General features: G+C 31.1%; 3 protein-coding genes across 3 annotated transcripts; 2 read left to right on the top strand and 1 right to left on the bottom strand.

Moving 5' to 3' along the window:
• Positions 1–7,286: 7,286 nt before the first annotated feature.
• Positions 7,287–11,945, top strand: LOC124919865 (BTB/POZ and MATH domain-containing protein 3). Its single transcript, XM_047460228.1, has 4 exons — positions 7,287–7,872; positions 8,617–8,965; positions 9,382–9,652; positions 11,574–11,945. The coding sequence occupies exons 1-4, from the start codon at positions 7,469–7,471 to the stop codon at positions 11,783–11,785; spliced, it is 1,236 nt and encodes a 411-aa protein (XP_047316184.1). The 5' UTR covers positions 7,287–7,468; the 3' UTR covers positions 11,786–11,945.
• A 339-nt stretch (positions 11,946–12,284) lies between these two features.
• Positions 12,285–38,291, bottom strand: LOC124919864 (anaphase-promoting complex subunit 1). The gene is made up of 36 exons (XM_047460227.1): positions 37,967–38,291; positions 35,820–35,883; positions 35,562–35,646; positions 34,913–35,199; positions 33,972–34,077; positions 33,697–33,854; positions 33,128–33,315; positions 32,954–33,023; positions 31,912–32,082; positions 29,856–30,322; positions 29,303–29,759; positions 28,655–28,990; positions 28,244–28,327; positions 27,148–27,240; positions 26,908–26,967; positions 26,525–26,623; positions 25,556–25,696; positions 22,362–22,442; positions 21,590–21,661; positions 21,383–21,454; positions 20,047–20,140; positions 19,876–19,967; positions 19,652–19,705; positions 19,476–19,553; positions 19,196–19,317; positions 18,957–19,111; positions 17,747–17,823; positions 17,566–17,679; positions 17,388–17,489; positions 16,285–16,425; positions 15,255–15,428; positions 14,680–14,743; positions 14,282–14,606; positions 13,636–13,714; positions 13,403–13,501; positions 12,285–12,866 (listed from the first exon to the last, which is right to left on the bottom strand). The coding sequence occupies exons 1-36, from the start codon at positions 38,185–38,187 to the stop codon at positions 12,486–12,488; spliced, it is 5,463 nt and encodes a 1,820-aa protein (XP_047316183.1). The 5' UTR covers positions 38,188–38,291; the 3' UTR covers positions 12,285–12,485.
• Positions 38,292–51,951: 13,660 nt separating this feature from the next.
• LOC124919863 (probable inactive receptor-like protein kinase At3g56050) lies at positions 51,952–56,111 on the top strand. Its single transcript, XM_047460226.1, has 10 exons — positions 51,952–51,970; positions 52,057–52,167; positions 52,254–52,392; positions 52,468–52,539; positions 52,622–52,765; positions 52,838–52,978; positions 53,687–54,123; positions 54,356–54,546; positions 54,630–54,762; positions 55,356–56,111. Exons 1-10 carry the CDS (start codon positions 51,967–51,969, stop codon positions 55,928–55,930), a joined length of 1,947 nt encoding a protein of 648 aa, XP_047316182.1. The 5' UTR covers positions 51,952–51,966; the 3' UTR covers positions 55,931–56,111.
• The last annotated feature ends 6,728 nt before the right edge of the window (positions 56,112–62,839 follow it).

The following is a 62,839-nucleotide window of genomic DNA, read 5'->3' as shown; positions in this document are numbered from 1 at the left end:
CCTGGAAGAGAAATGAAGAACAACGGAAGACACAATGTAAGGCTTGCTGGCTGTTTACACAAGAACACGTTGGAGAAAAAGAAAACTCGTCGGAGTTCAATTTGGCGGTTTCTTTATCGCTCTCAGAGCTCTCTCAAGTGTAGCTCTATTTATATTTCAACCAAATGATCAATTGTGCCTCTTTTATAAAGAGGATATCCCTTATATACCCGAGCAAAAGGGTAACTTTGAGAATTTTATGTTTTGGAAACCGGTAACTCGTCCAACGTATTGAACCGACTTACTTTGGTCCTTAGTTGAGGCTTGAGTTATTTTTTGAAGTTAGGAGTCCTTATTGACATTCTTTCAATCAGATGATACAAATGAAGAACGAAATTAGGAATTTTTCAAATAAGGCACTCACTGACATTAGGATGATGTCACTCATGCGTTTTGAAAAGTCTTGTCATGGTAACTCGGCGTTGACTTCTATTTCCCAAGCCTTAAACCGCCTAGTTTTACTCGGTTTTCACTCTTTTCCATTTTGAATGCATTTTACACAAAATTGCAAAAAATAATATTATACTCAAAATTCATAATTTTTCGAACCAGTTAATATGAACATGTTAGATCTACCAAATTACGACTGTTTATTAAAAATGGTGTTTCGATGCAAAAATAAGCCTAAAATGGTTGTTCGATACATTTTGTCCAATAGTGATATTATACTCAAAATTCATAATTTTCAAAACTGGTCAATTTGAAGGTATAAGATTTTTCAATTTTTGAGTATTTTCAAAAAACGTCGTTTGGACCATTTTCAAAGGGTCGTTTTAAACGAGGTTTGAAAAGTATTTCCTATTTTTATTTTCCCGGTCCAATAATCAATTATGACCGGACATATTTATTTTAATTCTTGGGGTATAAAAATGAGATATCTATAGAATGTCCCTCTTAGACAGAGTTTAGAGAAAAATGTGTGTCCAAGCTTGATCAAATAGCCACCAATTTTGTAAACCTACAATTAAAATGTTAAAAAAGAGAAGGAAAGATAAAAAACTGTTGTCGTGCATTTTCTGTTATGCTTTTTTACCTTACTATGATACCATGTGCTCGAGGAATCAGATGTGTAACTATAAAGAGATTCATGCAAAATACTTGTAAGAAGCAATAACACATACAAGCATAATTTCAATAATTGATTGAGAAACCCATTGCATTTAGATCCAGTGAAGGATCTTGGCAAAAAAAAATTCAAGATTCATTTTTGCATGTAGAGACTCCTTGAGCATCTGCAAGGCAGTGTCTTTTGGGCAGTTCTACCTTTTCAACAATGTCAAGATTATGTACACCCTGCAAGATTAGGTTGTCTCTTAAGTAGTAAAACTTGCAAGGATAATCAATAATAAACTCGCAACTATGAGTCAAAAGTACATCTTATGTTTCAGCAACAACCTAATCATGGTGACCGATGAATTATGTCAACGACAAGGGTGAAAGCTGAGTCATGCTGACCAGGATTCACGTTGAGATGAGAATTTGATCTAGGTTGTAAAGGTTTCATTTATTCTGAAATAATGAAATCCTTCCTATGACCACAAATTCAATTTGTGAGAACCTGCTCATGATCTTAACGTTCACATTTCTAACTAATGAAGACATGCTAATTATACTAAGTCTTCAATATGGAATCGTGAAGCGCTCCTAACACCATTCAGATCTCTCATCGATAAGATGATGGGAGAACTATCGGAAACAGTGAGTTTTCATATTGATAAGATGATGAGAGAACTACTGAAGACATGGAGTTCTCATATCGATACGATAATGAGAGACTATCGAAGACACTAAGTTCTCATATTGATAAGATGAAGAGAGAAATACTAGATATAATGAGTTCTCATATCGCTAGGATGATGAGAGAAGCTGCCTTTAGAGGGAGTTGGTAGTCAAGGAAGATGACCCCATTTTTCAGGGCTTCTTCGACAAAAAATAGGATCAATCGCCAGATACAATGAGTTCTCATATTGATAAGATGATAAAATATTACTAAAGACGTTGAGTTATCATATTGATATGATGATGAGATTGTCAAAGACACTAAGTTCACATATCGATAAGATGATAAGAAACTGCTAGAATCAATTGAGCTCTAGTATCGATAAGATGGCGAGAGATTTCTCGAAACAATTGAGTTCTCATATCGATATGATAATGAGTAATTTCGAGAATCAGTTGAGTTATCATATCGATAAGATGATGAGAAACTACTGTAATCACTAAGTTCTCATATCAATCAGATGATGAGAGAACTTCTGAAGATAATTGAGTTCTCATGGACTTGCTTGATTAGGGGTGTATCAATATCAGATATCACCGCCTTCCATTATCCAATAAGGATTCAAATGTCTCCTTATTTGATAAAATTCAGGTCTCGTTCTGTGACCTCTAGAACGATGTACATGTTGTACCTCTCAGAGAAAGAATCTCCCAATTCCTTAATAGTGGTGAATCGAGATATTCGGTTTCTAAGATACCATTGAGAGGTTTTTCCAATTAAGAAACAAGAAAACAAACGAAAAATAATGGATGTATCTAGTTGAAGGGATCCCATAACATCTAGATACTTGTCGAAGAATAGTGTTGGGTTTTCGTTTCCCACGAATTTTTCCAAGTTAGGCAATAGTAGGTCGTGGGAGATAGATTCCTTCCTAGTTTTGGTAAAACCATTTTCCCAATCATGGATTGTTTTCATGGTTTTACCCTTAGTCATTTATGCCATATGTAACTAAATTTCTGCTTTTGTTGCCTTCATGTCAACAATTAAATTATGATAATGTAAATATGTCAGTACTCCATCAATAGTAGCGACAGTAGCACCATCGGGAACAGTTGTTCGAGGGACTCAACGAGTATGTCTATCCAATGGAGGAGGATCAGTTGCATTGACCAGTAGGGAGGCAAGGTTGTATTCTTCTTCATCACTCTCATAGTCTCCATATTTAGAAAGTTCGTCATTTTCAGTAAGAGCCTTAGAACCTTGGACTCAGTTTTGGAAAGCATGCGCAGTAATAGATACTCTAATATGTTTTGGGTACGAGGGTTGTTCGTGAATAGGGATGATTAGTGGATGAAACGGAACTGATTCATACACCTGAGGGTCAATAGGCTGTACAAAAGAGGTATGTGGAATGAATCTTTGGGTTGGAAAAGGGTTAACTTGATCAACGTCCACATGAGTTGGCTCCACTATTGGCCTTTTGGAATTAGCTGAGGACATGAATGTCCACTGACATCTTTGTGATAGCCATTACCATTACCTTCATCATCTCCTACATCTCGATGGACTCAGATAGGGGAGCCGCTGGAGGTGGGTTTGAATTTTTAGCCATTTCAATGTTCGTGTTTATTAGTTTTAATAAACCTACTTGTGGAATGGTCTCATTGGAGTCATGTTATTAGGTGGTACGAACGTCCTAGAATAAAATTCGCATATAGTGTTCTGTTTGAATTTCTCATTTAGATTCATTTTTTATTCAATCACATAAATGCAAACATGTCCTTAATAGAAATAGACGTTCGTAATAACTTGGATTTTGATTATAAAATAAAAGCATCACGAGGAACTTTCGTCTTATTCATAAAGTTCAAGACATGCCACAGGTCCATGTAATTCCTGATGGATCGTTGATGGCCTCGAAATGGACAGTCTGACTTACAAGTGACCTAGCGTGGGTTATAGGTCGAACCACAATCATTAATTGGTATCAATAGAAATTTGATTCAAATATGTTTTTGATGGTTGATCATTCGTATCAAATGGTCGAGTAAATCAAACGATATGAATTTATGAAGTTGGATATAGCTTTAGTTCGCTTCAGGATTGAAATGGGTACACTTGCATCGTGTTGTTGGGTTGTGTGGACCACCTTAACCATTAAATAGAGACTCGGGACCGGTGCCATTCGATCGGGTCATGTCTCAACTTTCTAACCATAGGTAAAAATCCAATTGTGAGGCATTGTGGCTCAAGTTATGAATTTTTAAACGTAAGCATGTCCGTTTTAGCCATATTTTGGACAGTCTGTCTTGTACTATCGATTTCTTGAGGTTAATAGTTACAATCTGGGGACTCAAACGGAACTTGTAGAGGACTCTCCAAGATTTTCAAAACATTCAAGATCATTCAAAATCTTCAAGTGTGGAGGTTTGGGTGATTTTTTAAAGTTGGGAGTCCTTGTTGATCTTCTTTCAATCTAATGATACCAAATGAAGAATGAAATTGGGCATTTTTCAAATAAGGTTCCCACTGACGTTAGATGACATCACTCCCACTTTTTGAAAAATCTTAGTACGGTAAGTCGACGTTGACTTCTATTGACCAAGCCTTAAATCGCCCGATTTATTCGATTTTCACGATTTTTCCCTTTTGAAGTTCTTCTACACAAAATTTCAAACAACAATATTATACTCAAAATTTATAATTTTTTGAACCGGTTAATTTGAATGTGTCCGGTCTCCCAAAATCCAACTTTTTATGAAAATTTGTGTTTGGATGCAAAAACAAGTCTATAAATGGTTGTTCTGTACATTTTGTCCAATAACGATATTATACTCAAAATTCATGATTTTCCAAACCGATCAATCTAAAGGTAATGGATCATCTAAATTTTGAGTATTTTAAAAAAGTTGGCGTTTGGACCACTTTCAAATGGTCGTTTCAAGCCGTTTTTGAAAAGTATTTCTAATTTTTTTTCTCGGTCCTACAATCAAGTATGATCATCATATTAGACCGGGAAAATTTATTTTAATTATAGGGTGTAATGAGGTGTTTATAATAGGCAACTTGAGATATTTGACTGTAATTAGACCGTATCTCATGTTTGTAGTTGGTTTGGTTAGTAGGTATATGGAAAGTCCTCATAAACTCACTTGAAATTGGTTAAAGAGAATTTTCAAGTACGGTGAAGGGAATTGTAGAGTGGAGAATATTCTATAATAGAGGAAATTTGAAAGATTTAATTAGTTTCATTGACATTGATTATACTAATGACTATGAGGATAGAAAAAGTACATATGGATATGTTTTTTTAGCATGGTCATCAAAGAAGTAACTTGACTCTTTTTAAACAATTGAAGTTGAGTTTTTGGATTATATTATGATAATACACCTAGTATAAAGCTGTCCAAAAATACAGTTTTACATCACGTAAGGTATCATTTAATTTGAGATCTTGTTAATGACAGGGTGATTGAATTAGTTCATTGTCCCACTGAAGAACAAATGGAAAATGGCAGATGACTTTAATTTAAACTCTAATGCAAATGCATAATAAGTTTATGAGACAGTTTTGTTTTATCTAATTAAATAAACTCATAAGGAAGCAATACTCTTAATGCAAAAGACTTGACTTTCTAAAGTGTCCGACTGTACTTTTAAATAAGCCTCAACTAGGTCAATATCAATATCTTGTCCAGAACTATCAAAAGAGTCTTCAAAATATTTTTACCATATTTTCCTAATTCCTTAACAAAATATTTAATTTTTTCTGTGTTCATCTTATTTTCCTAATATCAAGATTATACATTAAAAAAAATATAATTTTTTTTTATTATTGAATATAGTTTTTCCTTGTACTCAGATGGTGTATCATAAACATACCATAATTCATTTCAAGACATTAGACAAGGTAATCATTTATCCAACTTTTTCTTATCTATATTGAATTTTAGGCAAAATTGATCCATGAATCCTGTTATTAGACAACTCATTTATCCCTAATTCTCCCAAGTCATTCAAACTACATGGAACCATCTCTCAACTCCTCCTCAACACCCTCCATCGTTGATTCATCGTTCTTAACATCTAGATTGGGGTGTTAGGTTCTCTTGATTCGCATATTTAGAGAAATTCACCTTGGGTGTTCTAAATGCTCAAAATGCATACAAATTTATTTGTAAGGAACAATTTATCATTAAGGTTCTCATTCTCTAGACAATTTTTTATTAATTAGTTTAATTGAAATAAATTTTTTTATACATATGTTAATTTATATATGGATTTAGATTCGAACCCAAATTCAATAACTATTTTCAAATGTGTCCATTGTGATTTAAACCAAATGACTACAATTGAACATAAAAACTACAAACCCCAATTAGGGGTTGAGCAACCCCATTTATGTAACCTAGCCTAAAAAACCAATAGATATGAAGTAAATTCAAATAATAAAACCGTTGTACAACTTGAAGTTTGAATTTTAGGCAGGACAACTATTAATGAAGCAAATATGAGGGAAGTTTACCTAATTTTAGTATGAACACTATGAATATTGGTAAGTTGATAAAGTAACAATAATGTTGACAATTAATTTAAGTATGAAATGAAATGTTTATTGATTTCTTTTTTTTTTTTTTGTAATTTGTCATTGTTAGTAGAATAAATTCTGTTACAATTTTTTAAAAATATTGAATAGAAAGAAATGAGCAAAATATGTGGAGAAAAGTTGAGTTGTGTTTTATTTTATTGTTGTTAAATTATAATTAATGTTTATTTGAGAAAAAAAAAATATATATATATACTATATTTTCATTGACATTAATTTAAAAACAATAAAAATAATCCCTTAACATTTTACTTACAATTCAAAGAAATATTTACTTTAAATTATACATTAACTAAGATTTCAAAAGGTTATATTAATATCTTTACTATATTTCTTTTTTAAAGTATATAACAAAGTTTGTCCATTTATTATTTTTAATAATATAAATATTATATCAAACAAGTTTTTTTTCACATTATCAGTAAAGAGAAGACACTCAGAAAAAGTCATACTTCATAAACACATAAACCAAATAAGAGTAAAAGAAAAAAAGACATTAAGATAAGTCTAACGCAACACAAACACACGAACCAAATAAGAGGGGATAAGTCTCGAAAAAGATATTGCCTTCGAAGAATTTTTATTTTGTTTACGTGTGTAATTATTTATCAAATAAACAATTAACCAATCTCCAAACAATATTATTATTATATAAATTTTACTTTTAAAAAATCACATTAGCATCTATACAAATTTTTACAATCTTGGGGGTGGAGTAGCATCATTTCAAATCTTTTAATACTTTAAATTTAAGATTTATTGATCACTATTTATTTGTAATATTTGTTAATTCTTTTAATAATAATATATATTTAATAAAATAATAATATGTAAAAGTAAAAGAAAATGCTGACAATTGGGTCCCTAACTAACCAATATATAAATATAATTTTATTTATTTTTGGTGAAGTAACGAGCCAATCCAAAATTTACAGAAGCTACGGAACAAGAATCTCTCTTTGAATTCTATCATTGAAGATCTCCATTACATACCTAAAACCCTAATCGGATTTTCACTTCTTTCACGGTCTTCCAATTCTCCAGATCCATTACCAGGGTTTTACCGTTTAGGGTTTCTTGTTAAAGCCCATGTTCAGGACACAATGCTCGACCAAGATCACGATCACGACCACGACTTGGATTTCTATGACGATGAATCATGTTCCAAGTCAATCAGCGAAACTGTAAATGGATCTCACCATTTTACTATTAAGGGTTACTCCCTCGCGAAAGGGATGGGTCCTGGGAAGTATATAACAAGCGATGTATTCACTGTGGGTGGATATGACTGGGCAATTTACTTCTACCCAGATGGAAAGAATGTCGAGGATAGTTCGGTTTATGTGTCTGTATTCATCGCATTGGCTAGCGAAGGGACGGACGTTAGAGCATTGTTTGAGCTTACGTTGTTGGATCAAAGCGGGAAAGGGAAGCACAAGGTTCATAGTCATTTTGATCGCGCTCTTGAAAGTGGTCCTTATACTCTTAAGTATAGAGGAAGCATGTGGTTAGTATAATATTCTTTGAATTTTGGTCTTGGCATTTTGTTATGTAAAGATGCTAGGAATTGTGGATCGGCTACAAGTAATTGAGGGCAGTTCATATATGATAGTCAAATGGTTTTGCTAATTGATCATGGGTTATTTAGTACCCTTTGCTTTAGGCAATAATCCTATAGAAATTCTGTTATTTATGCAGGATATTGACAAAATGCTTCTTTCCTTGGCTATTGGTTTGATTGGTTACTGTTTCCCCAATTTCATTGAGCTGAACTGTTTCTATATTGATTAAAACATTATGTTGATCCCATGGGATTGAGCTGAACAAATTAAATGCCCTTGTTGAAAAATATTTATCTAAATTGCACATTTGTGGTCTGGTTTCAAAATAACATTGGTTATTAAATATGAATTTTGGGAGAAGTGGGTTGTGGAAAGGATCCAATTCTTTCCAATCAATTAGCCTATTTGTAGTATGATAGTTTGATGAAATAAAGTTTAATGGACCGGCCAAGTCTGTCATCAAAATCAAAACCTGTTATAGCTAAATGGTATTAACCATCTTTCAGGATCAATAGCAAAAGCCAATGAATGAGCTCTCTTTTGAGATTTTTTTGTTGTATTAATTATGTTCTCATATTTTATATCATTGTTGTGTTTAATTATCATATAGAACTTAGAAAAATGCTTATAGAGTATCTTGAGATTCTTTGTATGGAAAAGTCTAATGATCTGTGTGGGTTTTGCTTCAGGGGTTATAAACGCTTCTTCAGGAGAACCAATCTAGAGGCATCTGACTATATTAAAGATGACTGTATTTCCATGCACTGCACTGTTGGTGTGGTCAGAACTCATCTTCAGCGGCCTAGGCAGCATAATATTTCTGTACCTCCATCAGACATGGGCTCAGATTTCAAGTATTTGCTGGATTCTGAAGTTGGCTCTGACATAATGTTTCAAGTTGGAGATGAAACTTTCAAAGCACATAAGTTGATACTGGCTTCACGTTCTCCTGTATTTAGAGCTCAATTTTATGGTTTTGTTGGAAATCCTAATGTGGATAAATTGCCATTGCAGGATATAGAGCCTTTTATCTTCAAGGTATTGCATCCTTTGATCTTACATCTTTCTTTAAGATTTCAGGAAGTTTAATCATGTTCCTAGATGATAGAATGATTACTGGCAGTATAGTTTTGCTGTTTATTCCCTGAAGATTGTGCAGTTCTTTGTTGGAATGTGATGCGATCTTTCTCTCAATTGAAAATGATTTTTTTTTTTTTTTTCTGTTTCAAATTTGATCCGAATTATAATGTTGTTTTTGTTGATTTGTTTGGTATACAAATTATTTTCAAGCTCATTATCAATATTATATTGTATTTTTCTGTTTCAAGATTTTTTTCTCAGATTATTTTTCAGATCATAAAACAAGTTATTTTCTAGATCATTGTGCTTTTTTGTCTAACATAACAAATGTAGATATTTTTGGATTGTGATATAGCCTATCATTTTGTTTGCAGGCTATGCTAATGTATATCTACTCAGATAGACTTCCCGAAGTGCATGAAATTATGGGATCAGATTCATCATGTACATCTACAATTATGTTGCAACACCTATTGGCTGCTGCTGATCGTTTTAATTTGGACCGCCTAAAACAATTGTGTGAGGCAAAATTATGCGAGGAAGCTAGCATTGAGACCGTAGCGACTACTCTTCCCCTTGCAGAACAACTCAGATGTCCTCAACTTAAGGCTTTTTGTTTAAAGTTTGCTGCAGCTAATTTGGGAGGTGAGTGTTGTAGGGTAACAGGTTATGTCAATTTCAGCATGTTTAATCTGCTAAGACTTAGTACTTACCCATCAGTTGCATAGAAAAGCTTTTTTATACATTCTGTATACCAATATAGGCTACTCTTAAAATTATATAAGAAAAAAGCTCCCACCCAGGGTAAGTGTCTTGAACTACGAGGGTAAAGTCTTATGTTCGATTAAACTTAAACTAAGGAGCACGGATACTCAAAAATTACTAAAAAAGTGAATTAGGCTTCTTTTTCTTCTTGACCTACTCTTATGTCTTCTTCACTGTTCATCTTGCCTTACTGGTTCAACTTCTTCACGATTCCTCTTGCCGTACTGTTTCATCTTCTTAACGGTTCCTCTTGCCTTATTGTTTCATCTTCTTCACAAATCACATTCATCGACAGCTGCCGCCGCCCAAACATATTATGAATGATGAATATGGGTTTGTATCTCTATTTATATTAATACTAAATTTATATAAATATAATATTTATATATTTTTTAATAATTGGCGTAAAATAAATGTATTGTGTCTTATATTTTAAAAAATTGTTGTATCGCCGTATCCGTATCCATTCAACATTGCACTTAAATCACCTTAATTAAGTGGGAGGTACGGTGGTGGGATGTTGTGGAAATAAAACATTTGTCAAAAATTCATAAGGTTTATGCCTCTCGCCTAAATCTAATAAGCCTTTCATGGTTTTTATTCTCATTCCATAGTTTCATATATGTACAAGGAGTTTGAATTCCTTACCCAGTTATCAAATTTTCAGCCCTGGGAAATGGAATGAAATTTCCCTTCTGTATTATTTTTTGAAAGTTGGAAGCTAGCATGATCTTTCGGCCTTGACTTTCACTTCAACTTAAGGCGTGCTAAGTGAGAATCAAACCCTTTTGGTCTCTTAGAAACCACCCTTGCCACTTGAGCTACCTTAGTGGTTCCCCCTTCTATATTATGATATGCTTCACAATCAAATAGTGAAAACCAATTTTTGAGAATCAGCATCCAGGCCAATATTACATAACTATTTGATTTTTTTTCTGTGTTAGTTTGGGTTGGATATACTACTTTAACATTCTTAATATTCTCGCTTGCCTTTGCACCTTTCTAGGTGATAGAATTAGGGGTTAAAATGGGTCAATAATTTGATTGGAATGCCTGAATTTTGTCACCAAACCATTTTTGTGCAAGTTTCTATTAGTATATACTGTATTGAAATGTGAATTTTGATCACTTGCATCTTTAATAACAGCACGTCATTATGTGCTAGCAATTATGACATTGTTAATTTCCCACAAGTAAATAGAACTGTAAACCTTGTAATATTTTTTTTATTTCCCCCCTTCCTAGTGAGGCCACCAGCAGACAATAATCAACCTTTAATTCATTTCCGGAAGTGTGTACTTGCTGTGAAGTGTTAGTTTCATAGTTAGCCTAGTTTATTGAGTTGTATGGAAAGAATTAATGGGATTTCGTGGTTGCTTTTGTTGAATTGAATTTCTTCTTCTTTTTCCTTATTTAGTTTTATAGCAATATGGTAGGCTTAGATCTACTCATATTGGCCCCCCACTTAAGTTTATATTCTTGTATCTAAACAGGAGGAGAAAAACTATTAAATTTCTTTGATTAAGTTTAGTTTCCAAACATAATCTCATCCAGATATGTATTCAAATTTTCCAAATGGTGTCATTATATTATTGCTGATAACATTCAACTAGTGTTTTCCCAATTGTAATTTGTACTTGTTGGACAAACATCATACTATCTTTCGAATATTCTTCTTTTGACAGCACAATTTTTCTAATCATTTGTATTCGTTTCTGTACCATCAATCCATTTTACAAGTTTTCGAAGGATTCTCATATATTTTTTGTTTTTCCTCTTTAATTATTATTATTTTTTGCAGTTGTAATGAAGTCGGTAGGATTTAGACACTTGGAAGAGAGCTGCCCGTCTCTATTATCTGAGCTTCTAGAAACAGTGGCAATTGCAGTGGACGAGACATCGAGTTTAAGAGCAAAGAGGAGTGCGAGCAGCAGCGTTTATGGGATGGATCTTACACAACAGGAGGTGGCATCTGGGGGTGACAATCAGAGGCGATTGCGAAGAAGGCTCTAGTAGTATATCATATTATAATAAAATTGCTGTCTAATATTTTGTTCATATTTGGATGGATGAATGGATGAGTCCTATCAACAAATATTATATGGAAAACTCTGGCAGTAGTTTTCTCAGATGATTTTGATAATTAAATTAGTGTGGACATTCCTTTATATCTCTTTCTCTCTAGCCTTCATCTGTTGTTGTACTCATGGTGGAAATAGGGTTTTATAATAAAATTTTATTTTTTTTATTAGAAAGAAGACAGTGGTGGATATAAATTGGTTATCACTTGCATCTTATATGTTAATAACATTATTTTATTCAATAAGTTTTTAAATCTTCTATGGCAAGTATAATCTACCCACAATTCTCAATCAATCTGAAATATATGTATTTTGTGCTATATCTTTCTCATATTTTATAAGAATTTTAAGTTTATTTTTATATTAATTTCTAATATACAACATTATATATTATTTTTTAGAATATGATATAAATAATGTAGAGAAGAAAATCAAATTAATAAAATATTTCTTCAAACATTGAATTGTCAATTCTTAATAGAATTCTACATCTCATCCAGACAACCTAATATTTTAGACAACAAAAATTACATTCTCTTTTAAAATGTTTACTCTCAAATATCATACAATATATAACTAATATACAAGGAGATAAAAACAAGTTACATGATGATGGTACTGTTTTCTTCTTCTCAGATAAGTATTTTGTCGATTTGGGCCATTGCAGAGGTTTGTGTTCGCGGAATGAGCAGATTTAATATTGGAAGTAAAGATGATGATTTCGATGCACCAACAACAGAACGGGCTTTTTCAACAGCTGTTTTGAGAACATAGGGCGATGGTACATCATTCCACTGTAGGTACCACGACAGAATAGCACAGCCATTACTGTCTTCGCTCGGCCACTTTCCTAATCTCAAGTAGTTACTTAAATGGTTCTGTAATCCACACACATTCTCGAAGAGCTCATCTACACGTTTCCTCATTGACCCGATAAAAACAGACTGTATGATACCACCTTTAGGATTTATCAATCTTTCATTTAACAAAGCTTCTTTGTAAGCCAAGGCCAACTACAAATATAGAACTAACAGTTAGTATTCAAAATAAATTCCATTGCTGATTTGGGTGTTGAAAATTAGATAAGCATCATAAAGGCCATGTTTCTTAATTCTTTATTACTTTAGTGAATGATTTATTCTCAAAAATCAATTTTAACTTAGCACCTTCTAAGAACATACAAGAATATTTTGAAATTCTTCCCTATTTACATTCAAATCCATTTGAATAGTGAAAAAATTAGTTACGAAGGATAGAAGTTCATTTTGTTACCTGAACTTGGGAATCCTACAAGATCCATTCATTCTTTTACTTTTAAAAATGGCTCAAATTACTTATCATTGTTGGTTGTTGGTTAACTTCGTTAAGTTCTTAAATAATCTTCTTCACAATTTTTGAGCTCATTAACTTTTTATTTTCTTTCTTTCTTATCAAGACAATAAAAAGGAGTTAACTAAAACTGCCGACAAGAAGTAATTTGAGCCAATTTTAGACGTTGAGATTTTGATATAAGTTTAGAAAGCAAATTGAGCTACCCAATATATATTACCTTTAGACTAGAGATGAATGTTGAGTCATTCAAAGCAGAATGTCCGGTCTGAACTTGATCAGCCATTGATCCAAGAATTGAATAGAATGACAGATAAACCTGCATTTTGACTCATCAAACTAATGCCAAAGAAAAAAAAGAAAAGGAAACTATGGGGGACACCTAAGAGTAAGTTTATTAGAAAAAAAGGGTCACAAGATTTTAGATGAAAATTTCAAATTATAAACTAATACCTGTAAAAGAGTTGGCTTATCCTTGCTCACACACTCAAATAACACTTGCAAACAGAACTCTTGGAAATCAATATCAGACCTGCTATTATAAAGAAAATTATAATTACGAGTGATAAAAAACATCATTTCCGTTTAGGTTTATTTAACTTCATTCTAAGCCATCAAATCTTTTGACTAGACTCAAACAAATTATCACATCAGCCTTAAAGAAAAAGAGCATCTTGGTCAGGAATCCCAAAGAAAGAAAGACAGGCCTTGTTTGATGAAGGGTTATCCTCTTTATCTCATTATCAATCACTCCATCAATCAAAACATCAACTAAAACACCCTTGATTTTTTATAATATTTATAAAAAAAATCATTGGATATTTTAGTCATTCAACCCAAATAACCCTAAATAATTCACTTTTTGTTCAACCTTTTTTTCCAAAAAACCTCACATCAAGCAACCTCTTCTAAGTTTCAGCCTAAAATACAACAATTTGCACTTTGTCATCCGTAGTTTCTACACAAGCTTAGGGCTTCATCTCATAACTCATGTAAATTATGCTTTCCAATATGCAGTAAATAAAAAACAAAACAAATACAAGGAGAAACATTGATCAAGTATAAGAAATGAAATATAGGAAAAAATAAGGACACTTGCCTGTTATTCCAAGCAGGGTCAGAACAAAGTTGTGCAAAAGCATTTAAGCTTGGATCAGATGAGAATGCACTGACCAACTGCTCAATAGATTTTGCCCCTGCTCCAACTGAGTCATTGGGGTTTGAACTATTAGCAGCTTCAAGTTTCAACTTGGAACAATCTGATGATTTGAACTTGAACACAACCTTGTGCATTGCCTGTGACAGCAAAGATTGGCACCCCACAGGATCATCTACATATGAACAAACTCCAACTCTTCGCTTTATGTAAATGATACCAGAGTTGAATGGGTCATTCCTGTCCGTGGAACACCACCAAGGTTTCTCTGTAAAAGAAGGCTTAATGATTGATAGGAATAAATAGTCGTGGGATAAATATGGGTGCCAAATTCATTATACCTTCAGGTATAAGCTCTATAAGCTGGGGCCAATACCGAGGACCACAAATGCGAACTGTTTTCAGCTGCACGATTAACATCATCAATAACTTGGAGCATATTTAGGTATACTATAGGACTGATTTCACAGCATATCAAGCCAGGAAAGTAAGTAATAAATAAACATGTATCCATCCAAAAAAGGTCAGAATTCAAGCATAATTTGTTTTGAAAAAAATACAGAAGAAGAACACAAGGTGTGTTCATGGGAAAAGACAATTGAAGATACACCATCATGCTAAGTTTTTCAATATTGATAAAAAGATGTAGATAATAATTAATTATCAAATTGATTCTATTGATTATTTATGGTATTGTCAGCACTAATATGATTGTCTACCTATCAAGGAATATATGGTAGACAATGACCTCATTATGGAGATTTGATTTCCTTAATTCTAGGAATTAGAATTATGTAGATAATTGACTGATTCCTTGTATTGTATATTTATACAGCCCCCTTATGGGAAATAATACTCACTCTATTCCAAATCTGTTTTCTGTATCTGCAAAAAAAGAAAAGGATTAGGAACTTACAACAGCACGTTCAGGGAGTAGACATGGGGTAATTTCGCAGAAAGTTGTTTCACTATAACAATCAGTTTCCTTGATTGTAACCTCAAGAGGAGCATAAACTGGCAAACCAGTATCTACATCAATTGTCTGGACCCATCGAGCTTCCGTTGCAAGAACATACAAATGCCTGAAAGCCTGAAGATTATTCTGGAATTAATATTGTTTTCCAATTTGATTAGGCAAACAACAAAAAATTGAATGAATTAAACATTTCAAATCTAGCATTGAATATGATATTATACTTGTGGAAATACATTTCAATATATTGTTTAAAATTTTTACCTTAACTGAGAAATATAGAATTTTATGATATTTTAAGGGTTCCGATTTATCTTGATTGAGAAAAATCAACACTTACAATTGTATAAATAGGTATACCAATCAAAAACATATATTTCTCTCTTCATTCAAGAATTCCACAATACTGTAAAGAGGCATGGCAATCAAATTCCCATGGGAACCATTTAGTTAAAAATAGTCCAGTCCATGGAACCTTCTCAGTCCATAATAAGGACTTAGAATGCTCGTTGCATGCCATCCAGCAGCAAGTGGGCATAAGGAACTGCTCACAATTTCCATGAAATCAATACATTTTAGGCTGCTTGGATCCTATCATTTTGTTGGTATTGTATTCACGATTCAGCAGTTTTTCATATGATATGATGAAATTGTCTATGGGAGTTTTTCCAAGTGACTTCTGATAACAAGGACCATCCTTTCCATGGCAAAAAAGGATCAGTGGACTTCAGGAATAATAGTTATGTTATATTCCAAGTGTAGTTCTCTTTAAATAGTTATGTTATCTTCAATTCATAATGACAAAAATAATCACCCAGCAAAACAAATAAAGATTTATCAAAAGAAACTAAATTCATATATTGAGTGATTTCAAAACAATTCTAGCCATACCAATGACAAAGAAATGTATATGAGAGATTTATAACAATTCAAAATTTGTGTTTGAACACAGACCTGGACCATTATAATTTACCTGGAGGTGACACCTATTGTCATTGGGCCCCATAGGTAAACGTGGATACAAAGCTATCAATAAAGCAGCTATAGAACTGTTACTAGTTGAAAAAGTCCGCACTCCACCTCCAAGGAACAAGAAGCCAACAGCTAAGCTCACCTAGAAATGACGACATCAATATCAAATTTAGACCAACAATATTATTATTATGAATTTCAATTCAGGCAAAGAGAACTGGCTTTACATATCCTTAAGATCAATTAATATGTAGAAACATCAACATTCATTTGATAGAGGATGTTCATTGGTTTAATTTGAAGATAGATATCCTATGCTGCAAAGGAAGGTGCATAGACACATCACATAGGATTATGATGAGGGTGAGCTGAACAGAAACATAAAAAATAATACTCAACTTCAACTACACCTGTCACAAATTCAACAATCAATTTCACTAAGATTGTCTAGCTCATGACTTCATGATTCAAGATAGACACTATTGCAAAAAACAGGCATTTACACATCAAACCTCTCACATAAAACTAATTGTTGAACTTATATTAGGTCAACAAAGAAAGAAGGAATGAAGAGGAAAGATGACATTCATGAGTGGGACAAGAGAGTGAAGAGTTAATTGGACTAAGAAACATGTTTAATTTGCATAGAAGTGTATCCCGAATAATTAGAATATTGAGATTTATTCTAATATTAATTAGGTAGACAAGTGTTTGAGGACAATTATTCTTTTAATCATTATCCATATAATAAGTTAAAAGATAATTATCCTAGGAATGTCTCCTCTATCCTAGAATTAGTTGTGCATTATGTATTTAGAGGACAAATATTAGACTGCAGGAGGCAGTGTGTGATTAGTTGGTACGAAAGGGCTACTTAGCAAATAAAGGGAGTCCACTACTGCCAAATCCTAAGCAACCTGCATTTGGCAGCAGAAACAACTATTCGGGAGGCTATAATTGATCAGGTGCGAGTACTTCTACTAGTGCTGCTAATACTGGATCATTATCGAAACCGGTCGTCATAATCCAAATCCCAAAGATTTAATTTTGATGTACGCAGTAGGATAGATCATAATGTTTAGATAACGAAATGACATAACTTACAGCCATTTGAGTACCATAGTTGGTATGCCCGTCTGCATAGCTTCGATTTCGGAGATATCTCAGCAGTCGGAGAGTTTGTAAATCTCCAGAACCCGCCATTACCTGCTCAAGTAGATCAATGTTGGATCATATTGTTGTCAAAGAAATTTAAAGAAATCAAAAGGAAGAAATTACAAACCACGGATAAGGAAAGAACAGTAAGGTGAAGGCAAATCTCCAATGTTCCCCGATCCACATACTTCGCCAATCCCTTGGGCATATTATTTACACTTTTGCTAGATACAGGTTTAATCTGGACATAACAAGATGAAGAATTCAACAACAAAAAAGGCTAAATAAATAACATAAGTCAGGCAAACCTCATTCAGAAAATAGACAGCATATTCATTAAGCAACTCTTGTGCATCGCCATTATAAGTACCAGCAAATTTCAATCCTGTCAAAGTAAAGAATAACTCAAAGGGATTGAAGGCATCAAAGAAAAACAGATTTTTAATGTCAAGTAGGAAAACGTGTATCCCTTATTTTTAAGACCTTATACCGATCCTAGGAAATTACATGTAAGATGTATTTAAAACGAACTACCCATAGGAATAAATCCATTCAAGATCTTCTAATTTCACAACAAAGATAACATTTGGAAGATACTGAACAGAACAATTCTAAACCAACTAAAATTCTTAATATAGGAGGAGTATCATCTATAAAGGTGTACCTATTTGAGATATTATATTAGAGAATGATGTGGTGGCCCTATGTTCTGGCCTAATCTTATGGCCAACACCAAAATCACCCATAACAAGACGTTGCAACTCTTGGTGGTATTGTTATGGAACAAAGTGGCACATGGCCACCTCTTCAATCTTGCGCAACAAAGTGAAATAAGGGCCACTTCATGACTCTTAACACAAGTCGAGACTGACTATGGATCCATCACTATGAAGCCATCACATTTAAAGTGAAAAAGGTTGGAGTATCACACATTATAAAGCCAAGAGCTTCAACCTTGATTTACAAGGAAGGGGATTTTGGGGTGGGTTACCGTTGTCGAGTTGTTGTCCCCTTCCTTGGCAGCCAACATTAACTTAATGCAGAAAGGGCGCCTCTTAAATCCTATAATAACAAAGTGTAGAAAGCTAGCCAAGGTGTCATTCTATAGTTGCAGATTTTTGGGAGCAGTAGATTGGGTGGGGTTCTAGAGGATCATTAGCGCTGATTGGAAAACAATTCCCCACATCATGTGGTGGAAGATTTGAAAGGAGTGAATCATAAGAACATTTCCAGGGAAGAGTTTTGGGAAAGAACTGATCAAAGGCTTCATGCTTCACATGTTTACTTCCATCAAGCAGAGGGAAATTTACCATGGAATCTAACTCTTTTGTATCTCCCTTTTCTTGCCCTATTGTTTTTGCTCCTTATTATGTAATTGTGAACACTTCTCTCACTCACTTATTTTTAATGAAAATTGACCTTTTAAAAGAAGAGAAAGGAGGTAATCTCATGTACTGGTGAACGATAGTATATAAGACTGGCCTATAACTTTACAAAATTAGCAAAAATAAGAATTACCAATTGATAGACATGCTCCTGCCACTATGTTGACATATGCTTGGACTAGTGATTCAGCATCAATGTCATCCTCATGACTTGCCTCAAGACTGTGCAGACCATTTTTCACGATATCAGGGATCTGGGATTGGATCCAACTTTTGGATGGAGTAACCCTAATAAATTAACAATGTTTAGCTAATCAATTGATGTATGTTATGCCTCTTCTTGCTTTCATGTTTTGATGCAACAAATGATACCTGCTCCATAACACCAAATTCCAAGCTATGACACGAAGCATAATGAAATCAGGCCTCACATATTGTAAACTAAACTGTGTATGGGGTATAGAGAGTCTTGAAGCCACCATCTCTGATTCAGTCTGAAACAAAAAGAAATTGAATCAGCAATTTCCTGATGAAATTCAAAATTGTCTAGTTTAAACAACTGCTATTTGGTGGTAATAAGGTTGCATAAGGTTCCACGAGCACAATAAATGAAACAGGTTAACATACATTAATAATAGGAAATACTTAGTACCTTCAAAAACATTAAACCCAGAGCAATTATAGCTCCAGGCGCAGTGATGTCGATATTTATCAATGCACCATCCATCGTCTACACACAACAATAGTAAAATGTCTTAGACAGTAACAAACTGGCAAATTCTAAACCAATGAACAACTTCAAGCAACTAAGAAAGGAAATGGTAAAACCTGCGCTGGACCATGGTTTTGGTCGATTCCTGAGAATGTAAGTGACACGGATCTCTGTTGCAGGAAAAGAGTAGAGCACTTACAGAAAGATTTAAATGAAATTAAGATTATAAAAGAGTGAAGAGATCTGATGGTGTCAAGATAAAATAATAGTTAACCAGATTAAATGTGTCAATAACAGTGGATCAACCAAAAAATAATATAAATTGAAATGTGTCACGAACATTTTGACTACTGCGGGACTCCTTGCCACCAGCGTAATGAAACAATCGTTCAATTAAGGTGTCCATGAAGCCAAGAACATCCTGTCCTCGACCTTGAGATGAAATAAAAGTAAAATGAAAAACAGTTATGAAAAATATAAGCAGAATTCAAAAACCAATCAATCAACCTACCTAAACCAACCAATCCTAGAGCAAATCCTGCAGAAACTGCATAACCCTCGCTCTCTAGGACATTATCAACTCCACTTCGACGGCCTATTTCACTCTGTTAGAAACATGAATGCGTACAATTATCAATGTAGTATGCGTCTAATAAGGTTAAGAATGGAATTTTGTGTACTCTTCAAATACTCAACTAGTTGAATCAGTGTAAATGTAATAATAAAGAAACTGAAGATAACAAGTGGATGATGCTGACCATGGAAAGATTTACTGTCCTTCCAACAAAAACAAAGGGAATAAGCTGGAAATATTATGTAGGAAGGAAGATTTTGGGTGAGAGAATGAAAGATCAATTGAGCACACAATGACATTTACACATACGCCTCTCAACAAAAACATGAGAATGAGGGGGTTTGCATTTTTAGTAAGAGGGGGACAGGGGGTGATTCATAAAGTACAAACCACTGAGAGGGAGAGGGAACGAGTTGGTGGAGAAATTTTAGGGGGTTAGGAAGATCCAACATGAAAGCGAAATAAATTATTTTGAAAAGGTCAAATTTTCACTAGAAAGCAAAATACATGTAATTATAGAATTCTACATGGGAAGAGAAATCAAGACTCGTGATAGAAAAGAATTGTAGGATCTTTAGGACGGAGCGGGTGTTATCAATAGTTGTTGCAAATACTTTAGCCACAGTAAAATAATTTGATCCACAAATGAATCAAGAGAGAGAGGATTGCCACTAACCTCTAATTGCTAGTTCTAGGGACATGAAGTGAAGAGAAAGCAGAGATTTGCCTATTTATACATAGAATCATCCACATGTCTAGTCATTTCTTATCTTCCTTTTGCACTATTACAATAAATTCGTTGGTACTAATCATAGTTTACATGCATAACAGTCCAACTAAGAATCCGAATTGCAAAAGGAACACTACACTCAAATAAGGAGAAACCCAACAAGAAATAAGTTCAATAAAAATTTGCATATTCCATGTAAAAGTTCTGAATCCTGTTGAACTGTTCACAGGTGATATAATATCATAGTGTTTGGAACTGATACACTTAATTAATCCCACCCTCAAATTCCGCTTTGCTAGTGGTCGTGCAACAAGGAGATATGGATATCTCTAGACAATCAATCAAGGCTTGATTGATCCTAATTTTTCTCTTTAGATATATTAGAATAGTATTTATTAGGATATACCTCAATCACAATTTAAGGGGATAGTATCTATATATATATTTATACAAATCAGTGAATGAAAGATTATGATTTCCCTATTCACAATTCTCAGATTACAACAATATCTATAACAAAAGACAAGCAAAACGCAAAGGTACCAGGAGAATTTGCATAGTTTGTGGGTGCATAGATCCTTCGTAAAGAAGTCCAATGGACATTAGTGCTGCTGGCTGGAAAAAGGACACAATTGACAACGAGAAAGAATTATTAATTAAACAAGAGTAGTCCAACAAACATCACCTGTAAAAGCAACATTAGCACATACTTGATTAAGTAGAGATAACTTCATGATATACTAGAGTTACCTGTAAAAGGCTTGATAACTCCAAGTCTGGGAAGGACGAAGGGTGGCGAGCTGGTACATGAACATAAAAAGACTGACAATAACAATAAAATTGCTCAGCTTTAAATATTCCCAATAATTCAAGATGAATATTGCTAACTATAAATGAGATGTAAAGAGATTACTACAAAGACCCAAAATAAGTCATATTTCCATAGAAGAGAAGATGAAAAGATACATATACCACCTATAACTCCAATCCAATTAACAGGATTTTTAATCATGAATCTAATATATATCAAAAGCATCCCTTTAAATTCAAGCCAAACAAAGATTCATCATAAGTGCATCGAAGATAACATAACATGCCCAACAAGATCATAAGACGATGACACCAAAAGACACTTTGGTATCTTACTATGAGAGCCAGGAAGGTCATAAGCAGGAGAAAATCTTATCAAAAGGAGATGACATGGAAATGGGGTTTTTGAAACATCAAAAGAAAGGCAGTTCAAGTAGTCTAATTCATCAAAAACATTAAATAATGAACTAAGTCATCAGTTTCTAGACATGGTCACAACTGCAGCTGGAAGCTTGAGGTGTAAATTATTTCATACAAATTTCCTACACAGAAACAATATCTAACCCAATTTATTTATACCTTGTATACCAAAATGTAAGGAATTTCATTTTTGTCCTTATATGGAATTCATGCTAATCAGAGCTATGTAGAAATGTAGTAAGATGGAAGCAACAAAGGAACAAAGAAATTAGCTTAATCATGTTGAATCCACCTTGGATATTGCTGGTTCCATAGTCCCCCTGTATGAAGCTGCTAGACCAAGCATTAGTCCAACTGTTGTGCTTTCATTCCCCTATAAATAAAACATTTGAAGAAGTTGAAAATCGAACACGAGCATCAATTAATATTTAGATAGTCAAACAAATTACCCTTCTATAATACATCAACCATTGCAAAAGTAGAATATTCTGATACCAAATCAAATTTCCCTAATGGACAAAAGAGAGAAAGCAAAAACTCGGCATAATTGGAGATTTGTTATTTGTGTATATTGCCATTTATTACAACCTATCATACTTGGAATGTCAAATTTGTGAGTATAAACATGTTCTCTTGTGTGCTTACTTCTTAGATATGTCTTAGATGACGGTGAGATTTGGCATGAGAGGAATAATGGAGTCTTTGGGACAAATAAGATATGAAGAGAAAGTGTGGAAAGGTATAGGAGGATGTTGTGTAACATGTGAGAATCTTATCCACCATTATTATACTAAGAAGAGCAAACTCATGAACCTTGTCCACCATTTCCACCTTACGCACCTCTTTCGAACTCCAACATCCCTCTATTTTGCAAGTGAACCCAATACCACCATCGCCACCTCATTTCCATGAACTCGTTTCCAAAAACACAGTCAGAACCAGACAAAATCCAATTGCTACACATACACTATCAGGTACAACACCAACTCATAAATCTAACCATTCTTTGGCTAATGATTAACATTCCAATTGTGCTTAGGAAAGGTGTAAAGTCGTGTACGATACACCCTATCTCCAACTTTGTTTCTTATGAACAGTTCTCTCCCAAGTGTTGGGCATGTGTGATTGCTTATGATGCCATGGAGGTACACTACTGCAATTATGAAGCTCTCTGCCACCCTAGATGGATAACATTAGTTGACAAACTAGTACACGCATTTAAGATCAATAGCTCATGCTACATCTATGACCTACCAATATACAAGAAAGCAAAATGATTTGTAAAGCCAAACACAAAGTTAATGGCATAGCTCAAAGCACACCTTGTCACTAAAGGATTCTTCAAGTCTTACAGGATATACCAGACATCTGTCGAGTAACCAAGCTCAACACCGACGGGTCGTTGTAAACAATGATTGAGCACTGCACCACTTGGACGTAAAAATATCTTCTTAAACAATATATATATATATATATATATATATATATATATATATATATATATATCAGATCCCTAATAGCCTCAACAACTATGTCAAGCACCAGCAAATCAGTCGACTTCACACATCCATGTACAGTCTATGGTCTCAAAAACAATCTCCTTTGGTTCGATGAGTTTGTCACCATAGTCTTGAACTAGCAATATATTCCATGTCAAACCGACAACACTTCATTTATTGAAATTTTTTTCTAAAAATAATTTTGTACTCAGTCTATGTTGGTACCGAAGACAACACTGTCGAAATTGACAATCTCAAAAGAGTCGTCACCATGGATCTTGGCAATTTATCGGCCAAATCAACTAAAGGGATTCTCTTGTCCCAGCACAAATACACTTTTGACCTACTCAAAGAGACATGGATGGTTGTTTCCAAATCTGTGGAGACATAAATGGACCACGACAACAAAACATGTTCTACAGAGGATTATGCACTTGTGGATAGGGAGATACCAACGACTAGTTGGTCGCTTTTCTTATCTATCACATGCACGCCTAGACATCGAATTCCCCTTTGTGTGGTAAGTCAAATAGAGCTCTGCCACCAATGAACACATGGATGTTGTAAACAGAATCTTGAGACCTAAAGGTACCATGGGCAAATGGCGACTATTCTTAAAAAAATACAAATCATAGTATTCATGTCTACTCCAATGTAATTTAGGCTGGTAATCTGTCACACAAACGATCCAAGTTAGGCTATTTCACTTATATTTTGTTACATAGTGCGGGAAAAAGCAATCAATTGTTGCAGAAGCAATCATTTTAGAAGCTGAATTAATGGACATTGGCTTATGTGAGGGATATGGATAGTGTATGCTCTTTACGCACTTAATAATCAAAATGAAAGATTATATTGCGACAACGAAGCATCTATTAGGAAAGAAAATAATTGGGTCCACCATGATCACACAAAACACATCATGATTCATAAACATTTCAGCTTTAAGAACATAACCACTCAAACAATTAATTATGCCTACAAATCGTTGACATCTTCCCGAAAGCTCTATCATGCCTCAACTTTAACTACCTTTGTGGCAAGTTGAGCATGTACAACTCACTTTGAGCCTTTGAGGTGGGGGGTAATAATTTTGTAGAATATTCTTCTACCAAGTCAAATTACCCAATATAAACAAAATAAAGATAATGCAAATAATCGGCACAATTGTATATTAGATCTTTACAGATTTGATTTATGCGGGATTTCATCTTGATTTATTTATTGTGGCCGATTAGAACATACCTAATTGGAATGTCAAAGTTGTGTCTGTTAACAACCCTTGTACAAAATATTTTGAAAGGAATATTTGTGTACAAGGGTTGTTTACATTTTTTATGCACACAACTTTGACATTCCTAGGTATGTTCTTTCCTCCTTTAGCTATAATACCAAAAAAGTTCAGTGAGCAAATCTTTCATCCTTTCAGGCAGAAACTTACAGTAAACAGACATATAAAAGGAGGAAATGGAGAATAAGCATGGACATTAAATCTTTTAAGCAACAATTTAATTTAGCTCATAATTTTCCCTTTACAGTTTTGGTAATCAATCTAAGATGGTAAAGATAATGAGAACATCATTTTTCATAAATATCCAGTGGGAAGTTTCTTACTTTATAGAAAACTAAGTTAGTATTGAGTGAAAGTTTAGATCTCTCAACAAACTATCAAGAACTGTTTGATGACTGGTGACGTGAAGTAAGTTTTTTGGTTCAAACTTTATTGCATGACCAATCTCATTTAGCAAAAGGTTTGAATTACCAAAATCTATGTTTTCCCATGTAGAACCCCATGCTTGGCCAAAGAAAAAATAAAAGAGTTATCTACCTATACAATGGAAAGTATCCACATAGTCTATCTAATGTAGAAGCTAGTCAAAATGATACAAGGCCATACAACAATGTAACAACACACATCTTTTAACATGAAAGAACCAAAAGATGTGTTCCTTTATGAGATAAAAGGCAATTTATGAAGATAAAGAACCTGAGAATAGTATTGGTATATGTCAGTTATAGTCAGCACTTGCAGATGTCCATGTAAACCCATAGCAAGAAGAAGTCCTGCATGAGTAACATTTGCTTCATCTGGCTGGTTATATATTATCCATGTTCTAGACATTTTCCCCTGCACAATAATCCAGAATATGTAATGATATTATCAAAAAGTAGATAATGTATACAACCAAAGTAAAAATGAAACATAGAGAAACTAGATTTACAATAAAAAAGATGTTGATAGAGGATAAATGATAATCCTCTTAGCCCCATTTGTTTGGTAGTTGAACGGATGCTGTATGAGTTAGTGGTAACTATATGTATAAAAAAAAAAGACCTTTCTCATAAAACAACCATTCTAATGTTCTTATCTAAAAATGTACAAATTACTGTTACATTTAATTGGACTTTTAATATAAAGGCCAGAATACCAAAATGGGGGAAAAGTATTACCATATTTTAAAAATGGGACCTAAAGTTAATTTTGCACGATAAATTACCTTAAAGTATACCAAAATATTCAAATACATACTTAAACTTTGACAATTTATTCAAAATGAGATTGACTTAACCACTTATGCCCATGACGGTAAGTACTTTTTATGAAAATGGCAATTTTATTTAATCACTTCTCTTTCTTTGATTTCTCTCTCTACAGATCAATAGAGGCTCGTCACAACATACAATTATGTAAACTAACCATTAAACAATGATATTACCTTCAAAGCAAGGAATAATGAAATTGATAGGTAATTTGAAGATCAAAACTTTGATTCAATTCTCTTAAGAAGAAGACATAATAAGAAAGAGGGAAGAAGAAGAAAATATGAACACAAAAGTGACCAATCTCTACTTCCATAAGACTATGCCTCTTTTAACCTTAAAATGAAAAGTTACAATCAACTATCAGAAAAGTTATAGGTAACTAACTACATTGTTTTACAATATTTATACAAACCTGAATAGGTGCAAGCATCAATCCAGCAGCAACAGCATTGTGAAATTCTGGCCATATTTTAAGTTCTTGGATATTCCTTATACTTGGATCCAGGTTAACCTGCCAAGAATGAGATGCCAGCTTCGTGTTTTTAATTCAATAAGATGCACTGAAGCATAGGTTTGATGTTGGTAATAGATTGAAAAATAAAAAAATTATGTAGGCTATGACCAATTAATACGAGAACAATAACTAATACGAGAGCTTGTAGGCTATGACCAAAGAGAAGATTTGTTAGCTGGTATATTTTTGTTCTAAATCATGGAAAACAAAATTGCTAACTATGAAAGGCAGTAATTCAGAACTCTTGATTGAAGTATGTCATTAACTTATTACACACATACAGTTGCATTTTGTTGGGCAGGTAATCGACCTGCCAGCACAAGCTTCGGCACAGTAAGCGCCTGCAAGAGAGCATCAAAAGACTGTATTAGAGAGAACAAGTCATTCCTGAAAGTTGAAAACCATAGAGCATATAAAATTGGAGCAACGAGTTGGAAAAACTACATCATTTGCTAATACTAGTTCTTTCCAATCATGACTTTTAGCTTTATAAACTAATGCAGTCAAAACTCCAAAATCACCTCTGTTAAGAGAGTAGTGGTTGTAGCAAGGGTAAATGCCCCACGGCCTAGAGGAAGGGAAGTAGTCCTTTGAGCAAGCTGCCAAAGCTGAGCCTATGAAATCAAAACAAGCATAACATTGACGGAACAGTTAACAAAATCTTGATTGAGGAAGAAATAAAAAATTTAACTAACAAATTTTGGGAATTCAAGGAGAATTAGCATGACACCCACAGTCATGCCCCCCGCTTAAACTCAAAGCGCTTCCAGATGGAATCAAACCCGTGACCTTTTGGTCTCTTAAGCCGACTCTTACCACTGGGTTACCTTAGTGGGGTAACATTTTAACCAATTAGGCTAATAAGACTTTATAAACTAACAAATTTATATTACACGATCCAGGAAACACTTTTCTTTTTCACTACATGGGGATTGCTCATTTGCAGTTCTGATTGGAATATTTCATCCGCAACAAGAAAGGCCATGACTTTCGTTTTCTACAAATTTAGTATGAAGCATCAAATTTTCTTACAGAAAATGGTGCATAAGTTGATTAGTTTATAACAGGATATGTGCTCTTTATGTATCAATAATTTTAGTTCAAGGTTTTGCTTCAAGTTTTCCATACTGTTAGAAATATTGTTAATTTGTTGGGTTTGACTTTTGATCATACTGTACCACTCCATATATATATAGGCTTTATCACTTTTAAGAAATAATGAACACTTTTACCCAAAGCAAACATATCAGAATTCAAGTCCATACACCATTCCTTGCCCAAAAACAAACATAGTTCTATCATATATCTGGGTTCCAATTGCAAAACATCTGATTCTGAAAGGTGGATCTATAGGTGATTAAATGTTGTCATAAACAAAGGGAAGTTGTGCATGAGCTCTAAGATAAACTTGACCCCATCAAAAGAGGGCGACACAATTAACAGAAACAGCTATTTACTTTCTCTGCCCTGCAAGTTCATTTAAGACTAAAAAAAAGATTCAGACTGCCAGATATTGTGGTTGTATATTTTTCTTCTCTGAGTGATTAACCAGAATTTGTAACTTAGGATCTGCTTTGGAACATATGTCATCTAGGGAAGAGAGGAAAAAATATATACCTGTTGAAGGTCCTGATCAGAAGCAGTAGTGTTGATAGATGTCTGGATAACAACAGGTCTGGCAGAGCAAAGAAGACGTCTGGCCTACATAGATAAGATAAAGTAGAAATTCAACAGTAAGTAGCAAAGGAAGAGAACAAAGTGAGATAGGAAGGCATAGCTGCATGACTGTTGTAAGTCAGAAAAACATGCACACCCATTGTTTTATCTAAGCAGACTTATAAGGATTCCCAACATTTGGTAACTATGACTTTAGTGTAACTTGTTATCTGGACAACTTAAGTCATTTTAAACTATTGTGGTCCTCATGCAGATGATTGGCAAGCAACTAAAGCAAAACAATTCTCAACTAGATCACATCTACCAAGAAAATAAGCATGACAAAGATAATGCTTTTGAGACTAAGATCACCTCATTTAACCGCAGATCACGACCATAACGCAGCTGAGTGCTGGAGCTGAAAATATGATCCATTCCATCTGTACTCGAGCCATTAACCATGTCTGCATCCTCAAGCCGTGTATTTTCTTGTCCGGTTGTATCAGGAAGTGGAGGAATTGTAACAGGAAGCAGGTGTAGCATGTAAGGTGAAGACATGGAAAATAAATTCATATCAGAGACAGGACCGAACTCCTTCAACTTCCAAGAATGTGTCCAACGTGACCAAGCCAAATCTTCTCGACCAAGAAGAACATATGCAACTGGTGGCCAGTCAGTTGGAGGTGATTCACGGCACTTGTCCAATGCCTGTGTCATGCAGATAATAGAGCAGTTTTTACTATTTAGAGAATTTGAATGTTTAAAAATTAAAAATCTAAACTGGAGAAAGTAAGAGAACTTGTAATAGAGTATGTAAATGAAGCTGAGTGGCACAGCATTGATATCAACCTAACCATGGCAAAATTGTTTGCATCAGGATGAGCAATAGAAGTAGACATGGCAACATAGGGTTCACTTCATGATAACTCCAAAGGTAACAAAAAATTTTGTTCCACAACCCTAAATTATCCAACATGAAATGCAAGTCTAGGAGATTACAAGAATAAATAGATAACCTACATGTCTCAGAGGGAGTGAAACACCTTCAGGCAGTAAGTCCAATTGTCGCAAGCCAAATCCTTCCCCAACCATAGCCAAGACAGTTCTTTCCTCACAAGTGGTTGATGATCCAGAGGCAATGCTACAATAAACACCAGATGATAGCTTTTTCCCTGACAGCTCTGAACCAAATAGTAAACTATAAAATGAGACTATCTTTCGGGCCCAGCTCAAAACCGTGCTTCTGTCATCAAAAATTAGGGGTGGCAAGTCACAAGTATCCATAGATCTAGGCCCATGCTGCACACAGCTTTCAAGCCATCTGAATATGCTTGGAGGAGTATGGCCACAAAAGAGTGACTGGGACAAGAACTTTGACGAAAGACCGGGGAAATCACGAATGTAATAGTCCAAATAGCATTCCTCCCCAAGGAAATCAGCAACATCACATAATAAAACCACCAGAAGACCCAGATCCCTAGAAGACAATTATCACATTTCCACAAGAACATTAGCAAATAAAATTAGTCAGCTCAGTAGTAGCTGTTAATGAGTTCAGAGAACTATACATTACCGCTTACGGATGTTGTCTAATTTGAGACTTTCATATACCGCATGAAGGGCATCCAAAGTTTCCATCAAAAGCTCGTGGTAAAATGGGTTATGTGAATTTTGCATGGTATCAAATTGCAAACAAGAGGTATGTGATGTATGGGCAGAACTCCAAGCTATAGACATTCTATTATAGTTCTTATGGAAATCGCTGCTAATAAGGAAGTCCCAAGCGGAACCAGTGGATGAATCTGCAAATTCTGGGAGCCCAGGGCTGCTTTTACCACACATTTTCATAACTGCATTAGAATAAGAGTACCATTCATTATCCACAGTAGCAGCTACTTCAGATGGATAACCTAAGTCGGTACTGGCCCAAAGAAGAATAAGAAACTGGTTATAAAATCTTGAACTCAGTCCAACAGCCATTGCTGATATACAATCGTTAGCCAATGAAGAAAGGTTCTGCTGAAGTGCACATCTATAAACCTGTGTGAAGAGAAGAAAACTGTGTTATTTGGAGAAAATAATAATAAAGGTGGAAAGATTCTACAGTAACTTCAAACAAATAACCACACTACATTACTCTTATTGTAAGTACTGGAATTGCATGACTGTTAGTTGTCCAACTACATACAGTAAGGTTGTTGTTAAGGAATTAATTGACAAAATTGAATATGAAGAAAATGAAGGATATAGCATATGGGATTATTTATATCCTGCATTATTGTTTTATTGATATATATATATATATATATATATATATACCAATAAAACATATATATATATATAATGATAATGAAATATGCACAACGTTTTTCTTTTTAGTATTGTAAAGGTGTTTATTACAAGCCAAGTTGTGAATTAGGGTTAAGAAACAATGATGAAGAACTAATAGAGAGAAATATTTAAACAAAAAAAAATAATAATAATAAATTGATTGAAATAGGTGGGGAATTAGAGAAATGGGAAGAAAAAAATGATATAGAATTCCATAAGAAAGAAAAGAAGAATTCCATGGGGAAAAGAGAGAAAGCTCCAGGGAAGAAGAAAGAGAATAATCTTTTAGTAGAGAAGATAATTTCCTATATTCATATCATCATATTTACATTAATTGCAAACTACTTATTTATACTAAATAATCAAAACTAAAAATAACTACCAAATGATTAAAAAAATTGCTACTACTAATAACTAACTGCTTATAACTTCCTATCAATAATAATATATTAATAATGTCTAAGCCTAAGAAATATATCACTTTAATATCATGTCATATTTCTTCCAAGCAACAAGTGGAAGAACACGTGAGCAAAGAATGAGGATTGAAAAGTGAAGATTTATCTGATTTAATGTTTTAGTGGTAGAGTTAGTTGACAAAGTGGGGTTTGGTTATGTATAGATGGAACCACACGCTAACTATTTAATCTCGTGCACATATATTGTAAATGCTGTATTTTTATTTTTATTTCAATCTATTAAAAATAATCTTGAACTAATTCCAGTTTCCAATTATTCAAGTACTCACATTTGAGTTTACAAAGCATTATATCCAAGCTAGGAATGAGAGATCTTAGCAAAAAAAAAAAACTGGGAATGAGACATATAGTTCTCAACTTAAGGGAGCGTGTTTGAATGTAAATAAAATAGGTTGGGATTAAGTGTAAATATGTCGTAAATGAGATGTTTAAGGGATGTATACTTAAAGGAAGAATTGACCCAATCCCATAAATAGAGGATTCTCTATATATTTCCCTGATTATGGGAGATTTCTTTATTTATTTCTTTACAAACAGCTGTACAGAACTGTGTAAGCTTATCACACAAAACTATACCAGAAGTTTATTTCTACTCTCTACTGGCTTCAATAATGAATAAAGACCATAGGAATAGAATGGACAAAGTCAACAATTAAAGCATACAACTTTCCCTTCATCAATAAAAAATATAAGAAAATGGACAAAGACAAGACACCTGCAAAAGTTAATAAACTACTCAAAGCAAACCAATATAAGTTGTCTGTCTAGTTCAGTTTTTAATCATAGAATACGTCAATAAATTATAATTGGTTAAAATACCTTCCCATTGCTAAGCTTTACATTAATCCGCTCATCCACAGCATCTAGCAGCCCAGTGATTTTCATATCATGAAGAGTTGAAGGTGTCCATGAAGGAACCAAATTTTCCGAAAGCTGAATTTTATCCAGGCAAGGAGGTAATAGATACTTGCACAAACATTGTCTCCCAGACTGCACAGTTTCATATATCAGAAGTTTTCAGATATCAACTCAACAAAATTATTTGAGGCACTTGTCAAATCTAAAAAAATGAAAGAATAATCCATAGGTTGAAGCTCTTAAATTGAAATGTATTTTGTTGCCATAAAAAAACTTGAAAATTGCTTGACAAGTTCAGAAAGTATTACACATCAGAAACACAAAATATTACAGAAAGTCCACTTCACCACCGACCCTAAGGAAGGTTGAGCTGGCCGAAGAATTAGGAGGACTTGTTATGAGGAAGGGTTGTTATGAAAAGTGGCAGTTAGTGGTAGAATAGCACAGATAGATGAGGACTTGTTGGAATTTAGTATGATGAATTAGTAGATGATTCTTTTTTTGAGAAAAAAAATAGTAGATTATTATGTTCTCTCTCCTATGGTCTTCTCTCTTCTCTCATCTCAATCTGTAATTCTCACCCTAGCAGTTAGGGTTTCTCTCCTCACATATCTCAAATTCTATGTAATCAATTATATTCTCATTTCAATATCACATTGCAACAGACTATAGCTTCCATGCAGTTTAGAATTGATCAATATATATTTTATATACTGAGATCTAACTGACATGATGCATAATAATTTTGTTTAGAGGAGAACTATAGACATTAACTGATGTAGCCAAAATGATTGAGAATGATTGGGATAGCAAAAGTGTGTGATATGAAGGCACCTAAAAGAAACAGAATAAATTCCAAAAAATCAAAGTATACCACATGCCTTGACATGCTTACTGACTTGATGTGATAACAAAAGATATTCAGCAGTACTTAATTAATTAGTAATCATTTCTTAGTATTTGACAATTCCTTTTTGGTAGCAGGAAGCCAGGAACTACTTACATAAAGAAGAAGGGTGTTCTCTGGAGTCAAAATAATGATGTCAAAAAACTGAAAAGGGCCCACCTTAACTCTGAGTAAAAAAATACAGAACATATATCAGAGGAAGAAAAAACATTGAGTTGGAACTTAATTTCCGATCAAATTTATACGAAAGGAAGAGAAAGTGATGTCCACCTGGGACGAGTTACAATCACAGGTTCAGCAGCAATGGCAGATAAACTCCAACTCATATCAGGCTTAACATCAACAAGAAACTCATCATTAATTTCCATGATCTGAAGCCTTAACGACAATAACTTTTTCTGTTCTTGGAGGAGAAAGCAAATAGTAGTAGATGCATCATCATCAGTTGCAAGGAAAACCTGCCAAAGGTCAAATCAGTTTACAGCCAGAACAAATAGGTGTTTATACACCATAATAACAAACAAAAGTGGAAAGGTGAGAAATAAATTAAATGAAATCACTAAGAGCAATGTGTAGAAGTTGAGCCTAGCAGTGCCTAAGGAAATTCAAGTGGATATCAAATTAACATCGCATTCTCAACCTTAAATCATAATCTTTTCAATTTTAGTGAAAAATTAATATTAATAAGCAAACACTTGTAGCATCAATAAAGTATGTAGAAGCAGCATTAGGCTTTAGAACTGATCAAATAAAATAAAATTTGTTCAATTATACAGTCACTATACATATGTAGAGGATTACCTATCAGTTAACAATGTTAAGAAAGTGAAATTTGGTACCTTATTAGCAGCTGACTGAGCACCTTTCCCCTGCCAAATTCTTCGAAATGAAAATTGCTTTGGTAACACTCCAATAGGAAGATCACATAATTTAGAACGTGTAGGCTCGTGGTTAGAGTTAATTGCATCTGCAACCCACAACGAGTGTTGCAACTTCCCTGCAAATATACGAAGCGGTTATTGTATTTATAAGATAACTTTAATTTGACAATTTTATCCTCCTATTCAAGGATAGAAAGGGGGAGAGAACAATAACCAAAGCTTTAGGAAGAAACCTTTGTTGTATGATGCCATTAAAGGAATACGATTGCTAGTCCAAATTGTGTTCTCCTCAAATTCTCTCATGATGTTCATCTTTCCCCTTTCCTCAATAAAACTGGACTGTGAGAATCATCACCAAGAAACATTTCTAAGTTGACCAGAATGGGGATTGTGTAAGCCAAAGGAAAAAATCAAATACCAGAAATATGATTCAACGTTTAAAAACATGTATCACCACTATATTGACATCAGGATTTTGTAAAGCTTTATCCTTCTAGAAATATACAAACGACCCTTTCTCTTCCTTCAGTACTTATCAAATACCATAAATATGATTCAACACATTAACATTCATGAGTGGTCAATTATAACTAAGAACTATATCTTTGATGTAGGGCAAACCTTTAAGAAATCCTAGATAAGTTAAAGTCTGCAATTAGGCTCATTGTTGGTAGTTTATTTAATTGTAAGTATCAAAATTAAAAATTTATGTTAAAGTTTTCAAACAATCTAATGTTTCTTATGCATGGTCACATTTGGTAATTAAAGTTATTCACATACTCACATATTAGTAAGACATAACATGTAGACATGAAAATATCAATACTCATAAGGGCACTAAAGTTGTCAGCACTTATATTGGCCTAATTATTTAGTAAAAGGTAATCATAATAGAATTGAGGAATCCCATTGACAAAAAAATGGTAATAGTTCATTTATGAGCCAAGGATTGCTAGTTTGGTAACAATTGTCACCTAAACCACATGGAAAACCCTTTCCATATATGTGCATTGTTGTTGTGGTTCTCCTTAATGATGTGACCCCAGTAACTAATAGTAAAAAGACAAATAAAGATTGGAAGACAACATATAAAAAGCATGTGATGTTGGACTACAATAAGAAGAACAAATTCACAAGGATCATAACCAAAAAATCTGCATGAACAAATGGATACCTGGGGTTCTTCTAGAGGATCCCTTAAAATCATATGTGAAGACATTAAAGTTCCATCAGCCCTTGTTGCATGACCAAATGTATTACCTATACCCATGTTAAGTAGTGCATTGCAACCAATTTCTCTTTTTGTACGTGATATATCACGTGAACTTGATGAAGGGCTTGAAGATGAAAAGGGAGCATAAGCTGATGGATTACATTTAGTTCCATTTTGAAGAAGCAAACCAAATGGAAGAGGCCAGATTGATGTGACTGTTCGAGGAAGAGAAACTGCTGCAACTTCACCTAATGAAAAATGCAAAAACAAAATGTCCAAAATAAGTTCTCATGTCAATGCATTTAGCAGAATGAAGAAAAGAATATGACTAAAATAAGCCTAGTATCTCTCTACAAGGTGAGAACATAGAAATATCTCAAAATGAAGAATTTTGGCTACAGGTAGTACAAAGGCTTACTAAAATAGTGAAATTGAATAATTCATGACAAGAGTAAAATTGAAGATCTGAAAGCCTTTCAACAAGGAGGGAAAACGTTGTTACTGAAAGACCATAAGCAAACTTTCTTACAACAACACGAAAGTATAGAAGCATCTGAACGAAGAAACACATGCAGAAAACAGCAAACAATCTACCACGTTAAGTACTGACCTTCTATGCCATAAATGGTCAAACTATCACTTTGCAGGACACAAAGAAAAGCTTCAGACACACTGCTCAGCATACACCAGCACACCTATTGTTTGTGTTAAACATTCATAGAACTATTTTAGCACAAGGAAATTGAAGTTCAAGCTTAAAACTGAGATATCACATTAAACCCACAATTAGAAACTCTGCAATTGATATTACGGAGTCCAATTGCTACAAATTCATATACATTCAAACAAATCTAAGCTAGTTAAGTACCTTGATGACAGGGGAAGGTAAAGTGAATCTCTTGTATACTTGGGAACCCGTTGCCCAAATTATCCTAATCAACAAATGTAAACATCTCAGTCTTACCGTGGAAGACAAAAATGTGGTTAGGTACAGTAAAAATAACCTCATGAAAACAACAACAAGAAAACAGGAAGCATAAATAAGTCAAGTAAACAAAAGTTTGAATTCTGAAGGAGAAGTTTCCATTAGAAATGGGAATATCAACAAGGACAGTATCTACTACCCACATATGGACAGATTGGCAATAGTTTTCTTTGGCGATTCTATCCAACTCCTAAGATTTGATTGTCAACCATTATGCAGCCATATGATCCAATTTTATCAAGTAACTAGGGTAGTCTAACAGTCACTCCTATATGGAAGGGACACGCGTAATGAATATCAACCAGAGTCAGTGAATGTTCCTTTAGGGCAAACAAATGAGTCATTCGGCCTAGAAAACCGTGCAGGTGGCGCAAATTGTTGTTGTATCAAGTTTGTGAGACGGAGGTGAGAATGTCTTGTTCTTCACATACTTAATAGCTTATCGTAGCCTTGTTCGATTGGGATTCAAGTATCTTTCTATGGCTATATCAGAAGGGAAGTCAAAGGAAGGGAGTCTTGGTAGCGAGTCTAATCGGAAAATAGGAGGTTAATTTGATGAGGGAAATCCAAGCGAGGACAACAAGAGACACAGAGGCTGTTTTAGGTGGTGTCGATCCCCTTGGAGGCAATGGTAGAGACCCATGGTGGTTTCAATGATGCCCTCATGTTGGGCTAAAAAGTGTATTTGGAATAAAATGATTTCTTCATTTGTGTATGCTTTTAGGGAGATGGTTGAGTGGTGGAAGAGAGGAGGTCGAGATGTTGATGGTTGACCTTGTGAGAGCAAAATAAAATGGATGGATAATGTTAACTTAGAAGAAGAAATCCAACTTTGATTTGTATATCGTACTTTCTCTTGTTTTACATCTTAGTTAAACTGCTATGTTAGTTGGAATTGGAGGGCTTATTTTTGTTTGGTAGGAAGAAATAAACATTAAAGAGAGAACAAGGGAGTTGGTTCAAGGGCGGAGACTACCATCATCCTATAAGTGTACCGCGGATCGCTAAACCTTGTCAATGTTATTTTTCACTTGTGTTGGTTGAAGGCTACTCCCTCGAGAGAGAAAGGAGCGTGGGGGAATAAAGAGGACCATGGCTTGGATGGACACGATTAATAAAGCTCATCTTACAAGATGATTCCTAAGGCAATGGATCCATTAAAAGGGAAGGCATTTGTTGATGATTTCACCCCTTATGAGTGAAAAATGACAAAACGATGGACTATTTGACACGACTAAGAATCCTTGGTCAATAAAGGAGGCTATTGTGCACTCTATTTTTTTTTCTTTTTTGAGAAAAGGCATTTGGCCATCTTTAATAAAATAAATAAAGAACAGCCCAAGAAATCTTACAAAAGACAAGTAAAAAAATGGGAGAAAAACTCAATATGTTAGGTCTCAAAAGCCAAATGAAACTATAACTAGAAAAAAAAACGAAGAGGGTAGATACTTCAAGTGTAAGTCTTTGTGCCAAAAATTAGCATGACAGAAGATCTCCATTATCATCCTCTAGAACATGGAAAGGGACTAGTCAATAACTAATGTTGATTTGGCCCGGTAATTAAACATACAAGTATGCCAATTCAATTTGAAATTGACACAACACAATCAGATATCATGAATCCTAACCCAGATTTAAGATCACATTTGAATTCCCTACTCAAGACCTAAATAGTTTTTCTTGATTATTCTCTATACATATTTGTGTTTGCTCTCTAGATCATTTCAGTGAGTATACATTCAGCACATAAAAGGAGGTAGTGATTCTCTCATTACACCACACTATTTCAAATACTATAGGCCCTATACTCGTGATATCATTCTAAAAAAATCTCAGATTTTCACAAACTTAAACAACAACAAAAAAAAATGCAGAACATTTTCCCCACATGCGATCCCTGTGTGCACATAACTGATAATGAGAATTACAAGACTATAACCTAGAAAATGAACCATTAATAATTCATCCCCAATGCTCCTAAAAGCTTAAAATCACTTCAGAAGAACTAAAGATTGAATTTTTCATCTTACTGATTTCCTCGGACGGAAATTTCGTGATCACCACCTTTGCTGGAACAGGATGTCTCACAATCTCCAGTACCATCCTTCTGTCTACCAACGGCGGAATCGAATAAGAAGTAATCAAATTTGTTCTGAGAATCCTCGGCAGACTTGCCGTCGACAGTCTCTGTAGCTAAACTAAAGGGCTTGAACTCACCCAGAACAGTAAGCCTGCGCGTCCCAATCGACATTTCGTCAAACTGAATCCGTAGTGTAAAAGATTATCAGGAGAGAGAAGGTGGGGAATTTATATTTGTCTCTCTCCCGCCCTTTTGTCCAAAACCCTAGTAGAGTAGGCTTGGTTTATTTGTTTTGTTCTTCAAATGTTCTAAAACATGGATGAATTCATAGTTTCTTTGTTAGGATTGTTTTTAGAGAAAAATTTATAAATATTAAATTAAATTAAAAATAATTTATAGATAACTTATATTATTAAATAATTGATTTCATAATAAATTAAATTTTAAAACATATCATTTAAATAAAAATTAACTTTAATGAAAATAAATATTCTATATGATAGAAGATCAATAATTCTTAGAATTTATTTTAAAACTATTTATCCAAATAAATTATATAATTTGACCAATTAACATTAGTTGTCTTTTTTTTATTTAGGAGGTAATCAACTCATTTTACTAAGTTAGTCATATCTGTAATGAAATTAGATTATGTGAATGGTTTTTTATTATTGTGAATAGAAATAATAATGTAAAAATAATTTAATGTAATTTTTTTTAAATAATATATTTGTCTCAACCAAAAAGTTAAGAAAATAAGTTTCTTCATTTCTTATATTGAAAAAAACACATAAAGAGAATCTTATAAATTGTAATCATGGGTTAGAAATCTAGGGTCAATTGACCCTAATAACTTATTAAAGATATATAAAATCCAAAAAAACTAGGAGAGTATTGTATTTTTTCGATACACCACTACAATTGTCATAATATTTGTTTTTTCTTTTATAAAGTTGGTCCCTTTTTCTTTTATTAAAAAATATAATTGATTATTTTCTATTTTGTTTGTTTTTAATATAATGATGGTAATTGGGTTCAAAATCAAGTGATATTGATGTAGTGATTATTGTGTTAACAAATAAGATGTTTTCCTATCATAATTTTGTGATCTGTCTTAGTTTGATAATGAATTTTTAGACAAGTATAACTCATCATTTTCAATCTATTGATATAATATTGTGTTTGTGAAACAAAAAATTTCCATAGGAAAAAAAACATTTATGGAACTAAACACAATTTTTATATAAGAAGAATACCATGTTCAATTAAGAAGTTTGTAAGGCATAAAAATTAACAATGTATTTTGATAACTTTAGAATTAAGTTTAAAATTGTAGTTGTGGAGTAATTTCAATCCTTATGTTTGTTTAAGAAAAAAACGTGTAGTAGTAATTATTTATAAAATTACTCTGTTATATGTTATTACATGCAAGATAAGAACGGAAGTCAATTATATTTCGATTTGAATTTGAATTTTGAATTATAATTATAAAGAAGTTTAAACTAATATGATTGTGTAATTATCAATTTCATAATTTTACTTTTTTAATTTTAGAATTATTGTTTTAATATTTATTTTTTATAAATATATTATTATCATTTACAGCACATGTTGAACATGTTAAAAAAAATTAATTTAAAAAATTACATATTAAATCGATAATTTTTTATATATAAATCGAACTTTTAAACAAAAAAAAATTAATACTTGAGTTATCACAACAGGTTCGGTCAAATTAATATATTAATAATATAAAAAATATATATTCAAATTATTTTATTATATTTTTTAAATATAAATTTTAAAATTAAATATTATTTATTATGAAATTGGAATTTAAATTCATAAGTGAAATTTTCAATTCACAAAATATTATTTTGTCCTTATTTTGTTTGAAGTTAAGTTTAAGATATATATATATATATAATAATTTACTATTATTTTTTATTTAATAATACTTTTCAAAAGTAATATAATTTTTTTTTAGATAAAAAATAACAATAATATTAATTATTAATTTTATTTAATAATAATAAATATTTATCCACTATTTTATTATATATTTTAAAATATAGCGGTTAATTATTTTAGTTGATATTTAAATATATATTTATAATTAGTATTGATTATATTTTATGGATTTAATTAATTGTTTGTATATTTATAAAAATAATTAATACTGGTAAAATATTAATATAAAAATACATATTTTTATTTTTTATTTTATAATATTTAATTTCATTATAATTAAATCACTCTTGTTTCTTTATAATATATATAAAAAATATTAAATACATTAATCAGTTTAAAATGTAATGTTATAAATTACAATAATAAATTTGTAAAAAAAATACAGTATTATTAATTATTGTGTTTAATATATATATATATATATATATATATATATATATATTATTGATATTTATTATATTTTATTGATTTTATTTTTATATATATATTTATAAAAATAGTTAATAGTTTTTGTTGATTCTTCTCTATATATTTTTGTTTGCTCTTCACGTCACTATAGTGAGTACATTTAACATATTTACGACACACTTAAATGGAGGTAGTGATTCTATTCTTGCACTATTATTACCACTATTTCAATTATTATGTTTCCTATAAATGTGACATCTCTTAAAAAAAATTCAAATTTTTATAAACTCAAACCAAAATAATGATTTGATTTTCTTAAAAATAATAATGTAAAAAAAATAATAATGTAAGGAATTACAGCACACGGCACAAAGTGCAGTAACTCACCTCCTTATTATTCATAATAGTTTTTTGTTTATGATTTTCCAGAATTTTTTTTATAAATATTAAACTAAATTACAAAATAATTTCTTAGATAACTCATATTATTAAATAATTGATTTCATAATAAATTAAATTTAAAAATATATAATTTAAACAAAAATGGACTTTAATGAAAATAAAGACTTTATATATTCAATATTTATTTCAATGTCTCAAAAATATTAGAAGAGGTTTGAAAAAATTAAATGTGAATAGATATTCTTTTAATTAGAATTGAACTCTTTACAAAAATATATATATAGACATTTAACTACTCTAATAAGTCCTATCAAATGAAAATCTTAATAATATATAAATATATATATTCAAATTATTTTTATAAACATAAAAATTAAATTAAAATTTTATAAATTTATAAACATAAAAGTTGAAGTGAAATTGAACATAAAATTAAAAATAAAATTCAAATTTCATTTACAAACGGGTGAATACTAACTAATACTACTATAAAAAAAATTCTATTAATTTTGAACTATGCATGAGCATAATATTAACTGTTTTCAAAAAAACTAAATGTAAACAGTGTTTTTTTTTATAAAAGTTTGCAAGAATTATTAAATTACACTATGTGTATTTTTTTTCAAGTTAAGATAATGAATTAAATATATATATATATATATATATATTTAATTGAAATATTTTTTTTTATTTTTTTTCAACTTTTATAAATTATTTTTAATTTTATTTTATTTAACTTCTTTATTTATTAATATTATGTTCAAAAATAATATAATTGTTTTTTAATAAACAATAATATTAATTATTATTTTTATTTAACAATAATAAATATTTATCAATTCTTCTATTTAAATATTTCAAAATATAGTGCAACTTAATTATTTTGTTTCATATTTAAATATATATTTATAATTAGTATTGATTATATTTTATTAATTAATTAATTAATTATTTATATATATATATATATATAAAAGAATAATTAATAGTTTAAAAATATAATACAAAAATATAATAATTTTTTATTTTTTATTTTATAATATTTAATTTCATTATCATTAAATCACTCTCATTTTTTATAATATGTAGACTATTTCAAATATATATAAATATATTAATCATTTTAAAATGTAACATTATAAATTAAAATAATAAATATATAAAAATATAATATTATTAATTATTTTTTAATATATATATTATTAGTATTTATTATATATTTTATTGATTTATTTTTATATATATTTATAAAAATAATTAATAATTTTAATGATTATTGACCTATCCCGTGACATATCTAAAAAAACGTTCTCAGATTTTCAGTAACTAAAGAAATGCAGAACATTTTGTTTTTGTAATAATAATAATGTAAAACTCAATAATATAATGCAGTAATCCAGCTCTTATGGGAAAATTTGAAAATTTGACGAAATGGCCCTCGTAATTAGGGGTGTTCAATATTTGGTCTGAACCGAATATCCGACCGAATTCGAATTCACCGAATTCGAATAAACCGAATTCGAATTTCATTTTCGGTTTTCGAATCGAATTTCAAACCAATTCGAATTCAAATACGGTTTTCGAATTGGTTTTCGAGTTTGGGTTTCAACTCGAAAACCAAACCGAAAACCGAATTCATTTTTTATTATTTATTCTTCCAAACTTAACTTAAAAATAAGTTCAAAATAATCAAACTAGAATATTTTGAATTAAGATTTATAATAAAAGAAAAAAAATAAAACCAAAACACTAGTGGTCTAGTGGTAGAATAGTACCCTACCATGGTATAGACCTCGGGTTCAATTCTTGGTTGGTACATTTTATTTTGAGTTTAAAATAAAAGAAAATTGAATTCGGTTTGAATTCGAATTATTCGAAGTTCAAACCGAATATAAAATTCGAATTCGGTTCGGTTTAATTAGAATTTATTCGAATTCGGTTCGGTTTTCGAATTGACAAAAAAAAGCAAAAAATTCGAAGAAACCGAATTGAGAAACTCGAATAACCCGAAACCGAACCGATGAACACCCCTACTCGTAATAGGGTTATTTAACCTGGTGATTATGCGCGGATGATCACTCTAATTTTTTTTGGGGACGAAATTGTCTTTTTTGCAATACGGAATTGCCGACGCAACCGGCTGCATTGTGAAAAGTCCATGATGCCCTTGCTATTTAATATTTTTTTTCCTTTTCTCTCATTTTCTTCTCTTTTCTTTCTTCCATAATCTCTCTCTTCATATTCTTCTCCTCATCTATATATATATATATATATATATATATATATATATATATATATATATATATATATATATATATATATATATATATATATATATATAATGATGCTTAATTTTTAAAGTGTCCGGATTGCCGGGTCGAGAGCTGTGATTAATTTGAATATATGTGAGAGTAAATGAATACTTGAATCAGATTGTGCGTTGACCCGCCCATAAACTTAAAACGGTTAAAAATGAAATTAAAAATGCTATAGGTATGGTTCGAACTTGCAACCTAACAAAAACAAGTACAACCTTTTAACCAACTAGACTAATAACACTTTATATTTTAAACTCAACCCAAAATATGATAAACGCGTGACATTTTAACGATATAAGTTCAACTTTTTAACTAACTAATCTATATATATATAATGATGCTTAATTTTTAAAGTGTCCGGATTGCCGGGTCGAGAGATGTAGTTAATTTGGATATATGTGAGAGTAAATGAATACTTTGGTCAGATTGTGGGTTGACCCGCCAATAAACTTAAAACGGTTAAAAATAAAATTAAAAATGCTATAGGTATGGTTCGAACTTGCAACCTAACAAAATAAGTACAACTTTTTAACTAACTAAGCTAATAACACTTTACATTTTAAATTCAACCCAAAATTTGATAAACGCGTGACATTTTAACAGTATAAGTTCAACATTTTAACTAACTAATCATCATTTTATATATATATATATATATAATGATGCTTAATTTTTAAAGTGTCCGGATTGCCAGGTCGAGAGATGTAGTTAATTTGGATATATGTGAGAGTAATGAATACTTTGGTCGGATTGTGGGTTGACCCGCCCATAAACTTAAAACGGTTAAAAATAAAATTAAAAATTCTATAGGTATGGTTCGAACTTGAAACCTAACAAAAACAAGTACAACATTTTAACCAACTAGGCTAATAACACTTTATATTTTAAATTCAACCCAAAATTTGATAAACACGTGACATTTTAACAATATAAGTTCAACTTTTTAACTAACTAATCTATATATATATAATGATTCTTAATTTTTAAAGTATCTGGATTTCCGGGTCGAGAGCTGTGGTTAATTTGGATATATGTGAGAGTAAATGGATACTTGAGTCGGATTGTGTGTTGACCCGCCCATAAAAATTTTACCGTAATATTTTTTTCACGGTTTTTTATATTATTACTCGTGCAAATGCACGGGATACATACTAGTTCTCTCTAAAAATATTAACGCCCGAAGACAGAACCCCGACTTTGGAATCCCAGCGAAGGCATACAACCATGATGTCCGGTACTAATGTGCTTCTTTCTCATTCTCTTATTGTTTATTTCTTTTTTGAACGCATGGTTAGGTTTAGGGTTTAGGGATTGATTGGTATACTGGTATAAATGTCTCAGTTGCGGCGGATTGCGGTTGCGTCTCGCAATTGCGTTCGCGAAGGAAATGACGGTTGTGTCTCCCGACCAGATCATTTATAACTTCTTTTTCTGTACCTATTCCGCACATGACTCATCTTTGACCATTTTAGTCTGAATCAACTAGTACTGGAGGCACAAGGGGAAATGAGGTATTGCACAGGGGGAAATGAGGTATTGCAGATTCTATTATTTTGTTAAAAGTTTGCTTTATCATTATATTTGTCTAAATACCTTATATGAGCAATTTTATTTTGAAAGTCAAGGGAATGGCAAAACTCCTACTATGGGGCATATGGGGCAGGTGGTAGGGGAGCTGAGATCCAAGATAGTGGTAAGAAAATAGATTCCATCTTGTATTGTGAACCCAAGACTTGGTCCATCAAGGGTTCAACTCTTACCATTTAAAAATGAGAGAATTCTCATTCAGAAGTTTCTTGATTTAAGCATCCATTAATATTTGTAATTTTGATTGATGTCTCGCCAATTGAGCAAAGAAAAAACCAGAATTATTGTTGATGGATTTCTTGTTCATTAACTGAAAAATTGGTGATAATTTATGATTGATTTGTGAAACTGTCAATCAAATGAGTTAGTGCTTGACTAAGTGTTGTTTCTAAATATTATCTCGTCGAATCCACATTCATAGTAATTTCTCTATTTGTATATTTTCTTACTGTGAGAATATTAAGAAAATATGCTTAGTAATTTTATTTTGGATGCTGAGGAGGCCAATTAGATTAAACTTCTACACTTGGTTTCTTTGTCCTTAAGAATGGACCATTTGGATTCCTAGGTGAATCTTTGTTAAAAGACAAGTCGACGCTCTTGCAGAGCATGCATGCATTAGGGATTAGCATGTTTTGATTTTTTTTTTTTTGGCATTACAATGCCATCATTGTACTTTTTGTACTGAATTGATAATGTTTTTTATTTTCACGATGATGCAACTTTTGGGTTAAACATGAAATTTAAGGAAATTTCCTTTCTCTATCAGAATCCCCTTGATATTTTTGTTGCAATTTCTTAAAGGTAGGCAAAGTAGAGGCGGAAAATTTTTACAAGGCATTCAAGTGAATTCACAACCAACTGGTAAGTAAGCAAAACATGGTAGTATAATACAGAAAATCAAAAAAAAATTCCTTATATCTTCTGACAAAGAATACCTTCTAAATAACTTTTCTTGTTTTTGGCCTCAGGTGTCCAAGGAACTCAGTTTAAATGCAGCTAGAAGTTTTGCGATCTCCGATGAATAGTTTGAGAATTATCGGTTTTAAAATTTTATATGAAGACTTGCAATCACTGATTTTATGAGTGAAATTTTGTTCTTTTGTTTTATGTTGCAATGTACAAGAAAAAATTGTTCTAAATTGATTTTAGAGGGTTGTCTTCGTTTTAAAATGGTCATTTCTCAAACAACGTGTTTTACTAGCAATTATTACTTTTGGCATCAAATAATATAGAAAATTATGGTATTTATTGTAAAAAAATAAGTTTGAATTCTTAGGCTCCAGATTGGTGATCATGAAACAAACAGGAGTTTCCAGTTTTCTTTATTGATTATATTGTACAAAAAAATTGGCAATAATATGATTGAATGGTCTTCCTATCATATCTTTGATGCATCATTTGTCAACCGACTTAAAGCAATGGTTGTCTTGGAACCAGAACTGCGACCCAAGTATTTGTTGATGAACTCCCCAGCTGATAAGAGTATTCCCAAGTCAGCACTAGTCTTCAGACCAAGCCCATGGAGCATGTAAATTACATCCTCTGTGGCGATATTACCCGAGACTCCCTTTGCATACGGGCAGCCACCCAGGCCAGCAATAGATGAGTCGATCACACCAATCCTTATCTGTTGAATTAAAAGGAAATTTGAGACAAATTTGTTAAGAAAATGGAATTCCATTTGAAGATCTGTTTTTTCTGAGATGGACTTAGACATAAGGACTACATTCGAATATATAAACGGTTCAAACATAAAAATGAAATATGACAGTAAGAAGTAATTTATGAATCAAACAGCCTAATGATCTTATCGATCTCACTTGTTTTACAGTTTTACTCAATTCAATACTTTGGTTTGTTTAATTCAAAATATATCATTGTCAAGTGATTGAAGGAGAAACATGGATAATTGGACATGAACAACTTTCTTTTTTTAAAACATGTTTTCTTCACACTTCATGTCTAACACTTCATCCTCTTTCAAGACTCGGAATGCGTCTCGCGCGACGCAACCAACAACGAGATTCAATCGATAACTATCAAGCGATCAACAATCGTGACCGCTCCGCAAGACGAATATCAACATGAGACCGCACCACCGAATCCAACCTCATCAACATGGACCCCATCAACACCTGCATTCAATTAAGGCGAATCAATTAAACACAGAACATTCATCTATAAATGCATAAAGGTTAAAAATAAGAGAAGAGAAAGGCGGCTCCTCTTCATCAATTAAACGAGAGAAGATAGAGGCGGCGATGAAGAGAAGAGAAAGGCGGTGTCGTTCTCCATTCGGGCTTCGCAGTACGCCGTTCGCACTTGTCTTCGTCGTTGTGTTCTTTGCGAAGGGGGGGCGAAAGAGAAGAGAGAGACGACAATGAAAAGAAGAGAAATGCGTCTTAGCGTTACGGCGGAGAAGGGGACCAGAGAGCGAGAAGAGAGAATGAGAATAAACAAATGAAAAAAAAAATGAATTTTAAACTACGATTGTGTCTCGCGAAGTGACAAAATTATCAACGCATTTAATTTTATGTGCTAGTCACTGGTCATTTAGCCTTATGGAGGTCATTTAGTCAAATTTCTCTCATTATGATCCATAGTTTTTATGTTTATGAAATCTTAGAGAATATTTTTAAATATTAAATTAAATTATAAAACAATTTCTTTAGATAACTTATATTATTAAATAATTATTTTCATAATAAATTAAATTTAAAAATATATAATTGAAATAAAATTGGACTTTAATGAAAATAAGATTTTATATATTCAGTATTTATTTCAATGTCTCAAGAATATTAAAAGAGGTTTGAAAATCATAAATAAAATTTGGATGTTATATATATTGTCATATTGATTTGGTATGTAATGTAGCTTAATCAGACGCAGGTATATTTGAAAATTATCTTTAATTTTATTTTTGTATATTTTTTTAATGTGATTAGTTTTGTACATATTTTTTAATTTCAGTTTGCTATTTAATTTATAATTTGTAAGTATGATTAAATTGACTTATTATTACATAAACATTTTAATATTACTCATTCATTTAACAATTATATAACTCAACAGATTGAGTTTGATTGAAATATTTTATATCCTTATATTAGTTAGAACAACTCTAACTAATATCAAACATGTGCTGAACTTTTAAGTCTCACAAGGAAAAACAAATTTAATAAAAAAAATAAAACAAATCATTATTTTTACAAAAGTTAAATAAATAAAGAACAATTCAAATATGAAAACAATTTTCCTAACTACAAAACAATTGAAAAACAAAAATTAAGAAATTGAAATGGTGTATGAAAGTCTTTAATTAAAAGTTGGTTAGGTTATTGTGTCCCCATTCCAGCCTTTTTTTTATATTTTATTTTATTTTAACTTATTTATCAAAATCTCGACAATCTGAAATTTACAAGTCCCAGACTAAGAATAAATAAAAATAGTGATAAGTATAATTTTTGTAATCATGTTTAATAAATGTTTTTATTGTTTAAAATTGATACTGAAAACTTAAAAAAAAATATTGATAATTATAAAATCATGTCTAACAATTTTCTTTTTGTTGTTGTATACTTGTATATAATTATCAGTTTTTTTTAGAAAAAAAAATAAAATAGGATAACTAATGAAGCAGATTCGAACAAAAAAATCTTTGGGTGAATATCCACCTCTTATTACCACTAAGTTATAAAAGAGATTATATAATTATTAGTTTATAGAATACTAAAATATGTTAAAATGAAATAATTTGATTGTAAAAAAATAATCATATATATGTTTAAAATAAAAATAAAATAGTAAACATATATATTATTATACAAAATTATAAATTAAAAAATGATTTTCAAACTTATTGTATTTTTATTTCATACAACTATCAAATATACTATAAACACTTAAAAAAAATTGTTTATCAATTTCTCAACCAATTCCGACTGCTCTAAATGAGTTATTTTGAAAGAGACAATATTTGTACAATTTTTTATCACAAATTCAAATTTAAATAAAGTATAAAAAAATATATATTTAAAAAATACACAAACCTTTTTTACACAATATTATTTGAAAATACCTATCCTACAAATATTAAAGTGTATAAAATTATTTGTAACAACTTATAACTTACTATACAATGTCAAAACAATATAAACACCAATACAAATTTAAATTAATACAAAAATAGATAAACAAAAATATAAAACAACACACAAAGAACTTTCAAACAAAATTGGAAACAAGTAATAATAAAAAACCTCGCTACATTAAATAAAAACCCAAACTTTGTATATATAGGACAACAAACTACTTTTATTTTTATTTTATTTTTTGTTCAAAAGTATCATATTTTTTTATTCCATTCCAAACGATTCTGAATAAGCACCCTGATTTACTAAATGTATCAACAATTAAACACAAAGTTTGTGAAGTTGTATATTGTAATGATGTTTTAAATATACTAAATATGAAACTATTATAATTTATAAAAATAATATATAATTGTAAGATATTCAATCATATACTTTAATTATAAAATGTGGAGTTCTCAAACAGATGCTATTAATTTTGGGCAATTAAAATTTCGAATTCTCTTGAATCTTAAAATTTGGATATCATTATTTTTAAAGTTACACAACGTTTTCAAACTCCGTTAATTTATTGTATACGTGACATTTATAAATAAATAAATAAAAAATCAATGTTACTAATTTAACTACTGAATTTCAATTTTGACAACCGATTCTTTGAAATTCGGTAGGTAAAAACTCGATTCGCTAAAAATTGATAATATATATATATATATATATAATGATGTTTAATTTTTAAAGTATCCGGATTTCCGGGTCGAGAGTTGTGGTTAATTTGAATATATATGTGAGAGCAAATGAATACTTGGGTCGGATTGTGGGTTGATCCGCTCATAAACTTAAAACGGTTAAAAAAAAATTAAATATGCTATAGGTATGGTTCGAACTTGCAACCAAACAAAACAAATACAACTCTTTAACCAACTAAACTATTAACACTTTATATTTTAAATTTAACACAAAATTTGATGAACGCGGGTCATTTTAATAATATAAGTTCAACTTTTTAACAAACTAATATATATATAATGATGCTTAATTTTTAAAGTGTCCGGATTGTCGGGTCGAGAGCTGTAGTTAATTTGGATATATATGTGAGAGCAAATGGATACTTGAGTCGGATTGTGGGTTGACCCGTCCATAAACTTAAAACTGTTAAAAATAAAATTAATATGCTATAGGAATGGTTCGAATTTGCAACATAACAAAACAAGTACAACCCTTTAACTACCTAAACTATTAACACTTTATATTTTAAATTCAACATCAAATTTGATGAACGCGGGACATTTTAACAATATAAGTTCAACTTTTTAACTAACTAATATATATATATATATATATATATATATAATGATGCTTAATTTTTAAAGTGTCCGGATTATCGGGTCGAGAGTTGTGGTTAATTTGGATATATATGTGAGATCAAATGGATACTTGTGTCGGATTGTGGGTTGACACGCCCATAAACTTAAAACGGTTAAAAATGAAATTAAATATGCTATATGTATGTTTCAAACTTGCAACTTAACAAAACAAGTACAACCCTTTAACCAACTAAGCTAATAACACTTTATATTTTAAATTCAACACCAAATTTGATGAACGCGGGACATTTTAACAATATAAGTTCAACTTTTTAACTAACTAATCTATATATATATATATAATGATGCTTAATTTTTAAAGTGTCCGAATTATCGGGTCGAGAGCTGTGGTTAATTTGGATATATATGTGAGAGCAAATAGATACTTGGGTCGGATTGTGAATTGACCAGCCCATAAACTTAAAACGGTTAAAAATAAAATTAAATATGCTATAGGTATGTTTTGAACTTACAACCTAACAAAATAAGTACAACATTTTAACCAACTAAACTAATAACACTTTATATTTTATATTTAACACCAAATTTGATGAACGTGAGACATTTTAACAATATAAGTTCAACTTTTTAATTAATTAATATATATATATATATATATATATATATATATATAATGATGCTTAATTTTTAAAGTGTTCAGATTGCCGGGTCGAGAGTTGTGGTTAATTTGGATATATATGTGAGAGCAAATGGATACTTGGGTCGGATTGTGGGTTGACCCGGTCATAAATTTAAAACGGTTAAAAATAAAATTAAATATGTTATAGGAATGGATCGAACTTGCAACCTAACAAAACAAGTACAACCCTTTAACTAACTAGGCTAATAACACTTTATTTTTTAAATTCAACACCAAATTTGATGAACGCGGGACATTTTAACAATATAAGTTCAACTTTTTAACTAACTAATCTATATATAATGATGCTTAATTTTTAAAGTGTCTAGATTGCCGGGGGTTGAGAGCTGTGGTTAATTTGGATATATATGTGAGAGTAAATGAATAATTGGGTCGGATTGTGGGTTGACCTACCCATAAACATTTTTACCGTAATATTTTTTTCACGATTTTTTATATTATTACTCGTGCAAATGCACGAAATACATGCTAGTTATATTAGTAATATAAATATTTTATTTATTTATAAATGTTACGTAAATTTTAAGGTATATCGTTTGAAACTAAGACAAAATTTCGTTTTAACAATAAAAATTCTTAATTAATTAACTTCCCATAAGAGTCCGAAATCTTAATTAACTTCTCATAAGAGTCTCAATTTGACAATTTGACAAATTATAATAAATATTTATAATTATAATATGAAATTTTGTATTTTTAAAATAATACATATTTAAAACATGTGTTTGGGATGTTTTTTAAAATTAATAAGGTCTCTTTTTTTTTTTCCTCCTCAAGGTTTACATACTTGACTCGAACCAATCAGACATGTATGATGAGTATTAAATTTAATTGTAACCAAATGAATTATTTAAGTTAAATATATAACTAAAAAATGTTATTTAAATAATATAATTTCAAATAAGTCAAAAAGAATCATAGCCATTAATAATTATTATTATTATTATCGTTTGCCGGTTATTGAAAGAATTGATTATACAATAGGCAACTTCTCATCTATTTCCATTTTGTCTGTTTTTCAAGTCAACAAAAGTCCGCTTCATATTTCATATACTCACGCGTCTTTAGCCGGTCTATGTTCGTACTTCGTAGGCGCCATTGATAAATTCCGCTCAATTACTCTGAATTTGCTTCATTTGATGCGTTAGATCATTACCTCTACTTTGTTTCGCAATTGATTGAGTTGAATTTCTGCAAAAATCGTTTGATTTCTTCTCCTATCTTCTCAGTATTCACAATGATCGACGTTCGGAAGTTCATAACACATTGCATGAAGATTTTCTCCGTCATTTTGTTCTTGCTACAGCTGAGTTTCACTTGTTTCTCACTCAACGATGAAGGTACGCAATTTGTTGTTATGCGGCTGAATATTTGAAATTTTGATTCATGATTCATGATGCTGTTTTATTGTTTTTTTTGGTTGAAGGTTTGGTATTACTAAGGTTTAGAGAGAGTTTGGATAGTGATCCATTTGAATCTTTGGCTGATTGGAGAGATGATATTGGAGTATTAAGTCCTTGCGCATGGTTTGGCGTTGAGTGTTTAGATGGAAGTGTTGTAGCTTTGTAAGTGATTATCTAATCTCGATTAACCATGGCGTACTATATAGATTCTTAAATTGTTTCTCTTATAATATTCAGGAACTTGAAAAATCTTTGTTTAGTTGGAACACTTGCACCTGAACTTGGAAAATTGATTCACATGAACTCAATGTAAGGACATTGTAGACTTCATTTCTTTAGGTTACTTTTGTTTTTGCCTAACTTAATTTCTCTGCAAACTGTTTGTCTTCAGAATTCTAAGGAACAACTTTTTCTATGGGATTATTCCTGAAGAGATAGGAGGGATGAAGGAGTTGGAGGTGTTGGATCTTGGACACAATAACTTCAGTGGACCACTTCCTTATAACATTGGCAATAATCTTTCTTTGGCAATCATGTAAGGAAAATGGAACAACGAGAATATAATTTTTTTCTTTTTCAATCAACTCATTTGGTTTATTTGGTACAGTTTGTTGGACAACAATGTGTTATTTGGTAGCATGTTACCTGAATTTCAAGACCTTAAGATGCACTCTGAAGTGAAAGATGAAGAGCACGAGCTCTTGACAGATAGAAAGGAACTGTCTTGCAGCCAACAATCAGACCTCTGGTATGTCTTTCTTTTCATTTCAAAATGACTTAGTAGGGTTATGCTCAAAACTAGGGTAGATTTGACTTGTATTATTGTTATGTGTGCTCTGTTGAATTCCAGATGCTACTATTTGTTGTCCACCTAAACTTAGCAGGAATCAAGTAGGATCGTCTTTTTATTTTTTAGTATCCTCTTGTAATAGACGGGGTTTTTACTTAAATTGGCTGCATCACCTGCTTTTTATTCTTACTCATTATTTTGTGAATTACTAAGTTTTCCATTGCATACCATGAATTAATGACTTGCACTGCACTATGGTTCTTTTAGTTTACTGTTACTAGAATTTATACATCAAATTCTTTTAAACATCTAATGGGAGAATCTTAGTGTAGCCTATAGGTAAACAGATTGAGTATTACATCACCTAGTGAATAGCATCTTCTGCAAAACCACTTACCTGTTTATTCTTGTTTTTCGTTTCTTATGAAAATAGTCATGAAGGCTCGAACCCGCAACTTTGTTGCCACAAGCTTGCACATTTCAATATTATTCTTGTAACTTCAATTTGCTTTCAGATGAAATCAAAATGCAATATGATGATAGAGTTTTGATTGTTTACGAATTAGTTCTCTTTTAATACTCCGCTAACTAATTCATTTATACTGGCATACCCTGAAATGTAATGAATTATTCTTATTTTGTATGGATGTGTTTTATGTCTCTCAGGAATGTTGCCGAAACTAGAAGTATATCTCACCGAGTATTGCTTCAAATAAATAACCCCAACATTCCTGTTGTTCCTCCACCATTGCCATCTCCATCACTACCACCTTCCCCTTCTCCTTCTCCTTCTCCTTCTCCTTCTCCTTCTCTGACTCCTTTTCCATCTCCATCTCCATCTCCATCTCCATCTCCAGCTCCAGATCCATCTTTTGCACCCAAAACCAATACAACTCATACTACGCTCTCTATTCCCTTGCCTTCACCAGCGAGGAACAGATCAAAAAGTCATATAGCTCTGATACTGTCAGTATCAATTGGAGGCCCTGTGTTGATTTTAGTTTTTGTGTTTGGCATACTCTTCTGTCGAGGAAATAAGATGGCAGCTGTTAGACCTTGGGGCACAGGATTAAGTGGACAGCTACGAAAAGCTCTTGTGACTGGTATGCTACACCTCTCTAAGTATAGATCACTTCTTCTACTTTATTTTTATGATTCCACTTAAAGCACCTTGATTGAGGTGGGAGGTGATGGCAGTTGGATGTTGTGTTAGTCTCCTCCATGGAAAAAAAATCTGGTCTCAATAATAAAAATTGCTTCCACTTGATTTCCAGCTTAAATCGATTTGTTTTTTACTTTCTTAAATGAATAAAGGAAAAATGTTCTTTTCCCCAGGTGTGCCAAAACTAAAAAAATCAGAGCTTGAGGCAGCTTGTGAAGACTTCAGCAATGTCATATGTTCTTTACCGATTGGAACAGTTTTCAAAGGCATATTATCAAATGGAGTTGAGATAGCTGTTATATCCGTTGCAGCTTCATCTGCCAATGATTGGTCAGATAACTTGGAAGCTCAGTTCAGGAACAAGGTAATGAATCGTAAATCAACAGTAACCAAAGCGCTGTCTCAATCAGTTCATTTTCCTAACAATTTATCTAATAATGATTCCAGATTGATAGGTTGTCAAAAATCAACCACAAGAACTTTGTCAACCTTATAGGGTATTGTCAAGAAGATGCTCCATTTACTAGAATGCTGGTTTTTGAATATGCTCCAAATGGGACACTATTTGAGCATTTACACAGTAAGTCCAAACTGCTCCTCTTTGCAAACTTCATGTTTTTTCTCTCTTTGCTGAAGCTTATTACTTGTGTCCAGAATTAAAACTACTCCAAAGGCATTTATGATATGAATTTCATACACCCAACATCTCAAATAAAGTATGAACAATTTATTTCTCTCTTAGAGCTTTAATGCGACCTTAGTTGATCTTAGATTTTGTCCGTCTCATAATTCACTAGTCTACCCTTGGGAGATCAAAACCCTTTTCCTAACCAAATAAATTATGAAAAGGATCCATGAACATGTAACTAAGAAATTTCCCTTTTATAACATATTGTTTAGGCAATATATATTAAAGAAAAATAAATGTAATTGTCCCTACATGGGAAACACTTTTGGATCCCGATTCGAATCTGACAAAGAAACAGTAAATTAATTTCTGAATTTGAGTTAGACGAAGTTTGTTTCCAAATGTTATCCCATTTTGATCCACATCTGAACGAGAAATCTGTCATAAATGAGTCCATTATTTCTCATCGATTTGATTTGATGTGTATAAACATGCTTGTATGCTCATCTTATATCACTGAATAAAATTTTCTTTTTATCCTGCAGTAAAAGAGGCAGAGCATTTGGATTGGGCTGCACGTATGAGAATTACAATGGGCATAGCATATTGCCTTAACCATATGCACAGCCTGACACCTCCAATACCCCACGAAAATTTAAACGCAACATCAATCAATCTTATGGAAGACTATGCAGCCAAGATATCAGATTTTGGTTTCTGGAACAAATCCACAGCCATCATCAACACAGAAACAAGTACACAGAGCAATGTATACAGTTTTGGAGTTATTATGTTCGAAATGGTAACAGGAAGGATTCCTTTCTCGATAAGCAACATAAATTCAATAGAAGACTGGGCCTCTGACTACTTGAGGGGCGATAATCCACTTTTAGAAACAGTGGATCCTATTTTAACATCGTTCAAGTCCGATCAAGTTGAACAGATTGGGGAATTGATTAGAATCTGTATTAGGCCGGAATCAGAACTTAGACCGACTATGGAAGAGATTGTGTCGAGATTGAGGGATATAACTGGAATTACACCTGATGGAGCCGTGCCTAAATTGTCTCCTCTTTGGTGGGCTGAGCTTGAGATTCTCTCTTCAGAAGCGATTTATTAATATTTGGTAAGTACTTACACTCAGTACATACACTAGTTTGTTTTGTTTACAAAAGGAAGAAGAATATATATTGCTATTATGCACATAATAATTAGTTTGTATATGATGATGAAACATGCATTTTTACAGAACAAAACCTGACATTTGTCCTATTTGAAAGCAACACTTTGTTTCTGATTTATGATTCTTTGTATTTCATTTATTTATTTATTTCCACTTCTTTCAAAATATAGTTGTGTTAGTTTTGATTGGAATTATATCATGAAGATATATTTTGAATTAGATAACCACTTGTGTATCCAATATTATTATTATTATTTTAAAGTTTAAATTGTAATCACATTTTTATTTGACAATTGTGGTGTGCTAGCTAGCTAGTATTTATTTTATTTTTTTTTCAAATAAAATTAAATGATATTGGAATCAGATTGGCATGAAGCATTTAAACATTTTTTCTTTCAATTATATGTCTATTTTTTTTTTAAAGAAATTATTGTTTTTGCAAAGCTTGCAAATATAAACATTCATGTGCTAATCAATTCCATTTATATAGAGTCTGTTTGGATAAGTGATATTGACCTTCAAATTTAAATTTTAATTTTTTTTCATTAAATTACAATTTTAAATTAATTACAATTTTTTATTTATAAATATCTTATTTGGATAAGAAATATGTTTTTTTTATAAATTAGTTAAGTATATATAAAATAACATAATAATTGCGTACATATTGTAAATAATTTAAAAAAAATGATGGTTGATAGTTGACATTTGAGTCCCATCACTTCTCAATTAAATAAAATTGGATGTATTTGTTTAATTCATAGGTAACATATTTTAATTTTCTCATAGACTTGCCACTAAATTTTGTATTTTTCAGTCATTTATTTTAGCCCATCATTAGACTATTTTAGATATGAATGAGTCTAGTATTGCACTATTGAACACAACATTTAAATAAATATGATGTTAAAATTAGAAAAGACGTAAATATGTTTAGAGAATATGATGGAATAAAAAATGTTGATCTCGTCTCAGAAGACAGAGAAGACAGAAAAAACGGGGAAGAAAAAGAAGAAGAAAAGAATTGTAAATTAAATAATAAAATTACAATTTAGACCTATTGGCTATTTTAGAAAGAATTCATTCATCATTCATAAATCTTTCAGAATTTAAATTACAAATACAATTTTTATATTTAAGTCACTTAATAAGCATAAGCATAGAATTTGAATTTACCTTCTAATTCTAATTTCAATACTGATAACATTCCTAACAATACATAATTGAAAACAAAACAAAAATTTAATGTATGAAAAACTGTTTTCTCAATACAAGATTAATTGGTGTATTTAATTGGCTATATTCTTTTTGAATTATTTAAATATTTATACCTATAAGTTCTTTTTATTCAAATAATTTATTATTTTATAATCTCATTAGTATTTTTTTTATCTTGTTTTACGGCAGAATGACAATTTAAAATCTCCCCCACGATCAAATCAAATTGTCACGTTTGTGACGGTTTTCTCTTAAAACCGAATGTGGATGAGACGAGAATAATATTTGTGTCTCCGTCCCGTTCCGACCTCACCACGAACACTATAAACACAATTAGATATATAAAATCACATATATATTTATTTATTCATTATATTTTATAAGAGTTGTAAATTTAATTTTTTATAATAATATAAAATTTTAATATATTATAATATATATAATATTAAAAAAACCGTTAATATAATTTTATTATATATATATATTTTTATTTTTTCTGAATATTTTATAAACGGTGCCCCGCAGGGATTTTCTGAAACCGAACGGAACGAGGATGGTATTACAAAAATTTCCCCCCCAAAAACGGGACATGGATAATAAATTAAATGCATTACTCGTCCCAAACCACCCCATTATCGTCCTTAGTTTTACGACAAATAAAGTTATTAACCCTAAATAACTATTAAATTAATTGTATATTAGTCATTGACGGTTTAGTTCAATTTTGAGTGATCCTCACATATTTTATATCAAATACAAATATTTTTTGAAAGCAGACATAGATTTGATTTGCCTATCAAATACAATTATGATTTCAACTGCACTCTTTTTTTTTTACTTAAACGATGGCCATTTATAAAGGTAACTAGTTTTTGAAATGATTCTGAGATAAAATTGACACGTTTAATATATAATTTCCAAGTTCTAATTGAATTTAAATTCTATAATTTCTTTTTAAGTACTCAATGGGATTTCAAATTTATGACAAAAAACTATATATTTTAAACAAAAACAAGGTTTAAATCAACTTATTTTGATATTTACACCAATTTATAATTTATTTTTTTATATGAGAATTATTTTATTAATCCACGTCTATACAAAAATTATAAATTTTTAGTAAAAAAAAGACAAACAAATTATTATAAGGTAACTTTACATAAGTTGCAATATAAAAACACAAAAAGCATGAAAAACAGTAAAAATCAAAAGCAAGGAATCCAAGATCAACACAAATCTTATACCATCTACAATAACATTGACATCTTCTTATTTAGTACCCTATTTTATTGTATTTTATTTCACTATAAATTTTATATGTTCTTTGGCGATAAACCGTCCTTGACAACAATCTTGTCGAGAATAAATTTTGTTGGGATCAATATTTTAGTTTCACATTGTTTCTAGGCTTTTAGTTGTCTTTAAGAACCTTTATTTAAACTAATTTTCGTTCTTCTCATTCTTAACGATGCACAATTATTACATGAGATGTAATATATAATGCATAGATGAAGTGTGTATGAATGAATTACAAAAAATATATTTATAAATTTAAATATTTAATATTTGGACGTTTGTTTAAATGTGACCGCTAATTAAATCAATTAATTATGTTTTTTTGTAATAAAAAATTTTTATTTCTTAATTTTATTATATATTTTTCACCACAATTTTAAAATTAACAATAATAAAATTACCTAAAATATTTATTATTATGAAAGATACAACTCAAATCATCTATTCCTTTTACGTATATTTATTGTGTACTTATTCACTAAGTTTAAAAATTAATAAAACGATTATAATATAATAGTTCACTCGTTTTATTATTGCATATTATTGCATACGACAATAAAATTCAGTTAAGATAAATAGTCAATTTGTTCGATTTATTATCGCATACGACAACACAATTTAATTAAGATAAATAGTTTTCTTGTAACCTTATTTTGTAAATTAAGAGTGAGAACTACTTGATATTTTCTTAATTAATAATTATATTCATTTTTTACAAAATTATATAATTAATATAATAGTCTAATTATTATTATTATTATTATTATTTATTTCTATTAATATTATTTTATTATAGAAAACTTATATTATTATTATTGTAATCTAAATAATTATTGGGATTTTAATTTATAATATAAAATTAATTAAAATATATTATCAACTATTTGTTAAAATATAATTTATTTATATAAATGATTAATTGAAATAATGTTTTATTTTTATCATTAGTTTAATTATTTTAATTTATAATATTTATATTATTATTTGATAATATTATTTTTATTAAAGAAATTTTATATTAATATAAATAGGGTGTATCTACACTAGGGCCTTGTTTGAGGAAATAGTTTTTTGGTTTTTATTCGGGTTTTATCTAAAAAAACCCTTGTGTGATAAAAAGTAGGAAAAAACTGGTTTTTAAATTTTGAAGACTAATTTGCCTTTTGACTTTAGAGGGTATGGTGTAAGTGAGAGAATGATGGTTTAGAGAGAGGATAAAATTAGAGGGTAATTTTGGTATTAAAGTAATAAAATTATTTGATTTGATGGTTGATAAGATGTCTGGGTTTTGGGATAAAAACTGGGTTTTATCCCAAAAAACCTTACATCAAACGAGGCCTAGGCAGATGTGGCTCACGCCCACCCTTAAAATAATATTATAATTTTTTTAAGTTAAGAATATGATATAACAACATAATTTTTTTAATTCTAAAAAAGAAAATATAAACCTAAGTTAACTACCAATTTTTTTCATATATTTCTCAAAATAAACATTCAAGCCCATCCGATTTTTTTTTGAAATATAATAAAAAAGTTAATTAAAATATAATTTTCAATTATTTTTTAAAATATCATTTATTTAATTACTTTAAATATTAATAATTAATTATATTATATTAAAATAATATAATAATATAATAAAACATATAAAATAATACTATTAATTAGTTTTAAACTTGTATTAATAATTCTATTTTGTAATATATTTTTTTTTCTTTTTGGTTCAATTATATATAAATATTTTCTAATAAAAGATATAAAACTTATTAATAATAATTTGATAATAAAACTTAAGTCATCATTGTTTTTTTCATAAATAATTTTTATTAAAATACCAATAAAATATTACAACTAAAACATAAAAACAAGAATTATAAAATCACAAAAAATAACAAAAATTAAGAAAAAAAATGCAAAGACAACACCATGAAAGACTCTTCAAAAACATTCAAAATTGAGCTAGTTTTTGTGTCACTATGACATTTACATTCTCCAAAGACATTTTGAGGTGCTCAAGTTGTTGATAACTCATCTGCTCTTTCGATATTTTCCATCCCATTTGATCTTCACTAGCTTTTAAGGCATGAGTCACTTCTTTTTTATGTTGCTTCTCCACCTCTAGTTGAGCTTGCACATGCATAAATTGAGCCTTCAGTTCTCTAGTTTTAGATAACTGATTATCCTTTGCTAGTTGTTCTCGTTCTGCAATAGAGGATGTGACTTGAAGATTCTTCTCATTCTGCATTTTTGACATGGTTAATTTTTTACACCCTTTGTTTGTGTTCACAACTATTAGCTAATTACAGATGTAATATGTAATGCAAAGATGAAGTGTGTATGAATTAGAGAAAACCTATTTATAGATTTAAATATTGAATATTTGGACACTTCATAAAAAAAACATTAAATGTGCTAGCTAATTAAATCCATTAATTAAGATTTTTTTTCTATATATATATATTGCAATTAAAAATATTTTATTTCTTAATTTAATTATACATTTCTCACCATAATTTTAAAACCAATAATGAAGTTACCTAAATTATTTATTTATTTGAAAGATACCATTCGAATAATCTATTCCCTTTATGTATATTTATTCTCTAAGTTTAAAATTAATAAAACAATTATAATATAATAATTCACTCTGTTCGATCTATTATAGCATACTTATCGCATACGACAATAAAATTCAGTTCAGATAAATAATTTTCTTAAAACCTTAGTTTATAAATAAACAGAGAACTATTTGATATTTTTTTAATTAATATAATTTATTTTACAAAGTTATATAATTAATATAATAACCTAATTATTATTATTTATTATTATTAATATTATTTTATTACAGAAAAATTATATTATTATTATAATCAAAATAATTAATGATATTTTGATTTATAATATAAAATTAATTAACGTATACTATCAATTATTTATTAAAATATAATTCATTTAATGTAAACTATTAATTGAAATAATATTTTATTTTTATCATTAGATAAATTATTTTAATTTATAATATATATATATATTATTAAATAATAAATACTAAGTAATCATTTTACCTAGACCTAGTTTACAACAAATATTTTTTTCTCTAAAGAATTTTGTTAAGGTATGAAAAAAATCGTACTTATAGATAAAATATCACGGGTTTACTTCCAACTAAAACTACCTAGAAGAGAACGTCATAAACACCATTATATCTTCATTGTTATTATTTGATAATATTATTTTTATTTAAAAAAATATTATTATAATTATGATGTATCTACTTTAGGACTGAGGTGACTCAGTCCTATAAAAAAATATATTATGAATGCTAAAATTTGATATAACACCATAACTTTATTATTCTCAAAAATAAATATAAAACTAAGTTAATTTACCAATTTCTTTCATAAATTTCTCAAGAAAACATTCAGGCCTACCTGAACTTTTTTCAAATCCATCCAACTTAAAATTCTATATCCATCCTGTAATTGCAATTCCTTTACTCTACGGTATGGATTCCTACCACCTAGAAATGTGAGGCCGTTGGACTATCCCTATGATCAGAGATCGAACCAGGATTTGAAAGTTACCTGAGCTAAATTGTTTTAAAAAATTTTATCCGGATTATTATCAAGAAAACAATTAAAATAAAACAAGTTTACTGTAGCTGTAGCTATTACACTTTAGTGACATGAAATTATCAATAACGATGATATTTTACCGTCGTTATTGTCAATTACATAAAAAAAAGTTTGAGCTACCCGGGCTACAACCAGGTAAAGTTGAGCGTGATTCCGCACCTGCCCATGATACAAAATCTTCTTCTGCCTCAGCTTTGAAAGATCAAAATTAGGCAAAAAAAAAAAGAAAGACAGGCACCGTAAAAATAAGGCTAAAAAAATTGCAATCTAAGTTATTTAATCTATTCATGGAATTAGAGGAGGGGCATCTAATTCAATAATTTCTTTTAACGGTATTTGATTGAAAGAGTGGAATACCGCATACAGATTTTAGTAATTCTCACTAGCGTATTTGTCCTTTGCACCTATATATATATATATATATATATATGTGCTTGACCCATTCTTACGTAATTGTGTATAGAAATAAAATCGATTCGTCTTACTTATTTGCTTGATCATTGAATTGAGTGCGGTGTGTGGTGAATAGGGCTGCAAATGAGCCGAGTCGAGCTCGAACCAGCTTGAGCTCGAGCTCGACTCGATTTAGTATTTATTAGCTCGACTCGAACTCGAGCTCGAACGAGTTTATAAATTTGAGCTCGAACTCGAGCTCGATTATTAACCTACAAGCTCGGCTCGACTCGAAAAGTTT

This window comes from Impatiens glandulifera, chromosome 1 (assembly GCF_907164915.1).
Source record: "Impatiens glandulifera chromosome 1, dImpGla2.1, whole genome shotgun sequence".
In the NCBI taxonomy this organism is placed as follows: Eukaryota; Viridiplantae; Streptophyta; class Magnoliopsida; order Ericales; family Balsaminaceae; genus Impatiens; species Impatiens glandulifera.
This window is presented reverse-complemented; position numbering and strand designations above follow the sequence as displayed.

Bases quoted from the DNA above. Each gene is read 5' to 3' on its own strand.
- LOC124919865 (XM_047460228.1), top strand. From the start codon at position 7,469: ATGCTCGACCAAGATCACGATCACGACCACGACTTGGATTTCTATGAC. The intron at 7,873-8,616 runs GTTAGTATAATA...GTTTTGCTTCAG, and splicing joins AAGTATAGAGGAAGCATGTG to GGGTTATAAACGCTTCTTCA. The intron at 8,966-9,381 runs GTATTGCATCCT...TTTTGTTTGCAG, and splicing joins TAGAGCCTTTTATCTTCAAG to GCTATGCTAATGTATATCTA.
- LOC124919864 (XM_047460227.1), bottom strand. From the start codon at position 38,187: ATGTCGATTGGGACGCGCAGGCTTACTGTTCTGGGTGAGTTCAAGCCC. The intron at 30,323-31,911 runs GTATTTTAACCA...CTCTTCACACAG, and splicing joins TAAAGCTTAGCAATGGGAAG to GTTTATAGATGTGCACTTCA. The intron at 19,968-20,046 runs GTAGGTTGATTG...TTTCATCTCAAG, and splicing joins TCTAGGATTGGTTGGTTTAG to GTCGAGGACAGGATGTTCTT.
- LOC124919863 (XM_047460226.1), top strand. The intron at 52,766-52,837 runs GTAAGGAAAATG...TATTTGGTACAG, and splicing joins AATCTTTCTTTGGCAATCAT to TTTGTTGGACAACAATGTGT. The intron at 54,547-54,629 runs GTAATGAATCGT...TAATGATTCCAG, and splicing joins AAGCTCAGTTCAGGAACAAG to ATTGATAGGTTGTCAAAAAT.